Source organism: Wolffia australiana, chromosome 7 (assembly GCF_029677425.1).
Source record: "Wolffia australiana isolate 7733 chromosome 7, ASM2967742v1".
NCBI classification, from domain to species: Eukaryota; Viridiplantae; Streptophyta; class Magnoliopsida; order Alismatales; family Araceae; genus Wolffia; species Wolffia australiana.
The window spans coordinates 13452271-13524359 of NC_135841.1; the positions used below are offsets into that span (position 1 = coordinate 13452271).

Genomic DNA, 72089 nt, shown 5'->3' on the forward strand with positions numbered 1-72089 from the left:
CGTTCCTGACCCTCTCGAGTTTCTTGACTGTTACGTCCAAGAATTCTCTTCTTGGGCCGATTGTTCAAGATCAACATTTGTCCAAGAATACTCTTATTGGGTGATCTCGCCATCCTGATCGTCGTCAAGGAGAACCGCCACCCGGTCACGCCACGGCCTCCGTTGCCGCCTTTGCCGCCGACTCCATTGCCGTCTTTGCTGCCGCCGCTGTTGCCACCGCCGCCGTCGCCATCCCCAACGCCTGCACCGCGCGTTCGCCTGCTCAGTTTCTTGGCCACGCCTTGGACCCGAACACCGCACGCCGTGCCCCGAGCGCCTCCCCCGTGCGCCGTGCCTTGTGTGCATGCGTCCATGCCCCATACGTCGCATACCCGCACACACCCGCGCTCGCGGTCCCGCCCGTGTGTCCACGTCTATGCGTCCGCACATCGCCCCCGCGCACCGTCCCTTTCTGCGCGTGCCCTCCCACGCCCATGCATCCGCGCACTGCCTGCGCGCGCCCCCTCGGCCTTCGTGCGGCCGCCGGCGCGCACCTGCCTGCGCACCCTCGGCCTGCACGCATCTGCCTACACGTTTCTGCTTAGCGCCGTGCGCCCGCCCCGCTGCCCAAGCGCCTTGGCCGCCTGTGCGCCCGCGCCTAGTGCCATCACCACTGTCGATAGTCGCATACTCGACTTACTACACCAAGAGCCGCCGAATCGGATTATCGCCACTTCGCATACTCGACGCACGACAAAGTCTCTGCCCACCTCAAACGTGCCACATTCAGGTTCCACATCTTTCCTTTACTCAGTATTATTACTTTCTCCAGTGCTGTCTCCCGCTATCTGTTCTTTATACCCGTTTTTTTTCAAAAAAACTAAAGATAGGATAGCCACTGACGTCGAGGGTTAGGAATTCTCTTTGTGGTTTTGGATTGAATTACGTGGTAACGAGAGTCTTGGACATCTTTGGGCCATTGAGCTCCTCGCGTCATAAGTGTTCTAGTGAATTTTACGTTGGGAGTTTGATCGTGATGATCCCTTCACCCGAAAATCAATTGAATCGTATGGTCTAAATCAACAGCTTGTCTCTACACACTCGCCAAGAATTATTTCTATAGCGCATTCATATCTTTCGTGCATTTCCTCTATTCCTGTGCTGTAACACATGCCGTGCGATCCCGGCTACTACGTGTTACATCTTAACTTAGGGTTTATAAATTTTATTGTATAAGCTAAATAAAAAATGATATGGGATTATAAAATTGCATAATTCACCTCTATTTTTGTCTTATCTCCCTGTCTCATGTAGCTTCTGGAGCTGGTGCTGCAGCTACTCCAAGTGTGCTGACGGTATCTTGTATGGGCCATTCTCATGCAGTGCCATACCCAGAAAAATTAGAGGGTTCATGCTACGCTAATCGAAGAGTTGTGACAACATAGCATATTACAAAGAGACTTTTGAGAGGATGTGACACCAAGATCGTATGTTCTTGTTGATTAGTCCCTTTAGTGAACTTATTCTGTTTTCTCCTTTGCAGTTGCTGTTTTGGACCTCTATTATGAACATTGATCATCACCTTCAAGACTGTTATTTTTCCCCAATCAATGCGTGGATTTTCTTTACTCTCATCCCAATTCTCTTGGCGGGTTTCCGAGCTTGGTTGGATTCATATTTTAGGCTCCATTAAGTCAATATCCTCAATACAACTCATCATAGGAGTGTCACACAGATAAGTACATCTAGACAGTATTTACAGATGGACATGTTTCATGAAACTATTAATTAAACTCGTACTTTTTTTCGGACACAAATGCAGCTTGGAAGCTTATTTCTGTAGTTGTTTTGTCTTAGTTTTGTAAACACAAAAGGCATGACTGAATAAACACAAGTTTTTTTGGAAATCAATCGAGGCAGAATCTAACACTTGAGAGATGTAGGGTTCCCATAGGTCTCTTCCCAAACAGATACGGAAATGATGTGTCAATTCCTTTTCTTGTTCGTCTTTTCACTTAATAGGGTTTTATTTTGGCCCATTTGGGTGCACTTACCTTAAGAGGAGAAAGAGCTTAAATTCCTCAAATACCTTCTCCTCCTCACCTTAGGTAACTCTTACCCCAACTTAGCCAAAAGTTGCCTAAGAAGGAGATTTGGTGTATGTGAAGTTTGTGATTGTTCTCGCTAAAAATGGATCCGATTTCAATTATGGGACGTCTTCACCAATCAACGCTCTGCTGTCGCTCTGTTCTATTTTTTAGCAAAAGGTATAACTCGGTGCCGGTGGAGGGAACTGATATCCAATGTCCTCCCGTGGTTAGAGGTCAACCTGCCCGATATTATAAGCTTGGCCTTTGAGAATGAAGTTCTTCCCCGGCTTTTTATGTAGACAAAAGGTACTTCAAACACCGAAACGAAAAGAAGCCATAACTTTCAGCTTCAGCCGCCTTCTCTCTGACCTCCATCCCCATGGCTATACCACGTGTTCTCGTTCTTGAAGTCATCCCAGTTTCACATTTTTCGGAAACACGTAAGGTAAGCCGTGTTCAAGACCGCCGCGGTCCCCAACCCTTTCCGTCTCCTGGTTGCGTCAAACAAGCAATATGATATAATGAATCAACATTAATTACGTCTTCTTCTTCAAACCCATCTTTCTCGTAAAAGATCAAAAATGGAATTGAAGGAGAGGTCGCCGAACTAAGGACGGGGACGACATCGACGTAGGAACGCGTCTTCATGTCGGTTTCCGAGGTTCGGTTATCAGTGACCTCCCGTTAAAGCCCGGACAGAACGTCAGTTCTCCCGCCGATTTCTTTAAATTACTGCTTACAAATATTGCAGTGCAAAGGTATTTTTCTACGACGTATTCGGCAAATGGCAAGGCCAAACGGGGTCCTTCCTCTTCTACTGGTCTTCGCTTTCTGCTTATCTTCATCGGCTGATACCGTTTATGATGTAGTGTCTTTAGGCGCCAGTCCTCTAGGGCAAACAGACTCAGCTGAGGCTGTACGTAAGGCATGGACTGCAGCATGTGATTCTTCGACGCCAACGATTATCCGAGTGCCCACTGGGAGATTTTTCATTAGTAGCGTAGAGATGCAGGGGCCTTGCAAAAACGTGAGTGTGACGTTCCAGATAGAGGGGACATTAGTGGCCCCTACGACTTATGCAGACAATGATGACTGGATTAAATTCGATCATGTCGATGGGGTTTCGTTGATGGGGGGAACCATTGACGGACAAGGAGAGGCTCTGTGGGACTGCAAGTCGAAAGGCCTCAGCTGCCCACTCGGCTCCAGGGTTAGTACTATTACTGCTGCTATTATTATTATTATAAAAAACTGTTATAATTGTTGTAATCATTAATTCTCATCTTCCTCTTCTTCATCATTATTATCATCATCATCTTATTATTATCATTATTACTAATATTTTCTTCTGCTTCATCATTATCGTCATCTCCCTCTTGTTCTTCTCCATCAACATCTTCATCATCTTCTTCTGCTTCTTCTTCTTTATCTTCATCACAATTATCATTATCATCATCGTCGTCATCATCATCATCATCGTTGTCGTCATCATCTTTTTCTTCTTCTTCATCTTCATCACAATTATCGTCATCATCATCGTCGTCGTAGTCATCATCATCATCGTCATCATCATCTTCATTTTCTTCTTCACTTCATCGCAATTATCATCTTCATCATCATCTTCCTCTTCTCCTTCACTTCATCGCAATCATCATCTTCATCATCATCTTCCTCTTCTTCTTCTCTTCATCGCAATTATCATCTTCATCATCATCTTCCTCTTCTTCTTCATCTTCATCATCATCTTTCTCTTCTTCTTCTTCACCTTCATCGCAATTATCACCATCATCATCATCGTCATCATCATCTTTCTCTTCTTCTTCTTCACCTTCATCGCAATTATCACCATCATCATCATCATCGGCATCATCATCTTTCTCTTCTTCTTCTTCACCTTCATCGCAATTATCACCATCATCATCATCGGCATCATCATCTTTCTCTTCTTCTTCTTCTTCTCTGAATTATTTCTTCAACTGGCAGTCATTGGTTTTTCTCAACTCGAGGAACGTCATCATCAGCGGGCTGACGTCTGTCAACAGCAAGTTCTTTCACATAGCGATCGATGCCAGTGAGAGCGTGCTCGTGCAGAACGTGAAAATTTCCGCGCCAGTCTACAGCCACAATACCGACGGCATCCACGTTCAAGGCTCCAGAGACGTCAAGATCATCAAGGCTCAGATCGGCACTGGCGATGACTGCATTTCTATAGGCCCAGGCACGTCCAATCTCTGGGTAGAGCAAGTCTCCTGTGGGCCTGGTCATGGCATCAGCATCGGTAGCCTTGGAAATGACTTGCAGGAAGAGGGTGTACAGAACGTGACGGTGACGATGACGGTGTTTAATGGAACCCAAAACGGACTCCGTATCAAAACTTGGGGTGGTGCCAGCGATGGATTCGTCAAGGGCGTCGTATTCGAGCACGCCACGATGCTGAATGTAGAAAATCCTATCATTATCACTCAGAGCTACTGTCCCAATCGCAGGAGATGCTCTGATCAGGTTAGCACTAAGAGACTGATTGAAGTTTATGTCGTCTTGTTTACTTTTCTTACCTTGGCGTTTAAATATTTCGTGTTATTAAAGATAGTAATAGAAACGACTTATACCATAACAGCTTTTAATTTGTAAACCAAAGCGTCATCAACTAGTGAGACATAATATAACTAGTCAGCTTAAACATCAAACACAGAACCACGCACATTGTCGGGGGAATCAAAATACATAAACATAATTTATTGTAATAGTCAGGATTGAAGATAGATTTCGGTAAAATTTAACGCTAAGGATCAAAGATAGATTTCGGATCAAATATGATTTTACCATCTCAACAGTGCTATGTAAAGTTTAATCCTACAAATACAATCAAGTTTTTCAGAATATACAACTATCTCGTGCTCTATTTCTTCGTTTCTGATAATTTCTGCGTGCGTGTCCTCGCAGAACTCTGGAGTGAAGATCACTGAGGTCACGTACAACGACATTAAAGGGTCCTCGGCGACACCGGTGGCGGTGCAATTCAGATGCAGTCCGTCGAGCCCATGTAGCGGGATAGGCCTCGAAAATATCAAGCTAACGTATGAGAACTTCCCCGCGAATGCTTACTGCCAGAACGCTTACGGATCTGCCTCAGGATTCGTAATCCCTCCAAGCTGTCTCTAACGATCGTTGCGCCATGATCGAACTACAAGACAATAATTAATGTTAAATTGTTTGGTCCTCATAATTCTCCGAATGATATGCTGATATTTTCTGGGTTCAGTTTAACGCTTTGCGGTTTCTTTTCTTCGATTTAGTACTTGATGATGGAAGCAAATAAAGGATGAAAGTTACAAATTTAAATACTCCGTAAAAAGAGAAAAGTGGATATTCAAACGAAAAACTTAAGATGGGGTTTGAAAAGTTTTGGCAAAAGAAGAATAATGAGATGGGAGAGAGCCAGAGAAGACGTCGTTCTATTTGGTAAATAATAAATGTCGGGCCTTTCGTACTCACTAGAAATGACCACCAAGTCAGAGAATCTTTTTTTACTCTATAGAAATCCGATGTTTATCAAATCTCTTCGGTGCAGAATCGCGTGAATTGATCAACGATCGAGTTTGAAATTGATGCTTCATCAAAGAGCGCTACGGTTCAGAGTAGTACGCATAAAACAGCGAATGGTGAGAATAAATTATTAAATCTTTTAAAACATAAAATTTAGAAAAAATCAAACTTAAATCAACTTTCTGGATTTTCGTTGGAAATCAAATTAACAAAATTGAAATAGAACAAATTAGTATTTTATTTTTAAAAAATTCTGAAAATATTTGAAGTTAAACAAATTAAATTAAAAAACGAATGTGCAATCTTCCTCTATTAGTGCTAATCTACATGAAGTTTACGTTTTTAGAGTTATTAATGTTGGGGATAGCCCATATATATAATTTATCTCAAATTTAGGGCTGCAGTCATACCGCTCTTCCGATATGTCATCGAGAATAAACCCAACCGAATCCTTGGAAAGTTTAGACTCTTCTGACATAATCGATATCCCTCAAAGGACTAAACTGGACTTAGCAATTATATTTAGTACACGTACGGTCGATGGCCTGTGTGTATTCATGGGATAAGCTGGGGCCGTACTAAATTTTGTCAGAACCTTCATATCTACCTATAAATACAGTGACAGATCTGGTTATTGATAAGACCCATTCCCCTTCATAGTTCTTCTACTCTAACTTCTCTATCATTACGCCAACTATGCATGAGAAGTGATAACATATTAGTTTTCATATATTTTGCTAATATTTTTAAATTATAATGCATGATGTATAAGCTTAAAATAATTTATTTTATTATTTACAATGATATAATGATTATTAATTTTTGATGAGTTTAACAAAATTTGAGATTAAATTCATAAATAATAAAATTTGATATTTGATTTGCTAGATGTCTCATTTGGATTCTTTTGGATTGCAGCAATGATTCTTGCCATCCAAACATTTTCTGAACAGAATGATTGGCATCAACCAAATATCAGTATGTGTTCTGTAAGGTAGTTCTTACATACTTTTAGCTTAGAGAGAGTGCCACCAATAAAAAAGACCTGTTTTTTTGCTAACTACACCTACCTCTTAAGATGCACTTGTACACAAATCCTGATGCCATTTGATTAAAGGAGAGGAAACAATCATTTCATCAAAATACTTTTTACCCTTTTGTAGGTGTGTGTGGCAGAATATGATAGGAAGTGTGCTGAAATTTGAAATTTGGAGCCAACGATTTGCAGCTTTTTGGTGCTTTTGAGGAATCATATGTGAAATTAATCAAAAGCATAATTTTTGGTGTGAATATAAGAACTTTCTGTAAAAAAAGGATCATACTTTCAGTAATGAATTTTGACTTGGAATTGAAGGGGAACTCCAAGGATTCAGGAACAAAATAGATTTTCATGACGAGGATCGAGGAGGACCAAGAATTAATCAATGGTCCATACTTCTTAAACTCAAAGTTGTGATATATAATCACCTATAAGGATTTTGGGCTGAAATTTTAAGGGAAGTCTGTAATTATCTCCTCTATACATTCAAGGTCAAATACATATAACTAGATCCCTCAACTTTGTAAAAAAAGACACCCTTGGATCTTACCAAATTATGTTTAACAGTGTGATTTGGTCATTAAAAGTTTTATTTAGTTCCATTACTGAATTTTGAGAGAAAATGATTGAGGGAGAAGAGACCTGATCAAGACCTGTGAGGAGAAAGCACCAGTAGGACCATTGGACAGATCAAAAGGGCCATTCTGGTCTTTCAAGAGGGAAAGATTTATAGGTCATTCCATGCCAATGGTCTATAGGCCAGAAATAAAGTTAATGTATCATTCTACTAATTACAGATATTTCAAGGATCCACCGGCTCGCAAGTAAGGTGCGAATTTAGGCAACTGAAGGGCCAAAACAAAGAGCAAAACCTTACATCAGATTAAAATCAATCGCTTCACACCTTGTATCATTGGGAGGTTTGTATAGGCACTACTTGAAAGTGAATAAGGTTGTTGGTGATAATATATTTTGGTAATACAATTCTTTCCATTCGCCCTTAAGGATAAATTTGTTCATCACACTAGCATTGGAGTTCAACACCAGGAGAGAAAGGTAATTATAATTTCACAATACTTACTATTTGAGAAAGACAAAACACTCAGAGAAAAATTATCCATGAATTTGAATAAGGTTGCTGAGACATTATATGAGGCATGGTAGAGGATCAAAGACTCACCAAAGTACTATATTCACCATGGAATACTAGGTCACAATTTCATCCACATATTGTACGAAGATCTTGAGGTCACAGATAGGTACTTATAAGATATATTTAGCGGACGGAATTTCATGATGAAGTATGAGAATGAATCTCTACAGCCAGTTGAGAAAATACATGAGAATAGTCATGTTTGTACAAAGGGAGGGAGTTCCTCAAAACTAAGTTAAGGACAAGTACTCAACACATAGGTAGTAGAATATAGTTTCAGATCCACTGGTTACACCAGATATTGATTCTAATTTTATATAAGCAGATCAATTAGAAACAGCTATGAAGAGTTACCAGGATGTAACCTCGTATCACCACTATTTTGAATCTAAGAATTTGAAGGGAAATTATTTAGAGATGGAAATTCAAGGTCATATATATCTGAGGTCAAGTCCATTCCCTTATAATTAAAAAGTCAACAGAAGGTCCTTGACATGTATAAAGATGTGGGGATTTGATGCTAACAACATATGTCATTAGCATAAAAAATCTTGTAATAATAATTTTAAATTTCCCATTTAAAAGTATACTCTGGATAACATTAAAAATGGGTCAGTCCACAAGGATTGGGATATATAAATATTAAATTTTGTATTTTTATTAAAAGAGAGAAGTATTTCAAATCCAGAAGAAAGTCATGGATTCATTCCTAGAGCAACACAAAAATTTTGTTTATTCTTTATAAGTTTTTGGTAAGTTGGGGTTAGTTCAAAAGTAGTTTTTACCTTGGATATCCACTCCAAATATAGGGGTTTATATGTGGAAGAAGAAGATTCCCCAGGGAAACTCTACTATTTCATAAAAATGTGTTATCGATTTGCTCTTTCTCCTCTTTATTGTCACCATATCCACTTTGAGCTCTTTGTTACTGGTGATTACGATTGACCTATCGCAATGATGTGAAAATATCATGCTCCTGATTTTTTGTTCAATCATGGAACTATATCCAAATCGGCAGACTTTATGTTCCCTAGAATTTGATACCATCATGCTATAAGAAAATCCTGGAAAACGTTGAATCCGCTAAGCTTTCAATTAGTGGACTTCATCTAGTGACTGGTTTATGTTCACAACATGTGTTGCTTGTTAAGAAATTCATTTTTGTGTGAGTTCATGGAAGGAAATTGAATGAAAAATGAAGATTAAGGGGGCATTCATAAGATTCCAAAATAAAATGATAGCATGCATATTGGAATTAATAATATGCACAATGAAATATCAACATCAAATTAGCACATGAATTGGGGTCTGATCATATAGTCCCATAATTACATGATTGTTGATCTGTTAATGGTGGCCTGTAAATTTCTTTGAATCATTTCTCTTTATCCTCGAAAACAAATAATTTTTCATGATGTGTTATATGCAGGACATACTTTTTTAAGAATATGGGACCAAATGCGTCCTGGTTAGTGAAGAGCTAGTGAAGTAGAAAGGATGGTGTAATTTTCTCAGAGTTGATTCAATGACCTTAAGGGTTCTCGCTTTGGTCACTATCTCATATTAAAGCTGCTCCTGAAATATCTTATATTAGGGTCATTCTCTCATGGGTAAGTATATTAATTGTTTGGCCCCTCTCACTAGCCCTTCTCTTTAACAAGGTAAAATAAAGCCTTTTTTCTCCTCCTGTCTAGTGCTGAGTATCAATGGGTTATCCTTCTAATATGTGAATAAATTACATAAAGGTAATGCAGGGTGAGAGATAAAGGATAAGGAAAGAATGGTTAATAGTAAAGTGATAATGTGGATGGGCCACATATAATGCTTTGATGTCGTTTGATATAGGTAGCTCCCAAGATTTGAGACGAGGAGGGAAAGGAAGCAAGGTGACAACAGTGTTGGTATGCCCTTAAAAGAAGTTATATGCAGTTCAAATAGCACATAACATGTTGAACAGATAAAAATATTTACAGGGGTCCAACCTAACTGCACATATACTCAAAGAACAAACAAACCCTTGGTTTATCTCTATTTTCATATTTTATTTCCCTTTATTTGTGAAAAAAGGGGTGACCAATAAATACACCATAAATATTTTATTCGAGAGACCTATGCATGAATGCTCAAATGAAAAAAAGATCGACTGGTGATCACATTTAGCAATACGAAACATAAAACAAAGGTTAGAAAAGGTAGAATGAAAATTGGATTGAATAATAAAAAGATAAAAAGTATACCTTCAAGATATAACACAGAGGTTTTAAAAGTTGTGAGCTATCATCACTGACTTGATAATAAGTTAGTGGGGGTTCCTATAAGACTATGGCATAGGGATGTAGGAAAGATAATGGAAGTGGGTGATTCATATTCTTAAATATGCGTGTGATAAACATGATCTATGCAATAAAATTTATATTTTTAAATTTTTCAAAAAAATAGAAAAATATAGAATGAGAAGGGATAAAACCAAAGTGAGTCCACAATCCCCAAAAATATGAATTAATATTTGTATTAAATTTTTTTTAAGGAAAATCAGAAAAAATAATTACACAGTTTTTTAAAGGATTTGTTAAAAGACAGTAAGAATTTATGGCTAATTTTCCAGAATTTTTTTGAAGATAATGTTATTAGATAAAGAAAAATAACATAAATGAAAGTGAAATGAAACTAGTTCAAAATTTTCATAAAGAAAAATATAAAGTGAAATGGAAGGGGGAAGATGGCTGAATTGATTTTTGAAATTTGAAGAAGAAATAGGATAAACAGAGGACTCAATTTTGGAAAATTAAAATTCTAACACTAGAGAGATAGGAAATGGAGAAAAGAAGATATAATTTTGGAAAATTATATCTTCTTCTAAATTTGAAATTGACCTATGAATGTAAGATATTAATGGAGATCATTTTTTGCTTTGATGTTGATTTTCAGTAAAATTTATTAAATTTAACTCTTAATAGAATCCTCCAAGGGACTGTACATGCCGGCTACGCCATAGTGGTGAAATATTTAGTAAGGAAATCAAGAGAAAAAGAGGAAAACTACAGTTTGAATCTAAAAAATGTTTTGGTTGACATATATGCATTGCCCTTCGTGGCCAAATAGGGTTGGGACAGATAGGTGATTGGAAGAGAAGATTGCCATATAAATTTAGGCTCAATCGTATGGCTGGATTTGAGTATTGCGTAATTTAAGCCCTTGTATACTATTTATGTCTCCTCGACACATTGGTATCTGGATCATAATCTCTCGTTGGATCAGCCAGGGGCCTTTCCTTATTTTCTCAGTTGATCAATGGTAAGGCTTCATCTGTCATGGGATTGCAAAAAGAAAAATGAAAAATAAATTACTGTAGTAATGAATGCCCTGAATCATGTTATCCCTTTCAATTATTACATTGTCTTGTTATCCACATGTAGTCGCCATGCATGCAAAGGGAAGTAAACATGATCATTAAGAATAAAAAATGATAGTTCAAGTTTGAGCACCATGAAACCTGACTTTAAACCAATTAAGATACTGTGCACCTGTTTCAAATTTTGAACCCCCTGAGAATTTTCATAGCATTTTATCCAAAAATGGATACCATATAGTGTATAAAGGGTGATTAATGATTTTTAATGTTACTTCAAGTCAAAATAAGATCTCCAGCTGTCTCTTCAGAGTCAACAAATCCCAATGCCATAATGATTTTACAATAATTGGCCCTGTGAATTATTTGTCAAAATAAGCAAACTATGCGTGACATAGGGAGGGACACCATTTAATTTGGCTTATGTGATTTCTATCCATGAAAAAAATAGAAGTATTTATCTGAATTTTAAGTCTAATTTTGTGCCAAAATTTTTGGTTAGAAGAATTTGGAAAACGTGTAATTTCTGACAAACTAATCAATGCCTTAATAATTCAAAGCAAATTTTTAGTGGCTTGTAAAATGATTTTTTATGTATCTAAATATAGAAAAACCAGTAAAAAATATGGATAAATACGGAAAAATTGGTTAATGCCTAAACTAATTCATTAAGTATTATCTCAGTTATTAAATTAATTTCACAATCAATTTAGAGTGAAATATTTCTTTATAAATACTGAAAATATATATGTGATAAGTAGAAATTTAGGTGGTGAACCTAGTGGATGTGTAATTTTGAGACTTATTCAATAATATTTATAATTAACCCTAATTCACTTATTACTGATGTAAATTGGTGAGTAAGGGGTCGAACCACAGGGAATGCTTATTGATTAAGATTAATATTTAGAACAAAGTAATGATTAAGAAAATAGTTAATATGAGAGAGCGTGGAAAGAAGAAATACTATATATATATTCTGATTTTAGATAAATTAATTTATATGTATAAGTTCTTAATTCTTACTCATAAGAATTATGAACTTATAACAGATATTAGGATTGTATTATAATTGTGAAATAAGGATAGTAGGAGAGGAATGAATGAATGTGATGAAGAAATCCAAATTAGGAATGGGTGGTATAAGCTATCAATCCCTACTCATAGGGTTTAATAACTTATAACAGAGAGTGAAGTGATATGAGAATGTAGAAAAGATAGAAAGATGGGGGAAACGGAATAAAAATCCTAATTAAATATTTAGGACTTACCTCTTCCTTTGGTGATGATCCCGAGCATTAATCTCCCTTCATGGACCCGTATATTGCGCCTGGTGACTTGGCGTATTGCAATAGACAGGAAGATCGATCAAGAGAGGGAAGAATATCACTTTTGGAAGAGGAAAAACCCTAAATTGGCACTCATAGACCTTTGTTTCACAAGGTTTCCCACATGGAGAAAGGAAAAATGAAGTACACAAAGAGCCTAATTTTTGGGCGTATTTATAGGCTCAGCTATAGGTTATGGAAAGAGAAATAAGAGGAGGATCTCCCCATGAAATTTCAGCCACAACTACCCATGGGATCAGCAGTTATGGCCATTTGAATTTTGAGCATTTCTAGCCATTCATTTGTTTGAGTAGTTCCACCAGAATAGGGAGCCACCAGAGCATTTCTAGCCATTCATCCATCTTTGTAGGGCACGAAGTTGACTTGTTCCACAAGAAAAGAGGGCCACCAGTTGCTCCACATTATTCCTCCTTATTGGGCCTTGATTTTTCCATTTTTAAACCTAAAAAAATACTTGGAAAATATCAAATATTATTCAGAAAATTCTTTAAATTCAAAATTAAATATCTCTTTCTCTATAACTCCTTTTCACCAAATTAATTATTTTTGAATATACTAACCATTTAAATCATTACAAACATCAAAATATTTAGTGGACATGTATTTTTGTTAAAAATTACATAAAATTCATGATAGTATGCATAAAATTAGCTTAATTATGCTCTAAAGTGTATGAAATAAACATCAGTTACCATGCTTATTTTCAGACTGGAAAATTTTAAAACTTCATCAATGTCGGTTTTCATCCATTCAAACAATGACAAGGTGCAAAAATATTGATTTAGGTGCAGATAATTATGAAATATGCATTATGTTTCTGTATTATTTGGATGTTATTAGTTAGATTATTGACATATGAGGTTAAGTACTAATTTTTTTTTGGGATAAGGAAGAGAATATTCCATGCTTTAAGACTTGGACAATGAATAACTTTACTAAATAATAGAATTCATCTACTAAGAGAGTTGGACATCTACTTAGGAGTGATCAAGTGGAAAGACTGTGCAGCGGGGTCCACACTGATCACTCCACCTTATGTACAGTAGTAGCTTATTCGTTTAATTTTCTACTCTTGAACAACTCAATTATATTCATTTGCCGAATGGAATATAGCTCCAAATTGTCTTAAACCATATTTAAAGCAAAAATCTTGCTTTTAATCCATTTTAAGGGCTCAAAGTCTCTACAAATATTATTGATAGCATCAAATTAGATCAACCAAATTATGCTTTTATACTTCTTTTTACCACATATTTTAGGATTCACACTAGCAAATTTCAGCATTTAAGGATAAATAAGAAATCTATTATTTCTTTTCGTAAGCTCTACTTATATACATTTTTATTGATATTGATACTAACCCCACTTGACTTCTTAGAGTCAAGCGGATTTCTCACATCTTCTTGGAGTTTAATTTGAAAAATTAGGTAAATACAATGGTGAATTTTAATGAAAATAAGAGGAAAGTATAAACCTAAGCTGTCTAAGATGTAATAAGAAGAGCCCCAAAACACAAGAAGCCCACTCTGGAGGCCCATTCAAACCTCCTTTAAGACCGGGTCAACTAAAGGCTAGAATTATGGAACGCTTGGAAGAGGAAATAGGTTCTGAAAGAATTAAAGATATAGTGATAGTTTTATTTTTCGTCGCCGTCTAAACCTATGAAATTAAATCCAATGGCTGCGAGAGTTATGGAACTTCTATTTATTCTCTTCTCCCCTCTCTTTGTATCCAATCTTGGATTTCTGCTCCCTACTTGTTGTTGGAGGCCTAGTGCATTAGATTTCTTTGATACATTATTGTTCTACAAGAGTGTGGGAAAGAAAGTTCAAGGGTGATCAAGATTCTTGGAGAAACAACATCACTTGGCCCTTGGGGAAGGGACAACAAGGATCGTGTGATCTCTTAAATGTTTGATTTGAATTTTCTCACCATTTTCTCTATGTGAACTTTCCAAGGCATCATAATACAAAAAAAATTCTTGATACACCAAAATTTACAACATTTTTAGCCCACTACTCTTTTTCCCGCAATTTAACAGCGTGAAGTATGGCCCAAGGCTTTATTTGTCCTTAAAGATTATATCTTGCCCTAAAAACCAAAAACATCATAGAAATCATAAAAATCATAATAAATTATTAAAAATTATTAGGAAAAACCTAAATATTTATTTAAAATATTTTTTACTAGTTTTCCATCATTTAGTTGATTTCCTTTTTAGAAAATAGTTAAAAATCCATAAAACTATAAAATCAACTAAAACAATTGTTTGAAAACATATAATTAATTGGAATTTACACTCTCATTACGTACTCCTTGTATATTCAACCCATACTTATTCTATTCATAGGAAAATTTCAGAAATATTGTTGCATACATCAGATCCTTAAATGACTTATTTAACACAAATTCTTGTTTATCAATTATTATACCACGACTACAAAAGGGTTTTCCTCAAATTGTGGTGACACATTTAGTTAATTTCAATAAATATAAAAATCAACATATTTTTTCCCATTGTAGATGAAAGTATGAATATTTAAAGATGTTTAAGGCTTAATGGATTGTGAAATATTCTCTTCCCTCAATCATGCAATGTCCTCAAGGCCTAGAGGTTTGAAGTTAAAGTATCAGGAGAATAATTGAAAATCAAGATGTGAATTTTTTCTTTGTGAATTCTCAATGCATGAAGGTGACAATTTCAAGTTGGTAATTGTCCTTGATATCAACAGGACTCGGGTCCTGTGGAAAAGTCAATATAAAAAAATATAAGAGAAACACCAAATCATTTAGATATATCCCTCTATAAGTTTTTTCATATCCATGCCCTTTGATAGAACATGACAAAGAAGAAAATTGACAATTCTAATAATGCGACAACATCATTAGCACTTGTTGCACTCTGTAGAAGAATAAGGTATACTACCTTACTATGTCAAAAGGAATCCAGAGCTACATAAATTAGTGTGACAATATCATTATACAGTTCTGATTTAAACAACAATATCTGTAATAATTTCCTAATTAAGCACAAAGTGACAAGGGGTCAAATCTATAGAACGCAGGTATAAAAAAAATGAAATTTTAGTAAAAAAATATATTCTTAGATTTTTAAGAAGTTTTTTTTAATACTTTTGTATTTTTATATTAAACTGATTTGTGACCCCAAGAAATCTGATGTGCTAAGGTCAACAACAATGTATTGGAACAGAATTCAAGGATTAGATACAAAGAAGGGGGATAGAAGTTTAAATAAAGGAGGATGAATTATCCCTTGGATCTAATTCACGTATTCTTCTTAGATCTCTCGATCTTAAACAGAAGCAGAAAATTCAATCTATTATTCTTAGACCTCTCAATCTTAAACAGAAGCATAAAATTCATACTGTTATTCTTAGTGCATTGATCTAATTACATTGAGTCAGGAGGCTGTTATAGGTTGATATACAGCCTTGCTCCACATTTTCTTTATCATCCAGTCGCAACAAAGCTTCCAAATTTGAATTATAAAATAAGTTGAAAAAATCATGCCTCTTTTTGAAATGATGTCTAAATAAGATTAAGTTGAATATTTTATCATTTTCCTTGACTGATGGGCCTCCTACCATGATCGAGGCCCATTATCTAAATCCCCATTTGTACCCATAATTCAATTTTTATTTACCTAAATCTTGCATTTGAATAAAACTCAAGGAAAATAGTATGAATAATGCACTTGGCTCAAGATAATCAAGTGAGGTTAGTCTCAAAAATCAATAAATCCAATAAATTAGGACTCAATAGGAAAATTGTATTTCCCATTATTAATCAGAAATAATATGTACTTTATATTTTTAAATAACAAAGAATAAAATAAATCATTGTAGTCCCTTATCAATGTCCCTTACTTTTCCTTGTAATTTCTATTATCTTTGACACAAAAGTAATGGGAGTAAAGGATTTTATAAATATCATTCTCAATCCAAAAAGAACACATTTCATAATTTAGTTACCTGCCTGTCGAGGACATGCAACTGAACCCTGTTTTACCTAAAAGAAGGTTTCATGAAGACAAGAAGATAGACCTACGTATCTGTGAGTTTGATACTACGAAAAAGTGTGGTCTCACTTCTCTCAGAGAATAAGTGGGCCTCACATCACTCGCTGAAAATATCACTCTCTCAAAGACTGTTTGATGCAGAATGACTAGAGGAAAGGAGATGTGATAACGACGGATATAGGATGTTGGGCGACTAAGGAAGGGATAGGATAAAAAAAGACCACAAAATCACACGATCACTTTCAAGAATTAAATCCGATGAAATAGTGGTGGTGCACCCCTTTCCTTGTCAAGGGCGGAAGTACTGTGTTCAACCACTGCGATGATGCTAAGCACCAAAATCAATAAATTCAAACGATCGTTTGTTTGAAGATTCAGAAACCGGTTCAACTAATCGCTTTAAAATCTTAAATCCAAAGCAAACCCGACGGCGGTGGATGAACTCTCGAGGAATACTGGACGAAGAACACGGGACACCAGAGAGTTTAGGAGTACCTCAGCGCCAGATAGTGCGCAGCGAGGTTGCGAGGAATTCTCTAAGTGTCGTTGGCGGGACGATCAACGTGCGCTTCAATAGGGTGCTGCAGATCCAACTGCGCAGTCAGTTGGCGGAGGGTCAAGGGGGGAGTCGCCCCCTTGCGGGGTGCGGGGCAGCGCCTCGACACCTAAACGGTATGCGCGACGAGCAGTGGCCGCGAGGGCGTTGGGGGCACGACGGGCGTGCGCTGGCAACCGGGGACTCTGCGGGCACAGGCGGCCTGCGTGGGTGGCCGGCATGGTCAGCCGGCTAGGATGGCCGGCGCGGGCGGCCTGTGTGGGTGGCCGGCGCAGGCGGCGTGCGTGGGCAGGGCTTGTGCGGGCGGCCAGCGTGGGCAGCCTGCTTGGGTGGCCGGTGCGGATGGCCTGTGTGGGCAGCCTGCGCTGGCAGGGCCTGCGCGGGCTTGCTAGACGGACGACCGGTGGCGGTGGCAGCGACAACAAATGATCTGAGAGGGAGAGAGGGCTAGGGCAAAATCCTCCAAGAAGAAAGAAACTTCAAATCTTTAAATAAATTTGCCAAGTGTTCTTTTGCAACATTGGCCTACATATAGGCCTTGGAGGAAATAGAAAATACGAGAAATGACATAAAATAAAAGTGGACGACGTGTTATCGTGTCACGTCAAAAGGTAGTTCTGGATCTCGTATTGACGACATGTCATGATACGTGACGGGGCGTGTGTAGGTGGAGATGTGACTAATGCCGGTGCGTTGACTTGGTCGTTGTTAGGTCGGTTTTGTAGCTGATGCTGGCAACGAGTCATGATGCGGGATGTCTCAAGAGACGGTGGCGGCGTGTCCGCAGAAGGTGTGTTGACGTCGTCGCCACCACTGTTACTTTGATCTAGGCATCTAGGTGAGAAGTAATGGCAAATAACTTGGGTGACCAGGTTCTTATCTACTCAAAGGAGGAGGGAAAAAGATAAAGGATGAATGGCTCAAAACAAAGGGCTAAAAGTGGGTATAGATGATGGTGTAGATGTCTAAACACTACACTGACAGCTTGGTCCCAAGATTTTAGGAGAAAAAGGAAAATAAAAATATACCCCAAGATGATGCCCGAGATAAATATCCAAGTTAATAAAATCATAAGTGAGACCATAAAGGACACTTAACAAAGAGGCAAGTCGTTGGTAGTTCAATAAAAAATAAAGACTTTATGTAACTGCTTCCATAGTGTTCATGATCCCTATAGATCTATTTGGAAAAAGTTACAGAGACGTAAATGATTTCATTGAACCAGACAGCAGGAGAATCCATACACATCATGATAAGTGAAGGTATCATGTCCCACACTAGAGGATAGATCAAAAGAATGCTTCATAAATCTGTGTGAAATCTGAATCATGGTGTGAAATAGAAAAATAATTATTTTAAAAGTATTCGTTATCAAAAACTAGTTATTACACAAAGGCTATAAGAGCATTGATACAGGAGATGATCCAATTAATAAGGCATGAAACAAATTTGGAGAACATACTAGGAAACACCCTTGTCATAAATCAAAGTTTGAACGAAATTTCCACGAACATGTTTGTGCAGCTATATTTCTAAATACATTGAATTGTGAACTAGTTGATTTAATAGACAAGCTGGTGATAAAACCACATAAATTCAATAAAGACGGACTCAATAGGTATTTTTTTAAAATGTTTTATTTATAACCAAAAACCTTCAGAAAAATTCCTAAAAATCTTATATAGTAGTAAATACCTGCAAACAATGCGGATTAATTTCATTAATTTAAATGAGTTTTAATTAATTTTATTATGTTTCAATTTAAGTTCATTCTGATAAAATGAAAAAGTGAAATTACTTTAAAAATATTAAAGTTACTTTCAATGTTATGTTTGTTTTAATGAATAACATGCAAATGGAAAATGCTGGGAGTTTGAAGTAGGGGACTGTCTGGATTTAGACCAAGACCAAAAAAAATGGAGATCATTATAATTAAATTTAAAATCTGAATATCAGGCTGAACATCAATTATAATCTGCATGCGACTAATTAAAGCTCTAATGAATGTATGGTGGAGATGTTCATGTAGAAGATTGCTCAAATATGAAAAATGATTGAAGACCCAATGATTGGACACCCAATCAGGCCCAATACAATGACGGGAGATTTAAGGGAGTTGAGATAGACCCTCAAAACTTTGATTTCCAACTCTACATTTAGTTAATAAGACAATGTATTTGATGTTGGACAATTTACCCTGCCATCTACTAGTGAAACTGTGCGGATACTGTTTCTATGTATAGATAAAGGAAGAGAAGCAAAATCATCCATCCCTTTGAGAATAATATGGAAAATAAAAACCAAATGAAACAAAACATATAGAATATCAATCTGGTTTTCACTTATATAATTGGTTAAATATTTCAAACCTCATGTTCAAAAAAATAATCTTAGAGGAAATTGAAGAATCCACAATCACATACCAATAGAGCATGAAATTCAATTCATTAATTTCTTTTAACATTAAAAATAATTATGCGCACCTAGTATGAAAAAATATGAAATCTTTTTTTTTTTTTTAGCAAAAATCACGGTGCCGGGTACAGCCAACCCTAGGGTGGTGCCCGTAGTCCGATCCAGCCGTGCCCTAGATGCCACCCAGGGAGATTTTATTTATAAAGTGTAGTGTTTTTCAATGTTTGTGGGCGTGGATCGAGTATATATATCCCAATTACACGCGGATCCCACTCGTCCACGCCCATAGTTAGGGAAAAGAAAAGATACATAGGTGGTACCTCACAGACGCTCGGGGAAGAGTGTACGTCGGCGTCTCTCTTGGGCGGCTGCACGACGTCATGTGTGTTGGAAGTAGTGCGCAATGACGCTCTAGTCGGGGCAGGCGCGGTCCATGCCTCGTACGCCAGCGCTCCAGGCAATCCTCCAATCTCGCGGGCCTGTCCTCACGCAGAGGCGGCGTGTGCGGAGGGAGGGCAGGCCAAGACGATCGAGCCGATGGCATCCTCGGGCCATGGGTGGAAGCTCCTACCAAGAATAGAAAAGTCAAGTGGGGGTGCAAGCTTGTACCGCATGGTTGGCGAGGGCATCAGCTGTTTGGTTGCCCTCTCTCAGCTGGTGACGAAAGCACGCGATACGCGAGCGGCACCGCGTGATGTCTCTCCACGCTCGATGTAGTCGCCACTGAGAGCATGTGCCTGTACGAAACATATCAACTAATAGTTGTGAGTCCGATTCCACGACGATATTATGAAGGTTCCGTTCTTCACAGAGGAGGAGACCGTCACGTATCGCCATAGCCTCGGCTACCGTATTAGTTTGTACACCATAAAAGGAAGAGAAGGCAAAACGGAAACTCCCTATGTGATCTCGGAGGATCCCTCCGCCTCCGGCGGGCCCTGAGTTCCCTTTCGCCGCACCATCTACATTTAGTTTGAGGTAGCCTATGGACGGTGGACGCCAATGGATAACTCGATACTGGATGCGGGTCACAGCGGGGGTCACCGAGATCCCAATGGAGCGGAGGAGCCTACACGCGAACTCTGATCGGCCGACTCGGGGGGGCAGAAGAGGATGAATCCGCCGAAGCCACAACTGAACTCGTCTCATGATGTCCGCTGCACGCATGGGTGTACCTGCAAAACGAGAGGAATTTCGCCCTTTCCAAATCTCCCATAGCAGGTAAGCTATGGTGATGGGGAGGATGGGGCTCCGTACAGAGCGAGTTGGCGAGAGGATAAACTTGCCAAAACACTCAGACGGGGTAAGAGGTCGAAGGCGATCGGTAATGAGACGCCAGCATGCCACTGCTGTCTCATTGTGGAAGAAGAGGTGGTCAACCGTCTCCGCGTGAGGGTGGGTGGGACAGCAATGGCATTGTGAACTAAGGGAATAGCCTATGCGAGTCACACGATCATCCGTCGGGAGGCCTCAGTGTATGAGTCTCCAAAAGAAAAAGGAGACTCGCGTGTGAATCGCTGGATGCCAGATGCGCGGACCCCAGGCCTGTGGGGGGAATTTCTCGCGGTAATGCTCCCAAGAGGAGCGACACGTGTAGGTGCCATGGGGTGTGAGAGTCCAGATAGCATCATCAGAATGAGAGTCGAGGGGCGTTGTCTGAACCTCGAGGAAGGTGTCCAAGGGGAGATCGTGCTGCTCCCAGAGGTGGGGTGTGTTGCTTCTAAGCAACTGGGCTACAGTGAGGCGCACGTGGTGTGGTACAAACTAAGGATGGGAAGCAAGTGGCGCGTCGGCGTGCCAAATATCATACCACGCGCTAATGTCTCCTCGCCCGATTTGCCAACGGGTCACATGAATCATCTCGAGCCAGTGACGCTGCCACGTCCGCCACCTCTTGGAGCCTTTAATATCAGACTCGCGCCGGGCCCATTCACCATATTTGGCTAGAATAAAAGTCCCCAATGGGGAGTGAGTGGTTCGCATGCGCCAAACAAGTTTCTTTTGAAGCATGTCTTGGACGTCCGAGAGGCGTCTGATCCCTAGACCCCCCTCATCCGTCGGCCGACACACTTTCTCCCAAGAAACCCAATGATGACGCCTCTCTCCCTCAAGGTGGCCAGACCATAAGAAGCGCACGCAAAGGCATTCCACAGAGTGGAGAACCGTAAGAGACAGGGAATGTACCGCCAAGGTATGTAGTGGGATACTCATTAGGACATGCCGGATGAGTTGGATGCGCCCTCCTGGGGATAGGAAACGAAGTTTCCATCCCTCCAATTTCTTTCTCAGTTTGCCTAGCACGGCATCAAAGTAATGATGTCGAGTAGGGCCGAGAAAGATAGGGCATCCAAGGTAGCCAAACGGAAGCTGTCCTCGTGAGTATTGTGTGAAATGCCGGATGATCTCCGAGCGCCTCATAGTGGTGGAGGGGCCCACAATGAAGCTGCTCTTTGAAGCATTGATGAGCTAGCCGGATGCTTGCTCGTAAACTGTAAGGACACTCATAAATTCCTTAATGGACTTTTTAGATCCATTAAGAAATAAGATGGCATCATCAGCAAATAAGGAGTGCGAAAGAATCGGGCAGCCCCTCTTCGTGAAGTACGGTTGGATGAGGCCTTGATTGATCGCCCGTGTGAGCGATCGGCTAAAGGCCTCCTCCATCAATATAAAGATGGTAGGTGAAATGGGGTCACCCTGCCGGAGTCCCCGCGTAGCCGTGAAAAAGCTAGTAGAATTTCCATCCATCAAGAGGGAGAAGTGATTCTCCCTAATGCAAGCATCAACAAGTGCGATTAATGCATCCGTGAATCCGAAGCGCCGTAACACTTCGAGGAGGAATTTCCACTCAACTCGATCAAAGGCCTTCTCCATATCAAGCTTGATGATGACATTGGAGCCCAGAATACGAGTGTCTATCGACTGGGCTAGCTCGTGTACTAGTGTGATGCTGTCATGGATCTGTCGACCCTTGACAAAGCCACATTGTTTTGGCGAGATAAGTCTATCAAGGAAGCATCCAAGTCGGTTTGTAATGATCTTTGATGCAACTTTATAGCACACATTACAAAGACTGATCGGACGAAAGTCACGGAAGGAAGTTGGGGTATCCACTTTTGGAATGAGCGCCAAAAAAGTGGATTTCCAACTCCTTGCAAAGACTTTTCGTTGGAACGCCTCCTTGATAGCTAGTACCAAGTCAGTGCTGACAACATCCCAGCATGCTATATAGAATTCGGCCGTGAATCCATCTGGTCCTGGGGCTTTGTTACGGCCCAAGGAGAAGACTATCTCTTTAATCTCCGGTTGCGTCGGGGGGGCTAGCAAAAGTGCATTCTCTTGGTCTGTCACCAAGGAGGGGATGGAGGAGAGAATGGCCTCGCTCATAATAATGGGGTGCGAGGAGAGGAGGGAGTGATAATACTCCACCCCTATGCCTGCTAGCTGATCAAGGTCCTGGTCATGCGTCTCGAGTAGGGTCATATAGTTTGATCGTGCTCTGTGGCGGATCGAAGCGTGAAAGAAACGCGTGTTCCTATCGCCCTTTCGCAGCCATTGGATACATGATTTCTGGAGATAAAAAATCTCCTGACGTTGCGTGGCATCCTCCAGCTGCTCTCTGAGATGGAGTTGATAGTCTCCCATGTCATCTGTCCAGCACTCTTGTAGGTGTCGGTCAACATCGACCAGTTTCTTTTTAAGTTCCTCAACGGGTGAGTGAACGTCTCCAAAGACATGACGGTTCCACCATTTGAGGTGGAGCTTGAGGTTCCTGAGCTGATAACTAAAGTTCTCCATAGGAGATGTAGAGATCGATCCATGCCAGTGACTACGTACGTAGCTCTGGAAATCACTATGTTTCAACCACATAGTCTGGAATCGAAATGGTGGTCTACGGACTCGATGACTCGAGTCTGGAAGGAGGAGGATCGGTGTATGGTCCGAATAAAGTCTCGGGAGGATCTCCACCGTGAGGTTGCAATGCATCAATGCGGTACTATTAGTAAAACAGCGGTCAAGCCGTTCGTATATACGCGCATCCGCTTGACGTTCATTGCACCACGTCCACTTCTCTCCTATGGTCGGCGGTTCCACTAAGGAAGTGTCGTATATAAAGTCATTGAAAGCATGCATAGAGCGCAGCCGTGGAGGGCAGCCCCCTTGGCGCTCACTAGCGTCCCGTATGCAGTTGAAATCTCCGGCTATAAGCCAAGGTAGATCGACTAGATGCAAGTGAGAGTGGATATGGTGAGCGAGTTCCTCCCAGAGGGCCTCCTGCTCGGTGTGTCTATGCGGAGCATACACAATGGTAAATAGGTAGGGCTTTGGGGGATGCAGCACGTCAAAGGTGACATATTGTGTCCCTTCAGCCAAGAATGCAATCGAATAGCCTTGCTTCCAGAAAAGCCAAAGCTTATTCGATGGATGGCAATAGACATGATCCATCCCGAGCTTCCTCGCGATGAATTGGGACTGGTCCGATGTAATCATTGGCTCGAGCAGCCCCACTATGCCTAAGCTGTGCCTATGAATAAGAGAGAGTAAGTGAGTTTGGGTGAGAGGGTTACCAATCCCTCTACAATTCCAAACGAGGCTGGGTATCATAAGTCTATCGGCTCGCGTGGCGTGCCGAGGCGGGTGTTGTGCGTGACGTGAAGGAGATGATGCATCAGAGCGATGTGCCGGGTAGGGAGGTGAACCCATATCCGATTCCTCCGAGAGGGATTCCCCGTCCTCCTCATCGGTGGAATCCCGACCACTAGTCTTGCTGTACTTGTCCTCTGAACTAGTGAGAGTGGCTTGACAATTTGTCAAGCTCTCCATCTGTTCTGAGGGTAAAGATGGGTGATGCGAGGGGGGTATGTGGGAGGAGGTGGGGATGGGTATGGAATCAAGAGGTGGGTGTGTGTGGCGGGGATGGGGTGAGTGGGTGGGAGTGGGGGGAGGTGGGTTATCAGGTGGTGCTGAAGGATCATGGGGGGGTGGATCAGGGGGTAGTGAAGAGGGAGCATGGGGCGGGAAGGAGGGGTGAATCGGGGTGGGAGAGGGAGGAGGTGGAGAAGGTGATGGGGCGAGTGGAGAGGACTGAGAAGGGGGAGATGTAGAGTGGACGAGGGGTGTGGCGTGGGGGAGTGAGTGACGTGGAGAAGGGGGCAAGGGACACAAAGAGGAAGGCCGAGGGGAAGAGTGGCGAGGCGAAGCGGTAGGAGAAACCTGTGAGGATATACTAGGGAGGGACGTGGAAAGGTCGGTGGTAGATCTAGGAGAAGTGGTAGGACGGGCAGGGGGAGAGGTACATCCATTCGTCAGAAGGTCCCTAATATGCGGCTCCTCGAGTACATCTAGAAGGGCAAAAGTGTTCGAGGTCAGTGGTGTGGAACTGACCTCTTTTCCCTTACAAGAAGGGACATCTCTGGCCCGTTGTGGGGTTTTGGGGTGCTTCGCAGCGCCCTTCTTCACCCACTGGGAAGTAGGAGCGGCAGCTTTAGCCACTTGGGGCTGAGCTGTCACAGTAGCTCGAGGGGGGGGAGGAGATACTACGGAGGGATGCGCTGATGTCACTACAGGGTGTGGGGCTAATGGTGGTCTCCCGTAAGAACGTCGCCCTTGGTTGGTAGGGCTAGTGGCGACAATGTAGTTGTTATAATCCATAGGTGGGAGGTATTAGTTCTATTCTCATGGATCAACGCCCTGAAAATAATAAAAGCCCGCCAAACTCATTTTACTTCATGTGATAATGAGAGGCATGATATTTTATAAATAGTTTTTTGATAAATTCAAATTTGGAGATTTTTAGAACCTATATTTCTAGAACTGGAATTAGCACAGGGATCTATTAGCCATTCATATGGGAAGTGACATATAAAATTAATACATTCATTTTATGATTTTCACCTTAATATGGAATCATGGTGCATGTCTTTGTGTTTCATGAATAATTCAGTTTCATGCATTGATTCAGATGCTATAAGTATTTTCTATTTTCCTGAATTTTGCATGCTTTATGGATGAAGGTGAATAAAATATAATCTTATCATTTTAATTATTTTACTTGCCTTTTCTTGGTAAAAAAATAGAAGGATATAATGGGCTTGTGGCCAATACTGCCCCAAGCCCCTCTTGAACCGCACCTTCTTTAAAATGGAACATTTTAATCTTGACTGCAAGTCTGATTAAAGAAGAATAAACGGTCAAGATGCATTCCCTCCCCTTATTATCCCGTCCTTTATCTTTCACGAAGCAAATCAGCTATGAAGGACGCTACACAAATGACTGAAAAAATCCCATCTGGTTGAAGTAGGTGAAATAAATAAAAATAATCCTCCTCTCTTCATACCCATTCCCCTAGATAGCCAAACGATCCTCTAGGAATTAACTAAAACCTAGAATACCCCTTTGTTAGACATAAGCCTGGACGCATAAAACAATACTAAGTTCTTGTTTATTTGCCCTCCTCTCTTGATTCAAAAAATATAGGGATGGACATTATAAGATATACCAGAATATGAAAATATGAAACAATTACAAATGATTTTTAAATTCAATATCAATTAACAGATCACACCATAATGTAATATACTTCATCTTTAGAAAGTGTTTGGTTTCTTATGATTTTATTACGCGTGAAAACATTTAATATACTGCCATTCATATATTTTTAAGGAGGAAGGATATGCTAAAAATATTATGTCACAATAGAATAAGAGAAATGATGGCTCACTTCAAACTAACAAATATAAAAATTCATTGAAAGCATCTGATGCCTGATGTTGTAGGGACGTCGTCCGGTCGTCACCGAGCGGATGGACTCTGTGCTGAAGTCAATGGTATCCGACAACGGGTTTTGACGACTAGGATCTACACTAAAGATGCGGAATGTGCCTATCTATGGTACGTGCAAATGCCGACTGACAAAGGAGTCCAACTCCCGGGAAGCCGATGGAGTCATCCAATGATGGACAGGCGAGGTCCCCCCCAGCCTCGTCCGAGGGGGTCTTACCAAACAGGTAACACGCCGTTCCTGGCTTCGTGCGTGCGTCCTAGCGCGGCAAAGTGGGTGTCGGGCGGCGGGGCAACTCGGCGTGGAGCAGTCGGTGTGTTCGAACGCATGGTGATGGCGACGTCGACGGGCACGAGCACGGGTGACGACCGAGCTGACGGGTGCAGCGAAGACGTCTGCCGAGAGCCGGCGGCCTCACGGCAAGCAGCGTGCTCACGGGTTAGCCGGGTGGCGGGCTAGGCGTGCGACGGCGCCGGTTGCCGATCAGGACGACGATGCCGAGTGCAAACAGAGGCCGAGGCGTTCGGTCGAGCGACGGTCGGTCCACACGCGTGGGATTGGCGCGAGGGGATAGTCCGCGAGGGCGGCGCCTGGCTCACGCGAACTGGGCGGCCGCACCCACGAGTCCGCGCCAACGGCGCGCGCAAACAATGTCTGCTCACGCGGTGCGGATGCGACGCCGCAACGTCGGGAGGGCGAGAGAGAATTCGGACGTAAGGACGGAGCTGGCGACGAAGGCCGACAGATCCGCAAGGTGACAAGCGAGCGGGCGACGATGCCAGTGCTTAGGCGGACGCGAGCAGCAGCAGCGGATGGCCCGGCGGCGTTCGCGCGTGCGGCAACAGCGTCTGCGCGTTGACGGACGTGAGCGGCAGCGGCGGACGGCTTTGCGGCGGTCGCTCGCGCGGGCAGCGGCGCCTGCGCGTAGGCGGACGCGAGCCGCGGCGGCAGCAGGCCCCAAGACGGTCGCACGCACGGCGGCGGCTTCTGCGCGCGCGAGGGCGCTGGTGGCGCGCGATGGCGGCGGCGTCTGCGCGCGACGAAGGGGGAGCGCGATGCGGAGGGCTTGGTGATGAAGCTCGCCTCCGCCTCCTCTGGATCTTCTCCCTCTCCTTTCCCTCCTCCCTTCTTCCTTCTTCTTCTCCTTCTTCCTTTTCGATCGGGGCGGCGACCTTCTCTTTTCTTTCTGAACGAACTTCTTCAAAATATCATAGTAAAAAAAAAAGAGGGGTAATTGTTCAGGGCCTGAACGAACTTCTCTTTTCTTTCCTCATCCTGTTCGTTTTATAGGAGAGGATTGAATGGGCCTTAACATAACAGGCCTAAGCCCACAAAGGAAAATAAAGAAAGGGAAGGAAGGAAACCAAAGGAGAAGAAAAGAAAAAGATGAGGAAAGAAAAGGAGAGGGGAGGGAATTGTCTTTCCCTTGAGTGGTGGTGGAGGGGAATTCCTTATAGGTTGGATTCCCCTCACTACAACGAGTGTGACGAGATAAAGAGACGGGGAACGAGAGATAAAAACAACGGAAAGGAGAGAAACACGGATGAAATACGCACGAAACAACAAAGGAAAGGAAAAGTTAAAACGCCCGTTACCCGGGATACTTGAATCCGGGCGTGCGCGTCGTCACTATAGCTTGCCGTACGGGTTGGAAGCGAACCGGCGGTGATGTCGCTGACGAGGTTGACGTCTCAAAAGACGATCCTGGGGTCTCAGGCTGTGTCGCGCCATCAGCATCATATTTAAAATCAACACACCATATAAAAATAATTTCATTCAATTATTCCATATAGTGCATTTGGTTCATATCACTCAAAAGTGAAGTTTCCTCTCACATATAGTGCATTTGTTTCACCAAAACTCCAATTGATTATCAATGTTTAGGATGTCCATACTCTTCCTTGTATGTAGCCTAGCCAATTTAATCAACCAAGGTTCTACTATTTCCTTCACTCCACTGATTTTATGATTGGGAATTGTCTAAAAAATCTCAGATAGTTCTTTCAATTATACTGCACTAAAGATTGGTAAAAAAAATAACATGCAGTTTTCACGTAGTTATCATAGATTTTATATATTTACGTTGATTTAATTCATCATAAACCAATGTGATTTAATCTTAAAATAATTGATTTTATTTTTACAATAGAATCATGAATTTCCCTGATTTGGACTATTTTATGGAATTTTAGAAGATTTAAATTTAACTTTCAGAATAGACATTTTGATTTGCTTCAATATTTCCAGGTGTTTATTATATTTTTAGATCGATATTATGATTTTTCATAAATTATGGGTATTTATATGGAATTATCTGACAACCAATTTATAAAGAAAATAATTTAATAATTAATAATATATATTTTTATATTTAAATATTTCTAGTTTTAAAATAAATAAAAATGAGTTAATGCAGTCTACCAGGTGTTACATGCTGATTTATTTGGATGGCGATGAATGATTATGTTAGAAAATCACTAGCAACAATGAGTGCCTGGCATTGGATGGTAATTCATCATGGGGAACTATTATAATGTACCTATAAATTAACTATTTATTACATAGTTGGACATAAAAGAATCACCACCAATATTTAAAAAAGGACCTGTCATTTTTTTCAAAAAATGTAAGCTAAAGTGCATACACATTTCATCTTGTTATTTTTAAAAGGAAAATGTCACAATCATTGCATTTCAAGTGGAGGAACATGATTTTCCATGGCGTTATAAATACAGAAATATCACCCAATGGATGGCCCCTTTTTGGCAATCACTTGGACATGTGTTTGCATTGGATGGAACACATGAATTTGGATGTAATTATTGGCAGCTTTTGCTGAACTCGAGGGCATGAGTCAATGCATAAATAAATCACAATTCTAAATTTGGATTGTGATATATCATCTTTGGGAAAGTGAATAAATTATTATGCAAAGCTGTCAATTCATGATCAGGATCAAGGAGTGAGAATAAATTACTGATCCAGCATCAAAATTTCTCCAGCTTCAAAATGTGATCATCAACACACCTTTGTCACTTTATCCTACGTTATCATTCTCAAGGATAGCCCAAGTTTTCATCATCTCCCATGCCATCGTGAACTTTGCCCCTGGTCTGTGGGCATCTGACTCCATATCACCTGCAATCATGAGCTGGAACACCATATCAGTCGCCTTGTTCTGTCACTTTTTGGAGCCTATGTATCCTCGTCTCCGTGTGAATCAGCAGTAGTATTATGTTCTCCCACTCTACTTCACTCACACTGACCACAATCAACCATCACCTAGCACTATGATAGCACCGGTAAGTTATTTAATTAGAATTAATTATTATTTCTTACCATAAACACCATTTAATTCTCACAATTATTAAATAAATTTCAGAAAATTAGCTTCAATAAAAATAATATTTCCTCATTTCCCTAGAATGATTTTTAACTTTTTTCACAAGTCTTCGTGCACTGAATTGTATTTAATTCCAAAATTAATTATAAAAATAAAAATAGAAATTAACCTAAAATTCATGATTGAGGGTTGGGTTGGGTTGGGTTGGGTTGGGTTGAGGAAATACTCAAGGGACAGCTCCTGAGTGGAGGATTGGGTTGGACTCAAGAGAGGTGCTCAAAGGACAGTGTCTTAACCTGTTCCTCCCACAGTTTTGCTTCCAAATCATTCATAGGCCTCCATCATTTCTTTTGAAATTGCATCAATATAATTATCAGAAGAATCTTTCACATTGTAATAGAAATAATGATTGGGTCAATCTGAATGTGAGAGTAGACCATCACAATCATGATCATTATATTTTTCCAGAATATCATCATAGAAATCAGATGGAGAGGCATTGGTATATTGAATATGGTGACTCAAATGAGCTTGGTGACTGAATTTTGCATGAGAATGATTTGCATTTGTGAATATGTTGAATATAGTGACAGAATAAAAAAATCCTATTTCATTGCAAAAAAAAAATGATAAAACATGAAGAGAAAAAGTTATTTTGCTGATCAAGAGTTTAAATTAATGGAGACATTGTGTCCCTGGCAATGACACCACTTGATGCGTAAAAACGGTGTGAGCCAATATTAATTAAATGCATTGCAAGTACTAAGAGTTATGTAATTATTTGTAAATTTACCTTTAAATATTTAATCAGGATAATATTAAAGAAGGGGTCAGTCCACGGGTAGTGGAATGTCTAACACTGAAATGTGTTTTTTTAGTAAAAAAGAGAAGGAATTTGACAGAACTTTCTTTAGTAAGCAATGAGAGGTTTGGATATTCTTGAGCCCAGTAAAGAATGAGTGCTTTAGTTAAAAATATTGGGGATCCTTGGAGAAAATACAAAATTGAGTCCAGGAACTAAAAGGAAACTTCTTTATTCTTAGAATGTTATTGTACCAATCCATGACATCTACTATTGGGGGAGTTCATAAGAACTGTTTTAATTTTAGTACCCCTATTTTTTTAGGGATTAATATGTGGGAGGGAGCAGACTCCCTGATAAATCATAAATATGGGTCAAATTTGTCATATTATAATCATGGTTTATAGAAAAACTTATAAAACTCCTCAGGGTTCAAATAGCGAGTTATTGAAATAGTAAAATTTTCCAATTTTTTAATTTTTTAAAAATTTCTGGATTTTAATGATGCCTATGAATAAATATGAATGATAAAGAAAGATAATTAATTATAGATACTGTTGAATAATGATTAAAATGATTAATTATATAGATTTTAATGAACTTTCTGTAAATTTTAATGTCTTGAAATCAATAAAAATGTCTGTCATACCTTACCTCATTGCCTTTAGGCAATACCTTGTGCTGGTGTGCCGGTGCACAATGCGGGTGGTGGTTTTTTGTGACAGCTGAACGCAAGGAGCACAAATTGGTGGCTTATACAGCAGACGAGAAATATTTTTAATGTTTGCTAGAGGAATTTTTAGGCGTGGTTGGTGGCATTGTAAAGGTATGGATATATGCTATGTTCTTGTATCATGACCTATCAAAATGATAAAAATTATATCAAAAATACTTTCCCACCAGTTAAGGGCCAAGATGGTGCACTTTCTTCTTCTTCACATGAACTGATTTGGATTGCTATTTTCTCATTTTTAAATCTATAAGAGAGAAAAATAGTTAAAAAACTGATAAAGTAAGTATGAAAATAAAACATTGGGACATAATTTAAGAATGGGATATAAAGAGAGAGGAAGAGAAGTTAAAATAAAGTAGATATTGCATTCAGTTCTTGGATCTAATTCCACAGAATTAAGGGGCTTACATGCCTTGAATTCCAGTCTTTATTCAAAATTTATTTATATTACAATAAAATATGAAATCAGATTCCAAAGTTTAACTATGGAATTAGTTATAAAAATTTCTGCCCAATTTTACCACTTGCGACATAGTACCACACCCAGCTCCTACCTGCTTTCTAGGGTGGCACTTGCAGGTGCTGTTAGTAAATCAAGTATTAAGGTTTATTAGCTATTTTAAACTTATTTTCTCGTAAAATTACAAAAATATTCCTAAAAGTCATATAAAATATTTAAATAAAATAAATATGTAATTCATTAATTGAAATTATTTTCTAATTAGGTTGATTAATTTTTTGTTGCAATTAATTCCTAAAATAAACTGATTGTTTTTAAAAAACTGAAGAATACAGATTCATCATTACAGCCCTTGCTGTAGTTTTCTCCTTGTCACTTTACTACATGAGTTAACAAACTTATTACATAAATCAGAACCTTAAAATGGATCTTAAGTGTTTGTTTAGGATTTGTCAGGTCAGGAATATTTCAAAAAATTTTAAGGCATTCTAGTTAGGTTTGATGCTTGGGAAACTTAGTGTAGAATACTTAATCTGAAATTTCTGCGACCTTGGCGAAGGACTACATCATATGTAATCCTTGAGCTATTTTCTCTTATATGAGGGTGTATTCTTACATTTTAATATCATAATAATCTTAATGGAATTATTACTCCATTCAAGATATACTATTTTGAATCCCATGATTGGGGACTCATAGGCCATAGTCAAAACACAACCATCAGTTCACGATATATCTTTGGTCTCTCATATCAGAGGACCACTTAACCGTGACATGAATCATAGAAGTTGACACCTAGTTGTAAAACCATCTAAGAATCAGTACAAACCAGCTAAGTGCAATCTTTCCCTGAAGAGCACCTACTATTTGTCCTTGGTGCCTCGACAATAATGGCTATGGGATCAGCCTTGCTCCTCAATTGACTGGGAGAGAATAGTGTTATTACATAAAAATATTTTGATGTCCATCTCTTTTAGGAATGTTCATGAAAGGTGTTTATGGATACATAATCACCACAATATGATCTCATCATAATTCTCTCATCATAGTCAATATCCTTGGACATCATTATAAGGATCACCATACCATTGGAATGGATATAATTTATATTAATTGGAATGGATATAACTTATAATTTATTTAATTTATACTATTGGCATGCCGGCTATATATACTTATATTGGTGACAAAGTAAAATTACAGAATACCCTTTATTTTTTATTCTACCACCAATGTGGTAAAAAAATTGGAATATCTATGCCTCATATCAATAAAATGTTGAATCACAAAATCTTTTGTGATTCTTTTATACCCTCTCTCTCTCTCCCTCTCTCTATGTATCTCTCACATGGACCTCTGCCCTTAAGTCAAACAAATGAGTTTAATTCCAGATGAAAGAAGAACTATGTAACATGTTAATTATATAGGTTAATATTGTTCAATACTTATCTTTGGATAATAATTTGAAAATTAATTGATATTAGATTTCAAGTCAGTGAAATTTATATTAGATTGAATTATATTTGGAACGTATTAGATGATTAGATGGAAGGTAAACAACTAAGTTCAATATTACAAGTTAGGGGGATTGTTCAGTAAAGATGTGATCATGATTTACTTCTGAGAAAACGAATTTGTATAATTCAGTCGCTTGTCATTTACCGCTATTTCATACATTTTAAGTATTCAAATGTTGAGTGTTCTCATAGATTTTGTATATTTATATCATTCATTCTCAAACAGTGTGGGCAAAAAACCCTGGTTTTATTCTTTTGGACGTTTCAATACTTCTAAATATACGAAATACAAAGAAAGATTAAACGAGAATGGTTTCACGAATTTATTTCCTAGGATCGCAGATATCCTGATAACATGTTCATCCCGTCGACTTGATACGTGCAGTATGATGCAAGTGATTTCTTCATTCACTACAGCGCATGGAGTGAATTTCTCTTCCACCGCCCAAGTTTCTCTTTACCCTGGAAAAAGGCCAAACAAAAAATTAACCATCAATGCGCCATCTTGTGGTAGAGAACCAAAATCAGTATTTTTATTTATTTATTGGCTGTCCATCAAAGTATGACGATTCGTCTTCTAAACTTAATGATAGGTGGGTTCTACACTTCTACTGCATCCACATCCGTGGCAACCAACATGGCTGGATGCACACTTCTGATCTATCTTTCTTCTACTGATCCCTCTTACTCTGGTCGCGATGAAACTTCTTCTTTGGCGGAATCCATTGGAAAAGGAGTTTCCAGATTAAACTACTTTGGACAATTCATCTGTAACCATACACAGGAAAAGATCGGAGAAGAAAATTTTGATGAAGTTATTGTATAGATAACTGATAAAACCTTTCGCGGCTCAATTGCCAAGTCATTGTCCTCCACTGAGACGACCTTGAAGCCAAGGGGACTCAATACTTTGTCATACCTGCATTCCGTAAAAAAAATAGTCAGTACAGATTCATTTCGAATTGAAAAAAATTCTATTTGGTTTATTTTATTAAAAAAGTCATTTTTACTAATATTCGGGAACTCTCGCCAATCCTGAACATAATTCCAGTCGCCCGATTGATTCGTGCGCCTGGAGGTTCCTTTTACGATTTATTATTACTTTCTTAAACACTTACTCATCGGGTGAAACCGCAAATGGAGGGCCCCCTTCATACTTGTCAACCTTCCAGGATGAAGATAATTATCATTTATCCGCGCATATCAACGGAACAAAAGAGCAGAGAAATCTAACCGGAAACATTAATGCGATCAGTTCCCCGTCGGGTTTAAGAAGATTCCCAATCTGGCTGCCCCATGCAGATCTCATGGATGGATCAATCGCACAGAAGAACCTGAATATCACCGTCTACCAGATATGAATGGGTCGGACACAGTTGTATTTAAAAACTATCAGATTCTCAGAACTTACGTATAATCAAATATCAGATCGAAAAGCTCCAGCGGTCTCCAGTTGAAGAAATCTGCCACCTCAAATGTAAAGTACTCTTTGTTTAGCAACTCGGACGTCCTCTGTTTGCCCAATGAGTGGAGACATTAAGACATTTTGCCCAACTCAGAGAAAATATAAATAAAAATACAACTTTCTGATGAGTTACTACCTCTAATGCTCTCTTTACTGCAGTCTCCGATTTGTCCACCCCGACAACATGCCTCTGGGGGGAGGCCATTGCTACCACATCATGACCCTGACACGAGCAATGCAGTCTGTAAATTATTAGAGGAAGAGCAACAAATAATGCATCGGCTGGGCGAAAATTCAAACTCCTCCGCAGCCGGGGACGAGGGCCCTGCCTATGGGAAGACCGCCGGTCTGACTCAAATGGGCAACTAAAGGTGTCGGACTGCCGAGATCCCAAGGCGTAACTCCTCCCTTCCATCTTTTCTCCCAGCCATCTGCATACCCAATGCAAGAAAAGATATAATGGTTGTGAAATTTAAAGCACACATGCAATTTATAGTTCAGTCATTGAAAACTTTTTACCTGGCCTTTACTAGTTTATAGTAAATTAAAATGATGAGGAACAGGTGGAAAATAGACGAATGGAAGAGGAATACCATAATAGTGGTAGAAACAGAAAAAAGCAAAATCCAATTCCAAAGGATCAAAGACCGCCTATGGTACGAGTATCATCGAAAAGTTTGGAATCATTTTAGTGGTGACAATCATTTTAGCAAATCTGAAAAGTTTGGAAGTTATTATTTACCATCGGAGTCTTGGCTGAGCAGTGACTGCACCATAGAGACTAAGGGATTGAACCTCGGGTCGTGCCTTGATGCGGTGGTCAAATTTGAGCAGCGCGTGAATCTCTGTGCCGGCAGGGGATTTAGTAGACCCATAGAGAAGCCCAGCGTCACAGCCTACGCACGTCATTCTCATTATCGCTTCTGCCCATATCCCAAAACCAGTTTTTTATCGAAGTCCCTTGTAAATGAGATAGCCACCTACGCCGACAAAGTCAAACCATCATCGAATGAACGGCAGACTGCAACAAGTAGTTTCGGGTCTCGGCACGAAATGGATCGTCATAAGGCTTCGTTTTACGATCTTGTCTACGGGGTGGTTTAGCTTAAATCCATCTCCCTCTCATCCTTTCCTTCTCTCTCTCTCTCTGTCTCTCTCTCTCTGGCCCCTGTCTCTGTCTCTCTCTCTCTCTCTGTCTCTCTGTGTCTCTCTCTCTCTTTCTTTCTCTCTCTCTCTTTCTTTCTCTCTCTCTCTCTGTCTCTCTGTGTGTGTGTCTCTCTCTCTCTATGTCTCTCTCTCTCTCCGTCTCTCTGTTTCTCTGTCTCTCTATCTCTCTCTCTATGTCTCTCTCTCTCTCTCCGTCTCTCTGTTTCTCTGTCTCTCTATCTCTCTCTCTCTGTCTCTATCTGTTTCTCAGTCTCTCTGTCTCTCTCTCTCTGTGTCTCTCTCTGTTTCTCTGTCTCTATCTCTCTCTGTGTGTCTCTCTCTGTTTCTCTGTCTCTCTGTCTCTCTCTATTTTTCTCTGTCTCTCTATCTCTCTCTCTGTTTCTCTGTCTCTGTCTCTCTGTCTCTCTCTGTCTATCTCTTTGTTTCTCTGTCTCTCTCTCTCTCTCTCTGTATCTCTCTTTGTTTCTCTGTCTCTCTCTCTCTCTCTGTGTCTCTCTCTTTGTTTCTGTCTCTGTTTGTCTGTCTCTCTCTCGTGTCTCTCTCTGTGTCTCTCTCTCTGTCTCTCTATCTCTCTGGGTCTCTCTATCTGTCTGTCTGTCTCTCTCTCTCTCCCTCAGAACTAATTCTCTCTTCCTCTCCCGCCCTCCATCTCTCTCTTAACAATAATTTTACTCGGGACATTATTGCCAGCCTATTATATAACCCACGGAATTTCTCAACCCAATTGTTCGTTCTTTTAACAGCCATTTGTCCATCACATTTTATTCGTAATACGTCACTCGCCAGCTGAAGCTACTGAAAACAACATGGATAAATATTCTTTAACCTTATCAAATGTTATCTCAGCATATATAAAATGGAGCGACAGGCAGTACTCATCTGAATTTTAGGGTATAATTAAGATATGCCCATAAGCGATGAGTGTGAATTAAAAGTGAGAAACATTAAGATATTCGGTTGTAATTAAAACATAACCTTATCCAATGTGCTCTAAGCATTTATAAATAGAATGATACGCTGTACTCGTCTTAATATTAGGTTATTAAGATAGGACCAAAAGGGATAAAAGGTAATTAATAAGAGCGAAAAATGCGGGATAATGGGATCAAGTAGAAGGGGGGAATTCGGACAAAGAGGAATACTTGGATGTAAGGTCTTCTACTATGAGAACTATCGATGCAATGATACAAATGGATATGACAGTTAAAGATTCAACGCTGAGGCAGAGAATTAGATTCATAAAATTGACGATTCCAGTTCCTATTCAGACATACGCTTTATAAATGAGCATAGAATGGCGGAATCGGATTGAATGCAGTTAGTGGATGAGAAGTTTAATAGTAAAAATATGAGAGAGACTTGTTGTTCAAATTTCATAAATTTAATCAAATGGTTAGTTTCTTGATGTCTCTGAAAGGTGTTCATGAGCTCATCCTTGGCGTCCTCTCTTATACGGCATGAATCTGCAGCCCTTGCGCGATTTTTCTACTCCGTGCATCATTTACCAGCACATTATGGAACCCACACGATTTCTTAAACCTTTTATCCGTTCTTCAAACAGCAATTTGTCCGTCATATTATTCGTTAAATGTGGACCCTAAAGCTGAAGCTCGTGGAAACAGCATTGTTCAATTATGTTTTAAACTTTACCCAATCTGTTGTTCTAAGCATACATAAACGGAAGCCAGACTACAATCCTAATTTTAGGTTAGAATTACGATATAACCCAGAAAGATAAATGGAGAGAAATACGAGAGAAAAATGCGTAGTGAGAAAAAGCTGTAGGCGTGATTCCGGACAAGTGGAATAATTGGATGTAAGGTCTCCTATTGTGAGGACGCGTGAGGCGATAGAAATTTCACTACAGTTTAATATTCACTGTTATGACATCAAATTAAATTCATCAAACTGATGATTCTGATAAATATGCAGAGATACGTTATTCCTAATGAGTACAAATTGGTTGAATTGGGGTGAATCCAGTTAACCGATGAAAAGTTTAATAGTCAAAATATGAGAAGAATTATTGGTAATTTTTTTTCAAATTCGATCAAATACCTTCTTGATATTTCGGGAATGGTGTTCGTCAGCTGATCCTCAGCGGCTTCTCTTATACGGCATAAATCTGCTGCCGACCCGCGATCTTTCTGTTCTCTTCATTCACACATTACATTATTGAACTGCGCCTTTGCAAATGATGCATATGATTCGAAGTTTCTTTATGACATTATGATGTCTTGTATGTCATCACAGTTTGCGTTGATCATTTTGTATAATCTTTCAAAAAAATGTATTCGGTATAACTTTATGATTTTTGCTACTTTTAAATTTTTTTGATATGGGATTCATTAAGGAAATTATTTTTTTAAGTCAGATAATATTTTTATATTGATTAAAGGCCTATAAATTATTATGAATTTTCTTGTATTTTTCAGAGTTGTACTCCGACATATTTATGAAGAATTTAATTTTACAAGTTAATAAAAATATTTTTTGAATTATTAAACGTAGTTACTATCTGTATTGGAGTTTTATACATCCAATTTACGAAGGAGTCATTTTACAAGTCAGAATACATTTTTATGATATATTCTAATACGTTCATTGATTTAATGGTGCCTACCCACGGCCCACGGGTCTCTGAAGATTTTTGTTTTGCTGATCTTTGTTCGATGATTGGCTGCAAATCAATGAAAAGGAATTTGAAATATTTTTTATTCACAAAGACTTGGCATCGTGAATATCCTTAAGACTTTTTTTGTTATTGTGATTCAAAGGTCGTAGAGAAGTCAATGAACTCAAAAATTCCGATATAGTACATAATGAGCTATTGTAAAGCCGATGGGCGATCCAATAAAAAAGATGATTGTTCAGAGCACTTAATGCTGCAACAATCTCATATACATTCCTGCACAGAATGCGGAATGTGCGTGGATAGGAGGAAATTACTACGTGCCTTATGATTTTTGTTACCCCATATTGACTAAGTAATTAATGATTTCTACGTAGTTTTTAATCATTGGGACAGGCGGCAATAGATCGTTGATTGACAGGGAAAATGAAACAAAGGGTGAGAACAAATCAGATTGTGGAATATGATCCAGCTGGAGGATACATGAAAGAGAAAGTCATCCACTGTCTTAGATTGTTATAATTAAAAGTCCAATATTTGGACATCCAGCTGTCCAATTAGGCGCAAATATTGAGGGCAGTTTTGTCCATCCGCCTTCTATCCATGCATATCCGTGGATAAATTTAGATACTTTTGAAGCTTCCTCCCCAACCTAGTTGGTTAATAAGAACAAAGTTACTTGATTCCAAATTTCCTTGAATCTTAGATTAAAATTTGAAAATTTTTCTTAATCATTTAATGTTTCCAAAATGCCAGGGATGGGCAGCAAGGCAAGCCCTTGGAATATTTTGATTGTTAGAAGCATTTTATTACATTTGAGAACACGTCAAAAAGTCATTAAAATTAGTCTACTATGTTTTTTATCAACATCCACATCTCAGATTCGAAGATCCATCCAAAATCCCTTAAAAAAAACTTCCCCATATTTCTAATTTTCAGTCTCTCTTGGAATTTAAATTTAACTCCATGTATTCACACTCTCTAACCAAAGCTCCAGTAAACAATATATACAAAATATTTGTTTTATTTGAAGTATGGAAGGATCATATTTACTCCTAATTGTTATATAATGTAAAGTTATTCTGAATATTTTCATACCATGACATTTAGTAATTGACATATTTCTTCATTTAATAATTTATGTTAAATAAATTTACTGAAATCTAAATAGTATTGGGTTTTTTGGATTCAATTTGGATTCTTAAATTAAATTAAATTTCAAACCAGGTAGAGTACATTGCAGCATTAGATAAATTGAGTAAATAAAAGACCATGTAATTAACAAAAGTCATCATGAAGTGTTTGAGAGTAATTTGTTTTATAAAAAAACACAATATTCGATATTTTATTGTTATATATTCCTATTTTTTATGAAACAGATATTAGGGCTTGATATGGCCTTTCAGGATTCTGATTACTGCAATAGTATTCATAAGATTGCCTATCAGCACAAAGTAAAAAAGAGTCAAATATATGGAAATAAAGTAATAGAAAAAATGTATTTTCAATTAATACATATTTTCAAGGTATTCAGATATTTTTTAGCAATGGAATATGATTTAATGAAAGTAAACTAGTAAAGGACATTCACTAACATCTAGAAATTATGTTTCTTATCAAAGTTATGTTATATAATAAATTTGGGGGTTTCATCGAATACTGTAGTAGACAATAAAATTGATTCTAATTCAAATACATTATCCATTATTTAAAATAATCTCAATCTCTATTTCCATATACTCTTGACTCATAATACACGTGTCCACTCCAAAACCGGTGATTTGCTCATAACTTTGGCTACAGACCTCTGATCGAGCTGAATTTGTCTCATTGGATTTGGAGGGCTTCAATTCATTGGAAACAACCCAAAAATTAGCTTAAACAGAGCAGTATAGCTGGATTTCCATGCGACGAACATGTCGACGAACATGCGACATGTCATATTGGACAGCTGGATTTCCAGCTAAAAATCAGGTGGATTCAATCACAAGCGTCCAAAATGACATGCAATCCCACGTTACTGACAATGCATTAAATGCCTTGTCAACATCTTCAAACCACGTGCCACCTACCCCTGTTGATTTTATGGATGTGATACATCCATGTCCATAAAATCACAATTAGATAAGGCCGCTGATGCGGCTAGGTCAAGCCGAGTTAACTCAGCTGAGTCACACAGAGTTAACTCGGTTGACTCTAGCCGAGTTAACTTGGGCGACCGAGTCAACTCGATAGTGATGGCGCACGCCATCTGGACCCGGTGAAGCCGTCATCCAAACCGCTATCGCCGTCGTCGATTGCCTGGCGTCGCACCCAGCTGACAGACACGACAAGGTGCCTACGAAGACGCCTGGCGTCGACAACCCTGGGTGAATTATGCTCATTCATCGTGTTTTGATTTCTTTCACCTTTCATCTAGTTGTTGTCATCGTATTCATGTCCATCCTTTTATCACGTTTCGTGTCTTTGTCATCATGGGGAGGGCTCCTTAGTCATTTGGACCCCCTCCCTTTTCTTTTCCCCTTTCTTGTTATGTTTTATTTCCCTTTTTATTTTGTTGTAATGGGGGCCTATTATATAAGGGCCCCTCTTGTTGGACCAGTCTTCTTCTCCCCCCTCCCCCCTCCCCCCTCCCCCTTGTTGGACTCTTTGTAAGGGGCCCATCATGGCCCTATATAAGGCCATGATGGGCACCACGTTCATTAGATCTGGAAGTTTATTTTGCAGTTACCATCGTTGCTTTCAGATCTCATCTCTTGTGAGAAAGAAAGAGGGGAAGAGAGGGAAGAAGAGGGTGAAGCACCAGAGAGGAATTCGTTTGATGAGAAGAAGGGGAAGGTAGACAAATCATTGAACCTCCTTCCTTTGCCAACGATTTTTCTCCCCCCTTCTCATCGTTGTGGAGCCACGCCCACATATGGTGAGCAACCTGGTTGCACCAGTGACGGACCAAGGGCACCCCACCTCGTTTGTGTTGGGCTCGAGGGTTGAGTCACTACATGAGCCTGCCATCATCGCAGGGATCTCACATCCCAGTTGCTGGACAGCCGTCTCACCATCCATTGGCCACCCTCTAGAGTTCAGAGTCTGAGATGGTCCAACGCCCGATCAGAAGCGTACATGTCAGGCCATAGTCAAGCCGAGGAAGTTGATCGTTTGACGAATCCTCACGACGATGATTTTCTGCAAACTGCTCGTTGGGACGATACGGGGGTCATCGGAGGTTTCCCAATGGGTCACGGTGACGTAGTCTCCTGGGACACCTTGGTGGCCATCCCACCTCTATGGGGCGGTGCCCTCGCTGCCTCTGTTCCTTCGGAGGTTTCCCGAAGGGTTAGGGTGACGTAGTCTCTAGGGATGACTTGACGGTCATCCCACTTTGACGGGACAGTACCCTAGATGGGACGGTGCCCTCCCGGGACACCTCGCGGATTATTGCACTACTGGCTCAATTCCTTCGAGGAGGACGACACTAGCCTTGGGACTCTGGCCTGTTGACTTTGGAGGTGAGGTTCTTGGACGCACCCCTCCGCGTCGCTGGATTCAGCCACGTGTGCCTACACCAAAGTCACCCAGCCATCATTGCTCAGATTCCTGCTACCTCTACATCCCTCGCCCCCGTTGTAGTGATCGCGTGTGAATTGACCGCTCCTTATCTTGACTTGGATCGGTGTATGTGCACTAGCTGCTCAATCAGATTCCCTTGGACACCCGAATCTATTGCCACTGATCATGCGCCTTGAGGGACATCCTCTCCCCTCCTCCACCCTCCATTCCCACCGCTCTTGCACCATTACGCTTGTCGAGCCGTGCCACTCCTCTCCGGCACCTCTCCACTCACTTTAAATGCCGACTGCCACCCTTGACGATAAATCTGCATGATGAGCCACACACTGATGAGCTACGCCGTCCTCCCACTTGCTCCTTATATTATCCTTTGCAGTATACTATCGATTGTCTCAACCACGCTCGGGCTAGATAGGTGAGAGAGAGAGGAAAATGGAGAGAACTATGAGAACAATTGAGTGTCTTCACTGGTATGGACGAGCCCGTCCATTAAGTGCATGCCCCTAGGGATTGACTCCGTTTGGCGCCATAGTCGTCTATCCCCTCTGACGAGGCCCGAGAGGCCACCGTCACCGTCCCCCTGATAACATGCATTTTTAGTGCCTCATATTATTATATTGGTGGGTTGTATAGGCACTTATTCAGATAAACCCAATGTTTCCTTGCAGCAGAAGAGTTATAACTGAATTTCTATATTTTTAGGATTTTTCTAATAGTATATTCTAAAAGAATATAATTTTTTGAGAAAGAATATGATTTTTATGGAATTTTTGGATATTAAATTTGGAAAGATATGATTTTTCTGATTCAAAATATATATTTATAGGTATTTTTTGGGCTTTTATTTGATTTAATATGAAATTTTAAGTATTTTGGTTTTTTTTATGGCATAGTGTGACGTGGCGTGCGGATGCGCCGCCACGTCAGCATTGAGAAAGAGATTGTTTCTTTGTTTTTTGTCCTTTTGACATGTACATGTGGCACAGAATATGAAAAGTCGCGGAATACGAAAAGCCACGGAATACGAAAAGCCACGGAATACGAAAGGCATGGAATATGAAAGCCACGGAATACGAAAAGCCACATAATACCAAGTGCTTTGACTTCTTAACAAGCACAAACGGATGACATTGATGAGGAGAGAGAAGAAATTAAAGGCTAGGATTGCTTCAACTTCCAACAGCCATAACTTTTCACTTCCCCTCCTCTTTCTATCCATACCCTTTAATCTATAAATAGAGGCCTGGATCATTGTAAAAACCATCTTGAACTTGCTTCCTACTTTTTTGGGCTGATTGAAAGAGAGTGAGCTTTGAGATCCATCAAGAGTGTTCTTGGTGTCCTGAGTGTGTGGGAAGAAGCATTGGAGAAGAGGGGGAACTTACCGGCACTCGTAAATCGCCGTGATCCTGGCGGAACGTAAGGATCTAGGGTAAGTGTCCTCGCCTTTCGTTGTCTCTTTCCCGTCACTATATTTAACATAAGTAGGATTTATCATCCAACTTACACTCTCATTTCACTCGTGTTCCTCGTCTCTCCATCCGTGCCATCATATCACTCCATATCCCACCACTATCCTCGTCTATCCCATCGTTCATCCTCATATCCATCACAATCACTTACTCTTTACTTTAAGTTAAATTAGCTTACAATTACGTTTATTTTATCTATATCACTAGCTCATGCCCTCAAATCTTGCTTTCGTCGATCCTCTCGTCCATCATCACTAGTATAAGAAAGTAAATCCTTAAATCATCATTCGCTGTGGAGACGATCCGTACTCATTACTAACTAAGTATTTTTAAGTACGGTCAAATATATTTTTATTGAATAATCTCAATCACCAACGACAAATTTTAACCCTAAAATTGAGATTATCCCCCCCCCCCCGTGACCCCTTCGGAGCTCGGAGCTTAGCATTCTCCCTCGATCTGGGCCTGCAAGTATGACACGTAGGATCCATTCTTTTGCATCGTAGTTACATACACCTGTTAGGGTTTATCTATCCGTCGGACGACGACACCATCGACGTCCGACCATCATTATCTAGGTACTGATCCATCACACTCAGTACCAACCTGATGACATCCTCAATGACGTCCACATCAGATAGACTCTCGCCTAGTCGACTTGATTTAACATGACGTCCGTAAGTGAGTGGTTCGTGTCACACCACAGGGGAAATGGTGCGGTTACGAGATGTGAAAGTGATTAAAATGATGTGCAGTTTTAAAATTCAACGAGTAATACAAGATTAAACCGAAGAAATGGCCATCAAGACATTTAGGTAATGCGGGGAAAATGTGTCACAGGCAAGCTCCCAATGACTCACGCGATCAGCTTGAATACCGACGAGGCGAGGGACATTCATTGTTCAAGAGCGTCCGTGCACCGCCGACAAAAAAATGATCAAATCCAACACCTTCAAAGAAAAGTCCTACACTCTTCAAGTGGCTAATTCTATCTTCTTATTTAACTGCTCTCGAGGCAGCGGAGCAGTCGTAAAACCAGCATTGAGGGACGTAATGATACTACAGAAATAAGGGGAAGGGAATATTGATTTGTAGTTGGATCCAAGTAACGGTGAACCGTGAGTGTCCATGAAAGATGAAGAAGCTCTCGAGGAAGATTTCAATATTGGAGAAGAGCACAAGCACCAAAGGACCCCTTGGCGATCACTGCAAGACTCGTCCACAATGGTTGCCAGCTGGTCACTTTATACTGGTTAGATGTCGACCTCACACAGGACTCCAACTGTGGTTGTCGAGTTCCAACCTGTGGGATATTTTGTTCTCTAACAGCAGCCCGAATGACACCATGACTCGAGACCCGATCACTCGACCGAGTGTGGAGCGAACAAGCAACCAATCCGATAATCAATTCTAGAGACAGTCAGCTTTGTTCCAGAATAAACATACATGCCATAGGGAGACAAATAGAGGAGATTTCACACTGATGGTTTCCACAGTCTCGTGGAGAATCAATGGTGGTGGCATTCACTTCAAGAGCAGCAATCAATGTAACGCTAAGAACCAGAATTTGGAAATGGAGAAAAAAAATTGACAGGCAGATTTGGGAACAATAATGATGATTCCCAGTGGAGAGGCATCAGCAATCGAGAACCGTAACCCAAATTAATCACTCGACGGGGACAGCAGTTCCACCAATAGAGCAATGTTCGGAATCTCCGTTTTGGATTGTAGAGTCTCATCGGCGGGAGGGATCTTCGGCTTTTGAAATTGTGAGTCAATCTCTTCTCTTGGTCTTCAGCCAACCGTAAAATGAATCCTTCTTCCCTAACTTCTGACTTCTAAATATCAATAAATCAATCCGGACGACTCGAGGAACCTAGATGGTGATCTAGAAAGAAATTCAACCTGGTTCTCTGTGCAGGATTGTTCTTCAACACAAGACAAAGCTTCAACACAAACAACAATAACTACCAATTCAAAAGTAGATATGATTCTTTGGAACGAAAGATAAGCCTCTCTTCCCACGCCCCCCCCCCCCCCTTTATAGAGAGAAAGGCATTTATGGGATGCCCAAATGGGCCCCTTTTAAGGGGAAGCTTATAGGGCTGCCCCATAAAAAAGGTTCTTTAGGGGGCGAAGAAGCCCAACATGGATTTCCTCCCCCAAAAGATGGCAATTAAGTTAACCAAGCAAATGACACACATACGAGGGGACCTGTACTTGCCCAGGTGGCGTCACCCTACAATCTGAAGACTACAAAAAGACTAATAAGACACAAAGATGGGGCTCGTATACATGGAGCGAGCTGCCTTAAAACCACAAAGACACATGACATGAAGCAAAACAACGTGAATATGTTTTCTCAAACCTGGCAGCAGAAATTTTGATGCTTCGCATCGGCTCGAGCTCCACGAAGTGGCTGATGGTCCTCCAACACGACTCAGCCAGGTTGACCATGGATGTCCAGGCCGATTCTGATCGGGTCGACCCGGTTGACTCGGTCAAGTTCGATGTGATCGACCCAGTCAATTTTGGCTGGGGTAGCCTGGTTGACTTGGCTAAGTCTAACATGATTGACCCTACCGATTTTGGTGGGGTCAGGCCGGTCGATTTGACTGGGTCAGATCAGGCCAACTTGCTCGATTCTGGTTGGGCCGATCCAGCCAACACCACTACGTCTGACCAGGTTGCCTCAATCGAGTCTGATCCAGTCGAACCGACTGATCCTGACTAGGTCGATGTGCCTGACTCAGCCTCGTCCAACCCTATCAAACCGACCGATCCCAAACAGGTCAACCTGGCCGACGCAGCTCGTTTTAACCTGGTCGAACCAACGGACCCCGACAGCGTCGACCCAGCGGATCTGGCCAGGTCCGACCTGGTTGCACTAGTTGAACTCCGCTGAGTTGACCAAGTCGACTAGTTGATTTGGACGCCTGGGGCACGTCGGCGACACCAGGCTGAGTTGACCCAATCAAGCCAAGTTGGGTGGACCCTACCATTCCACCGATAGTGTCAATCCCATCGGCACCGATTGAATTGACCTCACCGCTCCCGATCGAGTTGCTCTAGCCGACAAGGCGACTTAGAAGGGACCCCCAAGCGCTGGGATGCTAGGGCTTGAGTACGACGAGCGGACATTAAGACTGACACCCCCGATGACATGGGCATAGAGAGTGGATGGCCCTCCACTATCGACCACCGTCCACCCCCTCCCAAAGCTTACACTCCCCTTGCTTTATGATGATAGGACCCCGACGAGAGGTTACATAGAATCTGAGGGCGTGAGAGTCATTGCATTCTCCAAAGAGGAGGTCTTGCGCATGGTAGCTCCATTTGCTTACACCGTTATAAGGAGATTCACTATGAAGCGATCCTTTATAGATGACATCACGCGAGTATACTTAGCACCATGGAACTTTTTCGGCCTTGTGGTCCTTAGAGCTCACAACCATCTGAGTGTCTTTATTCGCTTCCAATTGAAAGCAGACTTCAGAAAGGCATGGGGCCATACCACCTGGACTATAAAATACACAACTATCCATACATATCAAGGGACGATCAAGCAGATAAACTACTCATGGGACCACTACCCTCACTTTGTCCCAATATGGATAGGCTTCCCTAGATTATGGCCCCATCTCTTTACACCACCACTTTGGAGTCATTGGCCAATGTTGTAGGAACATTTATACATCTAGACAAATATGTACATATGTTCAATCACCTCAAATATGCACGTGACTGTGTGGAGATCCATCTACCAGCCCCAATTCATTGCATGATACTTATTAGGAATGGAGATGAGATGATCCACCAACCCATTGTGTACAAGAGTCTTCCACAATTCTGCACACACTGCACTCTTTTGGGACACACTATTCACACTTGTCGCCAAAACTTATGCAACTCACCGTGGCCCCGCTGGTGGAGTATCCTCCCCCATTACATAGTAGAGGCGAAGTCCACTACTCAAGGGCACAGCCCTACTCAGAGACTGCCTCCTAATACGTGGCCCAACCCCACACAGCATATGGTGCGACGAGTAGGCTGCCCTCTTGAGCTCAGGACCCTGTGTTGGCCAAACCAACTTTGATAACACTTGCACCTCCAGTTGCACAATGGGTGAAGAAGGGTGCTGATAAGTGCCCCAAAACCCCACCTAGGGCTAAAACTTCCCCATCATCTAGGCATGTCTCGGGCAAGGGTAAAGAGGTTTTGACCCCTGCGCCAACCTCAAATATATTTACCCTTTTAGAGGTAGTGGATGGACCCGACACTCAAGGCCGCATTGAGGTAGAGGTGAGTAGCATTAGTTCCCCACATGTTGCTCTGATTTCCTATCCTCCTGATCCTCCACACCGCTCCCTACTCAACACCCATCCCCTCATCCTTTACCCCCATTGCCTGTTGCTGTTAACCATCCCCCTCCCACACCTTCCCCCTCTTGTCTTTCCTCTCCCCAACGCGTCTAGCCATCCTCCACCACATATGCCTCTTGCCGCCCATCTTCCTGCCATCCAACACCGTCCTTTTAACATATGACCTCCCTTGAAACTCACCATTCCCACCACCCAGTATGCACCGCAAGTTTTGAGGGATAGGCAACCCTCTCACCTGGTCTCATCTCTTCTCACTCATCAATAAGCATAAAGTAGGAATAGTTGGGCTTATTGAGCCGATGACTTCATCGGATAGCACACACTCCATTATGAGGAAACTCAGAATGGATCATGTCTATTGTAACTCCTTGAATAAGATTTTGCTATTTTTGACGCGAGACTATTAAGTGGAGCTTTTTGATGTAGGGACCTAGTATGTCGCCTTCGCCGTACAGCTCTCCCCGGTGCCCTACACGCTCACAGTAGTCTATGCATCACATAGATACCCCGTGTGAGAGGACTTATGGGGGGAACATGTCCAATATATCCAAACCCACCCGCGGCTTGTTGATCTCCCCTGGTATATAGCAAGAGACTTCAACTACATACGAGCAGTCAGTGAATGCCTGGGAGGTGGGCTGCCTAGGCCATGATCCATGTAAGTGTTCAACGACTTTATACACTAGGCTTCACCCGTGGAGCTCTGATGCCGGATGTCGTCGAAGGCGTCGTTTGACGGATAATTTCTTAATGGATAATGTAACTACGTAAAAACGTGACCTAGGTGGAGTGTACGTGCAGGTGTTGTGGGGAAAATTTCCAAATTCTGACCTCTAGGGCAGATGATCGATGACGATGACGGTGACCTTCTAACCCTCGTCGGAGTGACGAAGGTGACTGCGGCGCCTAACAGAATAGTTCCATAGGGGCTCGCACGTAACGAAGGGGCTCGACCCACACCTAGGGAAATCACTCGTGACGTAGTTTTCTCGATAATTTATCTCGCTTAAACTAATCCGAGTGCGATGGAGTGCTGTTGAAAATAAATTGCATAAAGTAATATAATAGATGAGCAAGGGGACTGATGTACCTCGTCGGTGACGGCATTCGTTGTTAGTGTCTTTGATGGTGCAAGTTCTGGTGCGGGCTGATGTAGTGAGAGACGTACCGGAGATGGATAGCTGTTGCTAGTATCACATCGGGAGGCGGTGTAGGAGTCGACGCCGAGAGTAGGAGGATAGGAGACGTAGAGGTTGAAGTTCAGTCAGAGCATGGTGATGTCTCGCTGCGCACAGCAACGCGGGCGCGGAGGCAATGGTACGGTGAAACCGCAATTACACTGCGAGTTGCGAGGTCGTGGCACGAGAGTGGATGCGTCTGGCAACAATGACAGCTGCTCGCGTTGCAGTGCACCAAGTGCGGTCACAAAAGGCGGTGCGAGACGGGCGTGGGCGCGTGCAGTGGAGGGGAACATGGTGAGACTGGGATGAGCAACAGTTCGGAGTCCTCGAAGGGTGACGGTGGCGGCGTAGTAGCGTCCAACAGGTCCGCCAATGCAGATCGGAATGGATGTTGGATCAACATGACCGGCCACCTTGAAAAATGCTGGATCAAATGGTTCAGGCAATAAATGCGTAGATCGCCACATGGACAGAGGAACATGGCGGCCTCCTCGGCATCGAAATATCCACACGCTGCTAGTAACCAAGCATCTAGTGTTGTAGGCTGATCCGCATGTATCACGAACAAGCAAGATGCAAAATGGCCAAGACATGAGCATACCCCAAGTGATCCATGTGCCATAGAGTAACACAGCTCGCAGCCCAGTGAATGCAATAGCATAGTTGGCTCGCCGTCAGGTAGTCCACTCGTTCGGCGAGCATTTTGGTCGTCAATGCTAGCAACTGCCAACTGGTAGTTTCGGGGGCCACCCAGTACGCACTGCAATCAGGAAAAAAATGCGTCCGTCAGTCATCAATCGACCCACACGTTCGGCAAACAACAAAACAATTATCATATGGTACATGTGACAAGTGAGAAAGCTAGTTCGGTGATGTATTTACCGCATTGGATTATTCATCCGTGAATGCATGCATGCATGCATGGCAGCGGCAACTCTGAGTCCACGACAGGCAAAGACTCCGAACGAGAAAAGAATGGCGAGAGTGTGACGCATTTTTTGGTGGAGCGGCTGTTGCGTTGACCAGCGTGTGTTCTTTTAACCGCGACGACTTAGCAGAAATGCTGGTTGAAGCGTGATGTTCCCTCTTCCTTCGCCCTCTCTTCTTCTCCCTCCTTCTTCCTCTCTTCTCTTGGGTGAGATCTGAGAACGATAATAACTGCACAAAATACTTCAAGATTTGAAAAGTAATCTTGTCCATCATGGCCTTATATAAGGCCATTATGGACCATTACACAGTTCACATAAGGGGCTCAATAAGGGACCCCTTTTACAAAATTTAAAATAAAAACACATGGAGAAATCTAAAACAGCTTGAAATAAAACAACGAGTAAAATGCGATGATACACACATGTCACGACGGGTACATTGCACTCGTCCTGATGAACACAAAACATAAATTAGATGAACAAAAATAGATAATTAAACGAGAGCACGTGCATGGATGTGCTCTACCCAGAGTATTTAAACCTAGGCATCATCACGGATGCTTTGGCGTGCTGGTCAAGCTGGACACGTACCGGTGGTGATGCAGTTGATGACGAAGACAGCTCCGATGTTGTTTGGGCGCGCTCCATCAAGCCCCCTACCATAGGAGACCGATGGATGTGGTGCAATGAGCGCAAGGCAGTTGCGCATATATATGAACGACTTGACCAATGTTTCATCAATAACACTGCACTGATGCAATGCATAATTAATATTGAGATCTTACCGCGTTTCTACTCAGACTACTCACCGATTCTACTTCACCCGGACTCAAATACTTGTGTTCGTCGCCCTCATTCCGATTATAAGCTATGCGGCTAGAGCATGAAGCCTTTCATAACTTTGTGTGCAGCCACTAGCATGGAATGATTTCTACATCGCCTATGGAGAACAACATCTACAGACTGAGAAACCTTAGTTCCACCTGAAATGGTGGTCTAGACATGTCTTAGGGGACGTGCATGCATTGGTTAAACAGCTCAAAGCGGAGCTGGTAGCTATAGAGTGATAGCTACAGGATGCTTGGGCAGCCAAAGTGAGGAAGCGCCAGCTTCAACTTAGGGACCAATTTGAGGTTCCCATGCGATGACAGGAGATTTTCTATCTCCAGAAATTGTGTATCTGATGGTTGCAAGAGGGTGACAGAAACCCACATTTCTTTCACGACTCGATCTAACACAAAGCTCATCCTAATTATGCAACCTTATTAGGGTTGCATAATCAGGACCTTGCCCAGCTAGCGACCGCTGGTGTCACAAACTATAGTTCACTCCTAGCTTCACAATTGACTGTCGTGAACGAGGATCTATTTGATTTCATCCTTTGGTGACCGAACAGGAAAACGTCGTTCTTACGACCCTTCCAACACGAGCAGAGATCCAAGAGGTGGTCTTTTCCTTTTGTCAGAACAAGGCCCCAAGACCAGATGGGTTTCATGCGGAGTTCTATATAGCATGTTGGGATATTGTAGGCACCAACTTTGTGCTTACTATCAAGGATATCTTTACATCTAAAGTTCTACAACTAAGATGGAAATCCACATTCTTGGCTCTTACCCTAAAAGTGGACAATCCAACTTCATTTAGAGACTTTCAGCCTATTAGTCTTTGTAGTGTATGCTGTAAAGTTGCATCCAAGATCATTACAAATCGACTAGTGACCTTCCTTGATAGACATATCTCACATGAGTGGTGTGGTTTTGTCAAGGGTTGACAAATCCAGGACAATATCATGGTCATTCACGAGTTAGTCCAGTCACTAGACGCTCATACTCAGGGCTCAAATGTCATCATAAAATTGGATATGGAGAAGGCTTTTAATCGAGTCGAGTATGGTGTTTCCTTACCAAAGTATTATGTTGGTTTAGGTTCATCGATGCATTCATGGCTCTTGTGGATGCTTGCATCAGATAGAAATCATTTCTCTCTCTTGGTAGACAAAAACTTTACAGGCTTCTTTCCTGCCACGCGAGGACTACGACAAGGTGATCCTATCTCACCCACCCTTTTCATATTAATGGAGGAGGTCTTTGGATATTCACTCACACAAGCAATCGACCGCGACCTCATCCAACCTTATTTCATGAAAAGGGGGTGTCTGATCCTCTCGCATTCTCTATTTGCAGATGACGTGAGCATTTTCCTCAATGGATCTAAAAAATCCATTACGTACGAGCGAGCTTCTAGTAAGCTCGCCAATGCCCCGAAGAGTAGCTTTGTAGTTGGTATATCTACCATTGCAAAACGCCTTGAGATTATCCAATAGTATACCCAATAATCACGAGGATGCCTCCCTTTTGATCATCTCGGGTACCCTATCTTTCTCGGACCCACTCGACATCATAATTTTGATGCCTTACTGGTCAAGCGTATAAAGAAACTAAATGGATGGAAACTTTTTTTTCTATCCCCTGGCGGATGCATCCAACTTATTCGACATGTCCTCATGAGCATCTCATCACATATCCTAACAGTCCACTCAATATCACTCACAGTCCTCCGCTTTGTGGAATGGTTGTGTGCATGTTTCTTATGGTACAATCACCTCGAGGGATAGAACACCACTATTGTGTTTCTTAGGAGAAAGCTTCTCGGCCGATGGACGAGGGGGATCTAGGGATTAAATGTCCTCGAGACATCCAAGACATGTTTCAGGAAAAGCTCATGTGGCGTATGCGTACCACACACTCCCCATTAGCGAATGAGCCCGTCAAGAGTTAGACATCTGAGGTCATCGTAGGTGGTAGACTTGGCAGCAACATTGGCTAGAGATAGCCATTGTCATCCGTTGGCATGGTGGTGAAGGCACGATTAGCATGTGGTAAGCTAACTACTTGCTAATAAGCCTTTAGCCCACCACCCTCACTTCACCCTCATCAACAACGAGTGATCGCGGCACAACTGCTTATGGGAAACATGCACCACCTATGGAAGCAGCATGGCCTCATGCCAGACATTTTACTACAGGCTTTGAGTACCATGGGGACCTCTCATGACTGACCTATTTGGACATCCATCCTCAATGGATCCTTCTCTTGCCAATCCTATTGGGAGCATTTTCAAGAGAGATCCCCCCAAGCCTTGGCGTTGCTACATCTGGCATCTGGTGAGCCTCACCCACGCCTCCTTCTTCCTATAAAGACTTGTGCATTGTGGACTCCCGATTGATGATCAGGTGACCCGTATAGGACACTCTCAGTTCATGTGGCCATTGCTGGCCGGCTTCCCCCAAGTTGAGACTATGGAACACCTTTTCTTCTATAGTGAGATTGCCCTAGACTGCTGACGCCAAATCACACATAATTGACACCCATTACTATGTACCCCCCTATTCAGACACCGCGAGCATGTTTTGGCAAGATCTTTCTCTCGTCACCACGCTCTAAGAAGAGCCCATTCCTTCACGTCACAATAGCTTACTTACTATGGGAGATTTGGAAGGGGTGAAATTCTTCTCATTTTGTAGGGACCCCCATGCAGGCACTCGATATTCTGCACTATGTCAAGCAATGGATAAAGTGTACCCACTATCTCATCCCGCCCTCGCCCCTAGCTCAGCCCTCACATGCCACCTCCTTCACACTTGGGGCACTCCAGTGACCCTCGCCCCCATCACAATTCAGCTATATATTCTCCATTGGTATCCACCGCCAATCAGCATCCTTAAGCTGAACGTGGATGGTGCAACGTGGTGGATGGCGGTATTCTCCATGATCATACAGGGAGCATTCTCTTCGCTTTTTTGTCTTTTTATGGCATTCAACTAATACGGTAGTCGAGGCAATGGCGATATGTGATGGTTCACTCATTTGTGAGGAAAGAAACCTTCACAATATCATCGTAGAATTGGACTCACAGGTGTTAGTTGACATGCTTCATGGAGGTTTATGTTCTCAGGGGCAGGTTTACCGTATATGATATAACATCATGCGGTACCGCCCTAGCCTGACTAGTTTTCATCTCCAGCTGCACAAGGGAAACTAGATAGCAGATGTCATCACTAACCATGCAATATGCGCACAAATTGCTTCCTCTCTTTGAATGAACTCCCTCATGCAGCTCGTGGATGCTATCGCATTGAGCGCCTCAGCTTGCCAGCTCTTCATACGCATCGCACACTATCAAAGGAGGGCCCACGAGACTGGCGTATTGCATGGAGTGTTGGAGGCGGGGAAGCTCGCCATCTCTCCTGATAGGCCTCCCTGCCGTGCACCACAAGTTGACATCTACGGCTGGCGAGGGGGACTGTGCAAACTTCGGGCATTACCACGATGCGGGCTCTAGCACACTAACGACGATGAGCATGCTTCTCTTGGCTACTTATAGGTACCACTCATGTATTTTTCCTTTTCTGCACCAAGGGCTTGGGCTAGTAGGGTCTGTGTGTAATTGGGATAACACTACATTTGATGAATAAAATCTCCGTGTGGCATCCAAGTCACGGTTGGATCGGTCTACGGACACAACCCTAGGGGTTGGTCGTACCGAGCACCTTGTTTTTTGCTTAAAAAAAGTCGTTCTTTTGGTAACGCCAATTACTGGCATATCATGTTGGGCATGCATAGTGTGCATGAAGGGGGTTTTTGAAACGGCCCCTGGTTGTAGTGGAATAGTGACAAGTAGTACAAGGGAGTGAGATCTACGACTAGTGATTGCAACAAAATGGACATGCATACATATCAATGAGTGGAGGAGTCAGTAGTGGCATGCAGAATGGAGAGGACCTATGTTATCCTTCAATAAGAAAACCTAGGAAATCGAAGGAAGAAATTAGACTGAAAATAAATAACTTTTGAGCTGCCCAAAAGCCCAACTTTTGTTTGTTTTTCATGAATTTTGATGTGATCAGCACTCCTTCGAACCCTCACTCTTCCCAGACAAGAGTCGACCCCAAAAAGCTTTTCAAAGAGAGAATCACTCCACTAAACATAATTATCAAAACATCGAAGGCTTTATTGCGCTTTAAAATGATGATGGGAGGTCTATTTATACATCCCATATCATGGTTAGATAGAATTTTCAAAGAAAACTTTAGGTAGAGTCCACTTGATTGTTAGATATCATGTTTTTAAGTTTGAGAATTCTTGCATGTTGTATGTTTCAGTTTCTTGGATCCACGTTTAGGATTGCCAATGTGGTGGCATGATCTGCAGATTTCCCAAGCAACCTTAGTTGAAATACACACTTGAGATAGGGTTTGATGAATTCAAAATTAGGGAACTTATTTTCATTATTTGAGCAAACATTAAAAAACTCAGACCTTGACTCATAAAATAACATGATTAGTGAATACTAAATATTAATAAATTTAAAACTTGCCTTTGTAAATATAAGGGTTTTGGTTGACCCCGAGTAGATGAGCTCGGGGTAGTGCTTCCAAACAAGAAAGGCCTCACACCCAAGGACTGAGGTTCTCAATCGGCGAAGCCTCCAAGGACTGAGGTGTTTTCAATGGACGAAGCCTCCAAGGACTGAGGAGTTCTCAATTGATGAAGCCTCCAAGGACAGACTGAGATGTTCTCAGTCGGCGAAGCCTCACACCCATGACTTGCTAGCTCATTTTTTTCTTATTTTTTTAATTTTTTAATTTTTAAAATTTTTTATTTAAAATTTTTTATTTTTGTTTTTTTATTTTAAATTTTTAAACTTTTAAAATTTTTTCTTTTTTATTTTTATTTTTATTCTTTTATTCTTAGGCATTGCATTGCCTAGTTTTTTCAGAACCTACTCCTATTCAAAACAAAGAAAGAACACTCTTTATCAACTAGGTAACCTATTACTCTTGAATGCTGAGTGAGAATTGAATACAACCACTCTCTAGATGAGCGAGAAAATATGATATTGGCATTGGTTCTACCAATGAAGCGAATACCTTTTTTGTCTTTATCATTCGTGAGTTTGGTTGCTGGTCCACACCAATGGCATCAATCGATGGTGTGGCCTCGTTATCCACACATCCAGTTGGCATGGGTGATTATGTCACCACCTGGGTTTTCATGAGCGTTGGCGGGTCATGGAGTGCTCGTCAAGGGCTCTAGTGCATACCCCGGGGTGATCATCACCACCTGCACTTCACATCTCGGCAGAGTGGAACGTGTAACCTGTGATAGTAAACCTCAATTAAGTATCTAATGTTTTTTTCAATGGTAATTAGGGAATGGAAACACATATTTTTGAATTAAGAAATCGGAAGAGAAGAGAATGATGATAAATATAAACCTGTGATAATTAATGTATACAACTTGGCACGAAGGTGCGATAGAGCAAGAGATAAGAGGAAAGATAAAGGGGGAAGCTGCACGATGATGAAATTTAAATGGATAGATAAGGATAAAAAGATGAAAAATTGAGTGAATGAAGACTTACGATTAACCCTTACGTTATGCAATAATGAAGGAAATTTACAATAGCCATAGAGGCCTGCATCATATTTATCTCTCTTCATTGATTCACAAGTGAAATAAATAGCCTGTCACACAATTTTGGGAAAACAGACAAGTTCCATAAAATCCTGTAAATAGTTCAACTTTATTTAAATTCATTGAAATATTAAAGCAATTGATGGTCGAGCTTGAAAATATATATTCTGACTTCGAAAATAATCTCTCTGAACATATTTTAGGGATTCCAAAATGAAATCTACGCTGAGTTAGAAAATTATTTTGTTGACTAATTCGATCTCATAAATTTATAAAATAGTATGAAAATAAAATACAGCTCTCAAATTAGAGTTAACAAGTTTAACCTTAATAATATGCATATAAAATCCTTCTAATAAAAATAAACATTGAAAACGAGACTATTGATCTAGTAGAGAGTGTCTTATGATGCTTTAATACACTGCGGTTACACATCGTTAAATTTGAAAATTGTGTCAATTATTATCACCCATATCTGTAATTTCATAGCTAATCATTTTCTGCAGCCAAATATTTGGCTGCCATCAATCATTCTCTACAGCCACAGTCCAAATGATTCAATTTACAGAAAGTTTTTTGGAGTTTGAAACATGATAAATGTATTTCAAATCTATCAAATATTTAAATATATTGAAAATATATATTTGGTAAAATTATGACACGTAAAATTAATTTATTTAAAACTTTTAGTTCTAAAATTCCATGAAAATATCTGAAAATCTATAATACATTCTAAGAATAGAAATAATTATTTAATCTTTAATAACATGCATGTATGATCACGTTGGATAGAAGGTATTACTGTTATAGCATTCTTACAGGTAAACCACTATTTAAAACATTTAATCACATATGAAGACAATTTATAGGACCGATATATTTCGATATGGCCTTCTTTTGTGTATACTGGGTTCAAGAGAGGGACAATTTTAATTTTATATTGATATGGGGAGAAAACACGATTAAGATATGTTTAGGTAAAGATGTTGACTTTTAAGCAGACTTGAGGTTCGTTTTGGCATTTTCTTATTTATTTAATTAGTGTTTAGGTAAAGATGTATATATATTATGCATGATTAACTCTGTAATAGGAATAGATGTACCAACGTTTGCGTATGAAATTCAAAATTACATCTATTTATATTCTTTGGGTTAAAATACAAAGTTACATATCAACTTGAGTGGCATTGATATCACTGGAGAGGACATCTCCAAGTAGCAGTCAAAATTATAAGTGTGTAGGAGGTTCATACTAAGTTCCAAAGGCATAGGAGGAAAAGCTGAAGCGTGTAGACCCCTTAGACCTTAAGGCTCGCGTGCTATTTATATTTGTAAGCGTTGTCTCATTTGAATTAATGAATTAATTTATATAGGCTCCTTTAATCCTATTTCAATTATCACAACGCACATTTGAAGATCCATTTTTCCTGGTTCCAAAAAGGTACATCTGTATATTATAATCATCATCATGAACATCATATTCTTGCTTAAGTATATTGATGATGTTCATCTCATTAATCCAAAAATAAGTAATATATCTAATTGTTTTGCGGTTCTGCAAAATGCATTTTCATGCAAACAATAATTGTATTTTATAACTTTGAAAATATGATCGAGGGTCAATCCACAACAAGTGTATTCATTAGATAGTATCTTAAAGGTAATGAGATTTGGAGTTATATAGAAAGATTTAGTTTTGGTATTTGTTTATATTCACTAATCAGTCTCTTACCTTGTGAAATCATTATAATGTAAATAGGGTAAGAATGTAAGTAAGATAAATGATATCCTAATTTACATTATTATGTGTATGTCCATCCAAATATATTTCACACCTATAATAGAGAAAATAATTGTATGGATTAAGAGGATTTATTTAGTAATATTGGTGAATCATGTAATAACCATAAATCAAATTCAAGGTCCTAGAGCAGACAGGGATAAAATGTGATTGTGCACAGAAGAGCACATCGGCAAGAATTGTAGCTGGAAGCATGTCCTGATGTCCATGGGCTGCTGGCAGTGGTTTTGGGCTGTAGCTGGCTCACACGATGTAACTTGGGAAAGATGTAGGAGAAGGGATTATTTTTGGTTTGGTAATGGATGGAGTTTTTTCTTGGGGTCTAAACGACCTATGGTAAGGGATTCCTTATCTTCCTGATTCAATGCACTCTTGATCAAGGATGCACCAAAGGAAATTTTGTTTTACAATTCTAGAAAATGATAGGAAAAATGTGGTTATAAAAAAGTGATCTGAGACATCATATTGGAATTCCCCCTTTAGCGTACACTTTTGAATAGATGGCGAAGATAACTAAAGAATCTCACATCCACGTCTTGTGCATGTATTTCCTCCTAAATGAACTTCGGATGCTGAATGCATGGGGCTTGGTGAATCTTCATCTGAAATGTGATTGACTTATGTTTCCCACGAACCAACATCACTTCTCGACCTTAGTTATATTTAACATAAATCACTCATAGTTACTCAAATGATGTCCTAACACGTGCAATGATGAGTAAATCATGATGAGTTCATAATAAGGTAATCATCTTTCTGTAAAAAGTTATGATAAACAATTCCTATTCATCAGATTTTTCAGAAGGAAATAAAAATACTTGGACAGAATTGCGATCCCTACTTCTGATCATATGGTAACAATATGGATAGAGGGAGTATTTTTATGAAGCCAATAACGAGACATTGTGGGTACAGTTTTTTGAAATATTTCACAAACATTATCAGTATTAACACATGGATAGTTTTATACTGAAATGTTGACCAGTTTAAGGATAATGTTTTATATAAACTGTCTGACAATTACACATTCCAGATCCACATTAATAAAATTGTAGTCATGATGTTGGACATCTTCAGGGATGCCGTCCGATTGTACCAAGACAATGGTCTCATACCAAGATGATGTTGGACATCATTGGGGACGTCGTCCGATAGATAACATGAACACAGTAAAATGACGAATAAAATGAGAATGAGTCAGAAAAAATCAAAACATGGATGGCGCGTTCGTGCTTCCACTCGGGGTATTAAACCCGAGTGTCCTCACCTTCGCCTTGGCGTGCCAGTCGCGCTGGACGCGAATCGGCAGGCCGGCGATGACAATGAGGGCGGCTCCGAATATGTTTCTGACGGCGTAGATGGCATGCTCCATCAAGTCATATAGCACAGATTGAGTGCTTATAATGAAGTTCAAGGATACAGGCAATGTTCATTGAACTATGACAAGATCGTAATACAGTGACCAGTGATCTTTAAACACGTATCCTAAACATTCATATTCGCGTTAAATTAGAGAAGCGCACCAAAACATCTGGATAGAAATGTCAAAACTCCGGTTACTACTAAAATATTATTTTTTGACGTAAAACGTAATTATTGAATTATTACGTAAAGTCACCTTAAACTCTAAATATCAAGAGCATACAAGTTAATGGGAAAGACTATAGAGAGGAAGACATATTCTTGTTTCCACATATAAGGATTTTCAAGGTAAAAAAAACAGATCATGTATAAGATAGTGAAGATTGAAAGACCATATTTAAAATTTGTGAAGAATTAAAATCAAATTTCTAATGATGCATCTGATAAACAACTCAGTCTACAGCACATACATTTCGCCCATTAAAGGCATTTGAAGTAGAGGATAATAATGAAATTAAGATGGAACAAAATCACTAAAATAAAAGCTTCACTCAATACTTTCATTGATGCCTTTGTATGGATTGACTAACCTTGTTGAAGGCGAGTGCTAATGATGAGTTATCTGGGTTTTGCAGTTTCCTTATAGATCCTAGGGTGTGGATACAGGAAAGAGGATAATGAAATATATATCCTCTAAACTTCAGATCAACATCTACAACTATTGCAATTTTTATTCAATCCACCATAAACAAATAAATATTCCATACAAAACCTTGGGAAAATTATGTATAAATTCCTTGTTAATAAATTAACTTATTGAAGAATATGCTCTCTGAAAATTTTGCAAAAAATATAAAACTAAAAAATTAGAATATCACGTTAAAATTTAATTCAATCTTCTGAAGTTATAATAAATATATAGTGGTTCTAAGGTAAATATATGTATAATTCAAGATAATAAGAAGTATTTAGCATTTTTTAGACGACCATATAACTTCCATGATGAGTGTGGATCATTATGTAGCCATTACCTTCATGACAAAAGCATGAATAGTGCATGCTCTTTAGGAAATAGTTCACCTAATTCATCAATATAAAAATAAAAATACTAATTCAATGACACACTCTCCCTAGCAATGGCCTAATTATACCCATAAATTGGGATAAGACATGGCATTCGATAATTTTCTAGGAACTAGTTCCATAAAAATAGAAAAGACGAATTAACACTCTTCTACAGAAAGATTAGCTTTTTTACAAAAATAATATACTTAATTTAATACTATTTATGAATGATGTGAATTTTGTGGGAAGAAATGAATTAAAAAATCTACAATACATCTTGTGCAACAACAGCAGCATCGGGGGTTGGTAAGGAGCCATAGACAAGAGAGAGTGTGTGTGGCAGATACACAGATCAGACTACAGGAATGCAGATGTAGTCATGATATGATTTTAATGTCATTCAATGAATCTAAGAATGGTGAAGAAGTGTGTCAAGCCAACATATTACCATTGTCACTTGGGCACACTACATTGACATTGAGTATGCTGATTCAAACAGATCACATGTGATTGGGTGATTAGTGACCTAGAAGAGTCAATTCAGTAATAATTGATTCAACCCAGTTATGCAATCTCCAAGCTGCAGTTTCAGACGTAGCTAATAGTAAGTGGGGGTTGTGTGATCATGTAGTGGATGGTGACATCTGTAACTTTTGCCACACAAAGATATCCCGACATGGTTGACACTATTGGAAAGCTCACACTCAGGCCTACCTTCCAAAGGACTACTTGGATAAAAGAAGATTCCATGTTTAATTAATTACTATAGTGTTCCTTTGTGCTTCACATTTTGCGGGTAATTGGGTAATGTGATTGATAAATTATTTAATCTTATTATTAGGATCATTTGAATAACTAAGAGTATTTCTTTAATAATTCATCCCCACTTAGTAATAACTAAGACTTTTTTTTTAGAATTTGTGTGAAGTGTGCAAATTCTGTGCAAATTTGTAGCAATATGTGCAAATTTTGTTCGAATTGTGCAAATTTTGTTTGAATTTTTCTAATTGTGCAAAAAGCTATTCTAATTTGTGCACAAAAAAGTAAAAGAACAAAGAACAAGGCCATGTGCAGTTCTTTTGTTCATTTCAAAATAACAGAACAGAACATACATGTCGACGATCTACTGGTGCATTCTTAGTTTACATAGGAAAGAATTTAGTCTCATGGAGCTCTAAAAAGCAACAATAACAAGGTTGAGCACTAAAGACGAGTATAGAGTCTTGGCAAATGCGGCAGCAAAAGCTCTGTGGATTCAATCCCTCTTAAAGAAGCTCCACGTCAACACAAAACAGTCCCAATCCTTTAGTGTGATAACATAGGAGCTACTTATCTTGCAGTTAGCCCAGTTTTTCATGCTAGGACAAAACACATAAAGATCAACTTCCATTTTATCTGTGAACAAGTTGCCAAAAAGAAACTACAAATCAGAATGTCCCAAGCAACAGGCAGCTAGCTGATGCACTCACAAAACTGCTTCCTCAAGCACATTTTTCTCCCCTTCGAGACAAGCTCAACACCGCTCATCTGCCGTTTTGCTTCAAGGGGGGTATTAAGGAAGAAGAAGACAAAGACGAAGAGTGAACAACTCGATAGTCACGTCAGTAACACAGATCGCCAATAGGATCTTTAATAAAAGATTAGCTAGTAAGAAAAGAACAAGTACCCTATACTCAATCAAGAGGTTTAGTCGGTCAGGATTAAATATAGGATCAAACATAGACGATTAGGAAGTTATCTAGATAGGATCAAACGTAGATGTTTAGGATTTCATCGACTTCAAGTTTATGCATCAAATGTAGGTCCATATTTATACTACTATATAATAGTTTGTTATCTAACATTTTAATCTTAGCCATTATAATTGTCACAACGGCTAGATCTAGATTCATCCTAACCGTCTCTCTCATTGTCACAACATTGTCTCCTTCACACGGAGTACATTCACAGCGCAAAACTCGATGATCGACGTACTCCACTCGGACGAGAACTCACAGGGATAAGGGAGACAGTGAAGAGTGAGCCTGGCTGGCCAAGCTGAATCTGCGAAGATTCTTGAATCTTCTGTTCACTCAAGAACAATAACGGAGATAGAAGAAAAGGAGTAGAGAGAAGAAGAGAGACAAAAGCTATGAAATTCTGGGGTGGTACCTGCCTTGGCTGACGTGGACAAGGACGGAGGGATTATGTGGGCATACGTGGGCCACGCCTCCGGTTTCAAGAAAACACAGGTTAAGGAAAAGAGGGAAGGCGAATCAAACGATGAGGAGGATGACGTGGACCGTATCATTGGGCTTCTCCGTCCCGTTTCTTAATCCCCAGCAAGCAACAAAGAGCTTCAAAACCAGAACCGCCACCATGGTCGTCGCCGCCGCCGCATCAAGCCGCGATCCACGGTCCAACCCCAAAATCCCCACCGTCCAATCGCTGCTCTGCCAGGACTCCCAAGGTAATCATTCCATAATTAAACATTAGAGGTAGATTAATAAGTTAGTTAGCCCTCTAACCTGTTGCAGGCGGCTGGGAGAGATGCTGGGAAGGAGGAGTTACGCCCTGGGATCTCGGCACTCCAACGCCCGTTCTTCTTCGTCTCGTTCAGACCGGCGGTCTTCCTCTCGGCAGAGCCCTCGTCCCCGGCTGCGGCGGAGTTAGAATTTTCCCCCTGCCAACTCATTATTTCTTTTTCTATTTTTTATTTTTTTATTTTTTGTTATTCTTTCTTGTAATTGACTGACCGTGTTACTCGCGCCAGGGTTATGATGTGGTGGCCATGGCCTGCCCCGAGAGGCATGTCGTCGGGGTGGATATATCCGAGACTGCAATAAAGAAAGCATTGGAGGTAAGTAAGTAATCTTGAAAAAACTATGGAATTTTTTAGTACCTTCTTGGAGAGCGTGAATATTGGTTCTCTGGGGAGATAGAGGACGTCCGAGCTGCCGAACAAGGAGAACTTTACGTTCGAGGCAGCGGATTTCTTCAACTGGCGACCGGCGGAGCTCTTTGATCTGATATTTGATTATACGTAAGTTCAGAGAATCTCGTAGATTGTAAATACAACTTTATCGGAACCATTCCATATCTGGTGTTTGGTGATACTCAGGTTCTTCTGTGCGATTGATCCGGCTTTGAGAATTGCATGGGCCAGTCAGATTGGAAATCTCCTCAAGCCCGATGGGGAATTGATCACATTAATGTATCCTGTAAGGTTTTTTCGGCTGTTTGATTCCCCCAATCTTGCTGAGAGATTGTAATAATCTTTTACGCGGCAGGTTGACCAGTACGAGGGGGGGCCTCCATTTGCGGTTTCACCGGAAGAGTATGTTCACGTGTAAAAAGTAGACGATTTGATAGTAGAAAGAACAGATTAAGCAGACGACTGTAAAAAATAAAAGCAAACAATTTTCTGTACTGATGTGATCAATTCCCCGTAAATTTCACAATTTGATGGATAAGATATGTACTGATGGACGGTTTCTTGAGTATGCAGGTATGAGAAAGTGCTGGGTCCCCTTGGCTTCAAGGCCATCTCAGTGGAAGACAATGAGTTGGCAATTGAGCCACGAAAGGTTATCTCGTAATCATTACAATAATCGAACATTTGTTTTCTGATCTTTTTCTTCTATGGGTAACTGCAGAAGAATTGTCTCAAATAATAAAACCCTTAAACTTTCCTTAAATCTTTACACTAACCTCTTTCCCTGCGAGGGGAGAGAGAGGCACCAGTAGAAAACAAAATCTGGATCCGAAATTGCCACGGATGCAAACAACTTATGATGCATCTATTGTTTACATCAAAGAAAAATCTTGTTATTTTGATCAAAAGCTAAAAATATATATCCAAGAAGTCACCTTGAAAATTAAAATTTTGGTTGGTCTTTTTGCAGGGTAAAGAAAAGCTCGGGCGATGGAAGAGAAACTCACCGCAGGCGCTGATGTGAATGAAGATATTACTAGCGCCATACGGCACGAGACAAGTTGATGTGCTTAACATGTTGTGAGGATATTTCAAATCATAAGAAATAAGTTCCCGGCAATACACAAACTCGTGTGATATCTCATTGTACTTTGTTTATTTTAAACTTCCAGGGAAGAACAAAACCTTGAGTTTCCATGCAGAGTTGCACCTTCCAGATCTTGGAATATAATATGAGCTTTGATTATTTCTGTTGCCTTATCTTTGATTAAAACCGAAATATATACAAAAGCAAACCTGTTTCAACCCATGTCGATGGGTTTTTCACCATTGAAGCAGCGCTCCTCGAAACTTCTAAGGCAATCCTCCATTCCTTTTCTGTACTTGTCCATGCAAAGAAGACGCTGCGCCAAGTCCAGGCCCATCTTCATCCACTTTCTCGCCGTCTCCTCGTGTCCCAGACGAACTGCGCTGCCTGCCCTGTTCCATGCGGTCATGGCGAGCCATTTCCCTTCTTCAGCAGGGTATTCTCCCTCTTTTAGACCCACAATTATCCTGTAGGCCTGCTGGTAAGCTGTATACGCTGCACTCTCTCCATTGTTTTCCCCCCGAAGCAGCCCAGTGATACCGATTAACTTCCGGATTACGATACTGGCCATTTGGTAGTCTGGCGACAGCGATGCGAGCAGGGCAGAAAGACAAGAATTGAGCGCCATCTCTGCAGCTTCGTGATTTGGGCAGGCGCCTTGCAATGCAACAAGGCCAAGCTGGAGAAGGTTTTGTGTTGAGCCAGGATGGTTAGACGATGAAATGAAGTCCTTGATCAGACGCAGCTGTCTCTGACGAGAATCCTCAAGACCTTCCAGTCTAGAAAGCAGTTGATAGGCACAGAAAGTCTTAAGGAAGAAGAATCTCCGGTCTGGAGTATTCTGAGCCGCAGGGACTTGTGCTGGAGACACAGAGAGGCCTGTACAAAATTGTAGCTGTGGAAACCAATATCAGCGAATCGATATGTATTTATCATGAATTATGTCAATGGTATTGAATGAAAGCAGTGAATTAACCCGGCGGGATGTCTTGATAAATCTGAATTCTTTTTAATCTGAATTTTTTTAAAACATCCAATAGCTGGAGATCATCCAAGGTCTAAATTCAATTTGTTTACGGTTTACCTTGCTAGCCGTTTCTAACATCTTCAAAGCTTTGTTGACCTCAATATCAGTGAGCTGCGCCTGTTTCTGCTCATCGCGACTAATCATCGCGGCCACACTCAATATCAACGACTTGTAGACCATGGCTTCATTTTTGACATTTCCCCCATAAAATTCTGACGCCAACTCCAGGAACTCTGAACAATATCCATATTTTTTTTCTGCGCCTGCCTTTAATCCCATATTCCATGCTGTACCAGCAAGCCATCCACGCTCCCGAATGCCAACAGCGTCCTTTCCGAAGAAGTCTTGCGCGCCCAAGCCTGACATCCGATCCTTGGCAAACCTCAATTGTTTTAATATTTCGCGTTCGTTCTCTTTCTTTTCCTGTAGGAGTGTGATGAGATTCCGACGAACAGCAACTTCAGGCATAGGCATTTCTCTGCCAGGGGTATAGAGTTCAAGAGCAGCCAATAAAGCGGCGACCGCTGCAGGAGTGCAACGGCTGGACATTGCCTCATGGGCTGACAATGTGAGGTACTCAGGATGAAAGTCAACGCATTTCACCATTTCTTGAATTTGGTCAACCGCCTCCTTTTCTGCTTTCCTTTGCAGATGGACTTTATACTGCAGTGTCAAAAAACAGAATTTGACGAGCTAACTCTTTATACGAAATCGTAAGTCAAACCAATTTAGAGCATAGATGTATGTTACCTTTAGAAATACACTGTTTATGGTGGGTTCCAGCTGCGGAAGAAAGAGCAGGTAGTGATTCTCCAGATTACCCGCCGCAAGTCTTTTATCAAAATGGTCTGTTGGAATTGTTATGTTACCTTCGTAGCCTCATCGATGAACTCCTGCGCCCGGTCAAGTCGAGAGAGGCCAAGATAACAGAGGGAGAGGACTCTGTAACAGTTTGCTCGACGTGGCCTATTCTCCTCGTCGTGAGTGATGTAGAGCATAGACTTCTCAAAAATCTCCGACGCCGTCTCGTAGTCTTCTGATCGGAAGTGCTCCGCCCCGCTTCAACGCAAAGTTTGCGCCAAACATTGTAGCTTTAGAAAGATAAAGGAAAATACGTCGAATTCCAGAGGCCTTATCTTCTTAGTATTTGAAATTATCCATGATTAATCACTTGGAAATGTGAGACAAATGTCAAAGGGTATTGCACTGAAAGTACCCAGCTAATCTACAAATTTCGACGCTTAATTATTTGGTTCTGGCAAAAAGAAAATCTGTTCTGAAATTCAAAATAAACAAAGCAACTAAATTAGATGTAAGAAATCATCATTCCTTTTGCTGGAATTCAATTGAAGCGAATTTCGGGAATATAATGATGATTCAAACGATAAAACACTTTTGTTGGCAAGTTCTGTAGAAGGGATCATACCAATTCCACAGTACCGCATGCATAGTTCTACTTTCCGTCGCTGCACCAGGCCCAGAAAAAAGCGTCAAAACCCTTTCATCAGAAACCACTTCGCCAACAACCCTCGCTCTTCCTCCACCCCCGCCTTCTGCCACCTTCTTCACAACTCTCAGAGCAGACGAAGGTCCCAAACGGCATCTCGAGACCAATCCAATAAGAACGCCTTTGGCGGCCTCCGCTCCAACACCTTCCAATAACAACTCAGCTGCGGCCACGCAGACGTTATCAGGAACTGACCTGGTTAACGCCATCGTTCTCAGCTCTCTTTCAGCCTCCTCAAATTTCCCCAGTCCAATCCAAGCCTTTAACGCCATGAATCCCACGCTCGGATGCTCTTCCTTCCCACATCCTTCTCTCATGACTTTGACGCATTTAACCACCGCCTCGTAGTCCCCCGCCTGCAACCGCTCCGCAGCCAGGAATCTCAGGCATCGATCCCTCAAATTTTCCAGAGGCAGTTTGTGATCTGGCCTCCTCGATATCTCAATTCCGCCCTCGGAAAGATTCAACGCTACGTTCAAAAGCTTGGCGGATGCAGCAGATTCGGATTTATCCGACAGCTCAAGCTTCCCGAATTGCAAGTACTGATCCGCTAGAGCTTTATAACTTGCAGGATTATCAAACAAAAGATTCTTCGAGCGGTTCAGCAGCGCGATGGCGAGATTCCTATCCGCGACTTCCCAAGCCGTTCTGGCCCTCGCCAGATTGATCTCTAAGAGAAGTTTCCTTTCCTCGGGATCCGTCTCTCGATCGGCCTGAACAACTGATGTCAGATCGGTCGCGCGTTCGAAGCAGTTCGCAGCGAGATCAAACCGCCTCAGTTCGTGCCACATGAGGCCAGTTTTATGGAAGAAGGACGCGCACTTGAACGCAGGGGAGGGAATGCCGGGAGGACTTCCGGCCAGATGAAGCAGATCAGAAGCAGCCTGGCGAAGACTGACCTGAGACTCGTCGATTCGAGTTCGTCCATCGGATCGAATTTGCTTGGCGTTGGAGAGATCTACGCAGGCATTCCAGAGACGATAGCTGAGCTTCCAGATGTGAAGCTTGATCGCGTCCGACAATGGGAGAAGAGAGGTGAGATGATTCAGGGATCTCGATAGACCAACAACGAGCGATTGCGGAATGCCGTGGAGATCGGCAGAGAGATCTTCCGCCTCCTTGATCAAGGATTCAAGCTCGAGCAGCGGCTCGGGGAGTGGTTCGCGATCGCGAGCGAGCTTCAGATCTGGGGAGATCTCAGAAATCCTCATCTCCAGGGAAGCGCGCACGCTCTTCTCAGTCTCCGTTTGCTGGCGGGAAGCAGAAGCCTCAAATTTATAGGCGCGCGAGATTCAAATCGAAGTCCATTTTGAAAATCCGGTACAGGTTTTTAGCAAATACCTAAAACTTACCTAAAATCCGGCCCTGTCCGGACCGCTCCTGGTCTAGTCAGGTTGACTCAATAATGCCAAAGTCAAAGTAGACAATTTATGATTATAGTAATGTTAAATATCCTCTATATCAACTAATGGCGTCAACGCTGGTAAAATATATGGCGTCAACGCAGAGCTCAATAGAAACCTTTCTGTCGAGTTGGATATGGTATTTTTAGAATGTTATTAAAAAATTCAATAAATATCAAATAGTATACTTCCGGTTGCGGTCAAGTTTGACCATTGGACCTAAACTTGTTTGACAAACCGGTTGACCCTCAAATGGAGGACCTACCGTCATGGTTCTGTCCGGTTAAACCAGTCCTCGGTACTAAATGTCCAACCCTAATTAGGCTTACGGCCCAGCCTAGTGGCCGGGGATTCGATCTGATCGATTCGCTCTTTGAACAAATCATTCCGAAGGCATGTACAATCTGCGATCGGCAAACTACCATCTGTGGAGCCCGTGAAGTGATGTGGAGAGAGTATCATTTATTGCTTTACGCAACAGCTTTCCGTTGATTTGACTTAAAGAATCCTAAAATATGTATCCAACAAAGCACAAGTATCCCCCAAGAGTATAAGGATGAAATTAAAACATAGACAAAATGAAGAATTATAACCATCTTGAATGAGTGGAAATTGCTCACAATAGAGGTCTACCACAGAAGGAACAAATAGAAAATACGAGCACGGCCACAAAAGGGACAAACCTTTGAGCGGAACCACATGTGGAGCCACATCTTTAACTAGCCTCTTCTCCACGATATCATGATGTCCCTCCTTTTATCTCTCTCCAAAGCCCATCAGCTTCAACACTAAATCCCTTAGCGTTAAATATTCAAGCCATTCATGTTTGAGTTGAGCTCTAAATTGATGGAACTCTATGGATGCCTCTAGAGAGCTCCTTCTCTAGGAAAGTTACACATACTTCTAAAAGGTCAGAAGGATCCATAAGCTTCTAGAATGGTTTAGAAGAGTAAAAAAGACTCATTATAAGTCCAGAACATTTAGAAGATTCAAGGTGCCTCTAAAATATTCTAAAACCTTCTCGTCTAGAAGAGTTTAGGAGCTTTTAGTTGTCTCTACTAAACTGACCAAGTCAAAACTCACAATATGACATCACTCGATTGAATCAGTGATGGCTGACAGTGTAATAAGTCGATGGATAAATAAGATTGAACAAGTTTTATCAGATTAGTGATCCTTGATCAAACGATAGCAGGGATCATATCAGTCTAGTAATACAGTCAACTTTAGGGTGTGGCAATCATATTCCCAAGGGAATCCTTTTTATCTCATATTCACCGATCGGGATCAATGATCACCTCATCAATGTGTTATTGTGTTTAGGTGATCACATTATCAATTGGATCAAATTTGTGATTTAGGGGGAAATGAGATGATAATATAGTAGTGACTAGATAATGATACTTTAATAGTGACTAGATCAAGGCATTGATGGTGACTGGATTGACAATCGCTGATCTGACGGTCGATCTTATTACCAATTACTTTGACTCTAAATCTAAAAACTAAGTACAAATTTGAACATCTTATAAACATAATTTGATGTTATCACAAATTCATGGAAGTTTTATGCATGTAACTTCAACAGTGTTTTCAATATTCAAAATTTTTTTTAGAGACTAGAAATAAGAGTACAAATTTTGATTCTCCTTTTTAAATTAAAGTGAAATATTTTTGTTCACATTTAAAGCTATGTTAAAAATACATTACTGCATTGGTAATTTAATATTGCAAAATTATTCTATTTCAGAACATGATAAATCCTATAACCATATGATGAAATTTCTATTTTTAATTAAACTTCTGAAGTTTCGTGTCATGTTTTCTTCTAATACTTTAATTTCATATGCTTAAATAGTACGGCAATAAAAATGCATAGCCATTTGCATTTCATGATAACTCAACCTAATACTAAGTTATGCATTTAGTCATCAAAACTGATGAATTTTGAGCTAACCTCAGAACTTTATTATGGATTTCCCATTAGTAATATATGTATGTAGGCCGCAAAATGAATAAGCGATGTCAATGAGATATGGAGCTAAGTTGGAACAAACCTGGAAAAGGATTTTATGGAGCTGCATGGAACTGAGACAGAAGGGCCAAGGAGGCACATTCATAGGGGTGATCGAGAAATATTATTCAACAAGGTACAATGGAGGATATGGAAAGGATGCTCAATCCCAGTTCAAGAAGGGGTATGATGAAGTCAATTTTAGTGTGATTACTCATTGATAATCCCTTCTGAATTAAATCAAAAATAGGAACTTGACTCTTAAAATATGAATAGATAAGATTAGCAAGAGGCATCTTTTTAGGGAACAGATATTTCCATCCTTTTCATTTCATATTACAATTCACACCCTCCATCAATATTAAATATCACCTTTTCACCTCAGCATTTCCCCCTCCTCTCTACCTCGACGTACAAAATACTCCTTCTCAACCCCTAATCACTATTTAAACTATGTGGATGTATGGTAAGAGAGGAATGACGAAGAATTAAGGAGGGTAAGTAAAAATAGATGCATGTACATATTGGAATACATATGATGGGTTTGTGTATTATTGCATGGGGGTGCGTGAACGCGCGAATGGTATGATTGATAAGGTTTTGATGGATGGAAGGAAAAAATATAACCTAAAGGTATTTTGAGAACATGGTGACAAATTAAATGCAACAAACTCACCCTTGATCCGTATCTGATGCAAGGATTCGGCATTTTACTACTTCAAGATGAACTCCACCACCTCTATCCATAACTTTAACCTTCACTCGATGATGGGACACCCCAAAAAATTGATGGATATTAGAATCACCTCATTCATTAGTCTTACAATTATGAGAGAAATTCCGGGATGGATTTGAAGTAGATATAAGTATTTACTTTTAGATCCACAGGTACAATTTACAGGATGTACATACCCTTCGAGGATTTTGAGGATTAAGAACACCGAATTTAATTCTAGATCAAGTTTTAAAAAGCATATTAAGAGTCCATCATGTTCCTCATCTCTATCCATCTCTTAGATTCCTTGATCTGCTTCGAATGCCTCTTGAAGCTCATTCCCCAGATTTTCTCTACTTCCACTCGTTGGATTGATTTTTTTTTTCTAGATTGGAATTTAATTGGTCCAAAATTCAATTTCATTTATTCTCTCTCTCCCAAAAGTTTTGCAAAAAGATTTGTTGATTTTCCCTTCCAATTTTGTGTTATGGTTTCTCCTTTCAAGTTTTGAACAGATCCCGTTCAAATTTTGTTTCAACTATGTCACACCCCCATTCTGTAATGTGGTTTATCTTAAGATTTAGCATATTTTGGCATGAATTTCGTTACAAATTTAAATGACAAATTAGAAAAATAAAAGTGAATTTCTGAAATTTTGGAACGGGAAAATAAAATGTTTAAGTTCCTATTAAATTCTAATGGTCCTTATAAAATTCAAAAAAATATTTGTTTCTTTCTCAATTCCCTTTAATATATTTAATGACAAATTAAT

At 40.6% G+C, this 72089-nt stretch overlaps 4 protein-coding genes, 1 long non-coding RNA gene and 1 other non-coding gene across 6 annotated transcripts; 2 read left to right on the forward strand and 4 right to left on the reverse strand.

Moving 5' to 3' along the window:
• The first annotated feature begins 2640 nt into the window (after positions 1-2640).
• LOC144706055 (polygalacturonase-like) lies at positions 2641-5231 on the forward strand. The gene is made up of 3 exons (XM_078578929.1): positions 2641-3279; positions 4053-4571; positions 5013-5231. Exons 1-3 carry the CDS (start codon positions 2854-2856, stop codon positions 5229-5231), a joined length of 1164 nt encoding a protein of 387 aa, XP_078435055.1. The 5' UTR covers positions 2641-2853.
• Positions 5232-7752: 2521 nt separating this feature from the next.
• On the reverse strand, positions 7753-7859 carry LOC144706249 (small nucleolar RNA R71). The gene has a single exon (XR_013582217.1). It is a non-coding gene; the product is annotated as a small nucleolar RNA R71 (small nucleolar RNA).
• A 25558-nt stretch (positions 7860-33417) lies between these two features.
• Positions 33418-34904, reverse strand: LOC144705689 (putative thiol methyltransferase 2). The gene is made up of 6 exons (XM_078578459.1): positions 34753-34904; positions 34563-34663; positions 34386-34485; positions 34270-34316; positions 33992-34070; positions 33418-33613 (listed from the first exon to the last, which is right to left on the reverse strand). The coding sequence occupies exons 1-6, from the start codon at positions 34819-34821 to the stop codon at positions 33563-33565; spliced, it is 447 nt and encodes a 148-aa protein (XP_078434585.1). The 5' UTR covers positions 34822-34904; the 3' UTR covers positions 33418-33562.
• Positions 34905-62780: 27876 nt separating this feature from the next.
• LOC144705740 (uncharacterized) lies at positions 62781-63294 on the reverse strand. Its single transcript, XR_013582099.1, has 2 exons — positions 63158-63294; positions 62781-63082 (listed from the first exon to the last, which is right to left on the reverse strand). It is a non-coding gene; the product is annotated as an uncharacterized LOC144705740 (long non-coding RNA).
• LOC144705739 (putative thiol methyltransferase 2) lies at positions 62913-64810 on the forward strand. The gene is made up of 8 exons (XM_078578534.1): positions 62913-63099; positions 63167-63297; positions 63403-63489; positions 63572-63672; positions 63751-63850; positions 63920-63966; positions 64138-64216; positions 64535-64810. Exons 1-8 carry the CDS (start codon positions 62913-62915, stop codon positions 64586-64588), a joined length of 786 nt encoding a protein of 261 aa, XP_078434660.1. The 3' UTR covers positions 64589-64810.
• A 49-nt stretch (positions 64811-64859) lies between these two features.
• On the reverse strand, positions 64860-68466 carry ATSPO22 (Tetratricopeptide repeat (TPR)-like superfamily protein). Its single transcript, XM_078578533.1, has 5 exons — positions 67105-68466; positions 66548-66737; positions 66429-66461; positions 65736-66341; positions 64860-65546 (listed from the first exon to the last, which is right to left on the reverse strand). Exons 1-5 carry the CDS (start codon positions 68394-68396, stop codon positions 64866-64868), a joined length of 2802 nt encoding a protein of 933 aa, XP_078434659.1. The 5' UTR covers positions 68397-68466; the 3' UTR covers positions 64860-64865.
• Positions 68467-72089: the final 3623 nt, after the last annotated feature.

Excerpts from the sequence above, each read along its gene's own strand:
- LOC144706055 (XM_078578929.1), top strand. The coding sequence starts at position 2,854 with ATGGCAAGGCCAAACGGGGTCCTTCCTCTTCTACTGGTCTTCGCTTTC. Across the intron at positions 3,280-4,052 it reads GCTGCCCACTCGGCTCCAGG|TCATTGGTTTTTCTCAACTC; the intron begins GTTAGTACTATT and ends TTCAACTGGCAG. Across the intron at positions 4,572-5,012 it reads GCAGGAGATGCTCTGATCAG|AACTCTGGAGTGAAGATCAC; the intron begins GTTAGCACTAAG and ends GTGTCCTCGCAG.
- LOC144705689 (XM_078578459.1), bottom strand. The coding sequence starts at position 34,821 with ATGGCCTCCCCCCAGAGGCATGTTGTCGGGGTGGACAAATCGGAGACT. Across the intron at positions 34,664-34,752 it reads CAGTAAAGAGAGCATTAGAG|AGGACGTCCGAGTTGCTAAA; the intron begins GTAGTAACTCAT and ends TTGGGCAAACAG. Across the intron at positions 33,614-33,991 it reads TGGCAATTGAGCCGCGAAAG|GGTAAAGAGAAACTTGGGCG; the intron begins GTTTTATCAGTT and ends GCCTTTTTCCAG.
- LOC144705739 (XM_078578534.1), top strand. The coding sequence starts at position 62,913 with ATGAGGAGGATGACGTGGACCGTATCATTGGGCTTCTCCGTCCCGTTT. Across the intron at positions 63,967-64,137 it reads TTTGCGGTTTCACCGGAAGA|GTATGAGAAAGTGCTGGGTC; the intron begins GTATGTTCACGT and ends TTGAGTATGCAG. Across the intron at positions 64,217-64,534 it reads TGGCAATTGAGCCACGAAAG|GGTAAAGAAAAGCTCGGGCG; the intron begins GTTATCTCGTAA and ends GTCTTTTTGCAG.
- ATSPO22 (XM_078578533.1), bottom strand. The coding sequence starts at position 68,396 with ATGAGGATTTCTGAGATCTCCCCAGATCTGAAGCTCGCTCGCGATCGC. Across the intron at positions 66,738-67,104 it reads CATGCGGTACTGTGGAATTG|CGGGGCGGAGCACTTCCGAT; the intron begins GTATGATCCCTT and ends TTTGCGTTGAAG. Across the intron at positions 66,342-66,428 it reads TAAACAGTGTATTTCTAAAG|TATAAAGTCCATCTGCAAAG; the intron begins GTAACATACATC and ends TTGACACTGCAG.